This window comes from Lathyrus oleraceus, chromosome 5 (assembly GCF_024323335.1).
Source record: "Lathyrus oleraceus cultivar Zhongwan6 chromosome 5, CAAS_Psat_ZW6_1.0, whole genome shotgun sequence".
NCBI lineage: Eukaryota > Viridiplantae > Streptophyta > Magnoliopsida > Fabales > Fabaceae > Lathyrus > Lathyrus oleraceus.
In genome coordinates this window covers 426865103-426937191 of record NC_066583.1, presented here as the reverse complement: position 1 = coordinate 426937191, position 72089 = coordinate 426865103, and the positions used below count along the sequence as shown (strand labels likewise).

Genomic DNA, 72089 nt, shown 5'->3' with positions numbered 1-72089 from the left:
AGTGGGGTTTCGTGTGACAACGAAGAAGGTTTGGATGTTGACGGTGATGTGTGGTTAGGTGGTGGAGGGAGAAGATGGAGATCGGAATGGAGTGAGAGTGGTTGGTGAGTGGACTGGGTTTGTGGTCGTTGCCGGTAAAGCGAGTCGAAGAATGCTTCAACCAAAAGCGATTGGCATTTGGAGAAAAGTTGAAGGGTGACGGTTGTCGTATGTGTTTTGTGGTTGGTGGCATAGTAGTGTTTAATATAGAAGATGAAAAAAGTGAAGTATCACTGGTTTTTCTTTTGTGCCCTTGAATAGGGAGGATTCCTCTCTTTTTTCCGCAGAAGGGAAAGGGATCCTTTTTTATGTTGTCGTTTCCTCCCTCAAAAGACCTACCTCTCTGTCCTTTTCTAATGGCTAGCCAAAGGTTGAAAATGGATTGCAGTAAGGTCCAAAAAACTTTCTTGGTACTGAGCAAGTGTCTCCCTCTAAAGGTGACATTCTCTCTCTTACAATGAGTTGTCAAGGTACAATTATGAAGAGAATCCGATGCAAACATTTTTATTATTTTCTCTTTTTGAACTCACAAATTGATAAGTAATAAAAATTAAAATAGAACATATCATGAATTTCTAAAACTAAATTAATTTTAATTAAACCTTTATTATTATCTTGTGAGTTAGAAACAACTTTGATAATTAAAAAACAAAAAATTCAAAATAAACAAAATAAATTGTTCTAACAAAAATAATATTATTTACTTGAAGAGCGAATTAAAACTGAATAAATGTCGGGCAAAAAATTCGCTCGAAAAATTAAATTGAACACATTAAAATGATCAGTACGAAATATACTTATTGAAAAAATACAGCATTTTCTTTAATTTTGAAAAAAATTTTGATCGGTTAAACAGGCTTGAGCTGATCAAAAAGTGGCCAAAAAATTAGCTGAAAAATAAATCGAGCATACCAGATTAAACTACGCGAAACGTAGATTAATAAAATTGATGTCTAGAAGCTTGATTTTAAAAATTTTCGTTCACTGATTTAACGCACATCCGTTGACTAATTCAACCGGTTTGTCTGTAGATCCGAAAAAATTGTTTCGACTGATATTTTAGGCACTATGCGGTATGGAATGCATGGTATGCTATGTAGACATGCAATAGCTATGATGAATGTATTGAATCAGCGATTCAGGGTCAAAATTGGGGTATGACATTCATCATCATTTTCTTCCTCAGCTTCAAACACACGGAAATCAAAGTTTGGAGAGGGAGTATGATCATTACATTCAATGGGTTTGAGAACCAACTTGCATAATGATTTGGTATTTTGTGTTTAGAGAAATGGAGTGAAAACAAATATTATGCAGATGGAAAAATTATTATTTATTTATGTTTTTTGTGATTACCATTTTCAGGAAAAGTAAAAAGTAAAAACAACCATCATAGATGTGGATGAATAAAATTGTATTTTATTGATGATAATAAGGAAAGCGCCCAACAATGTTTCATTCTCCCTTAGGCATAAGAGAAGGATTTTTCTTAAAATAATAAAAACAAACTACTTTGAACGATGCATAACAACAACAACCCAATTGTTGCAAGTCTGGCCGTGTGTTACAAAGTTTGCACAAGCCTCGTATTTGTCATCATCTTCAATAATGGCAGTTGAGTGTTGATCATCCTTGTGAATGAACCCTCCACTACGGAGAACTTCTTGTATAGCCTTGACATTGGCACTGAATAGCCTTTGCTGAAATCCCAACCCTACCCTATTCGTGTTCTCAATGACTTCCACAACGTGACTCCATCTGTCGGTGCTACCAGCCTGAACAACCTCTTTGGCATCCTTCATAGAAGACATGGGTGCCCCCGTCTTCTTCAGTTCATCAACAATAGACAAAGCTTGGAACAACGTTCCAACTTCTTCTTCAGCATCTACATAAGTAAAGGATGACAAATGACTTACTAACGGCGCTTTCTCCCCACCAATAACGATAAGCTTGACGTTCTTAACAAACTTCAACTTCTGGTGTAAAGTAGACGTCACAACGCCAACTTCATGGATACAACAACGCCTTCCCAACAAACAGTTGTAAGCCGAGTGAATATCCATCACTTGAAAAGTAATTTGAAAATCACTCTGACCTATCTTAGCCGGAAGGACTACTTCTACAATGAAAGTTTTTCGAGAATCGACAAACGCTTTAACTACTACGCCATTGTACCTCATCATGGTGCCTTGATAAGAAAATCTTACTAGAGTTTACTTGGGCAACACATTCAATGTATCAACCAATACATTGGACAGAGCATCCTTCTTGTTGTTCATTGAAATGTGAAGTGCCAAGTTGTGATTTCTACCTTCCTCCGAAAGTTCTTCATCACAAAAGCTCAGGTTGTTACAAGAAGTAATGTTAGCAACAATATGGTCAAACTGATCCACAATAACATCGTGTTCCACGTAGGCTTTTTCCAATACTCTTCGCAAAGCCTCCCTATGTGCCTCAGAATTCATCAATAATGACAACACATAAATTTTTGAAGGTGTTTGAAGCAATTTCTCCACAATGTTGAATTCACTTCTTTTAATCAGGCGTAATACCTCATCATCATCATTAGCCTTCAACCCGCTGGATTCACCAGACTAACAAGTTAGAGCACTAACTGGATCTACTGCAGGAACTTCTACCTTCTTACCCACGTAAACATCTTCCACATCTTTAGGAAATACCGGGTTGAACACATGACCACTACGGGTCACCTTTACTACATCTGCGATACTCACCACTGAATTTGCAACTGGAAGAGGAACCTCTTGACCATTCGTAATCATGGTGGCATTATACTTATACGGCACAACTTTATCGGATGAATAGGGGACGAGGCCTGCTAATCGTATAACCAACGGAGATACCGATTCGTTTTCCTTCTTGTTGTTGCTATCAAATTGAATAACTACTCGCGCAGGGGTCTTGAACACTGGTATAATGACGTCCACATCATTTCCCATATACCTTGACTGCTGAACCTGAATAACATTCTCATCCATCAGCTTTTGAATATCCCTCTTAACATTTACACATCCTCGAGGGTTAATGTTGAAAATAACACAACCATCATGGTCATGGTCATAGTGGCTTACCAGGCACAAGTCTCTATGAATCTCCACCAAGGACCTACGGATAAGTCGGACATCAAAGACCCTGAAATTCCCAGGACAGCTATCTACCAAGGTGGGTGTGGCCTGACTCAAGGTGTGAATTATGAAGAAACCTATGGCATGAAGAGATATTGAATGGCTTGTAAATTAAGGAACAAGTAGGATATGGTTTAGGTTTGGGTAGTTGACTTCGATCAACTGGTTGACCAAAAAGTCAACAGTTGACCCAGGTCAACTATAGGTCAAAGTTTTTTTGTAGGTTTTGGGTTTTTGCAATGATTTATAATGTAATTGAATATTTGGAAATGCAAACCTTAAGGAATTTGTAATGGATTTGTAACTTGATCTTTGAATGAGTTTTCTCCAATTTTGTGACCTTGTATTGATCCCTTGTAAACAAGCTTAATCCAATGCCTGGAAACTAAACTTGCAATATCTTGAGTGGGCCTTGATGAACTGTCTTGAACAAACCTCAAACATCCATTACCTACCTCCATTAACAATCACAATGATCCTTGTAAGTCCTAATCAAATTCAAACCAACAATGAAGCACATATGGTCCATAGGTGCCCAAAACCAAGAATTAGGGTTTCATGATCAAATCAAATACCATGATGCAATCCACATAAACTAAGATCCCATGCATCAAGAATTAGGGTTTCATGATCGAGATCTCAATGAAAATCCTCCCTAGGCTTGATTCTTGGGAAAAACCACAGCTCACTGTCAGTCATAAGCAACAAAAACCTTTGAATCCAAGATGCTTAATTCAAATGGTAGAATGAATGTGTTATGATGCTAATGCATATGCAGATGAAATCACAAGCCAATATCAGATGAAAATGAAAGGGGATGGAAATTTTTGAGGTATGACAAATACTCTTTCAAACATTTCAATGCAAGTAAGTTTAGTGACATGTTCGATCAATAAAAATTTTGGGTCTCATTGTATTGAAGCAACACTTCTTGAATGTTGTTGTGCTTAATAGAGGTAAAAAAACCATGCATTATGAAATAGAATGTTTTCCAGTATCATTAATTTTCAGTCCAATTTTTATTATTTTAATCAAAATAAAGTTCATAATATGGATATAAAGTTGCAAGCTAGTTAAGTTTCAGAAAGAAGGTAATTACTAGTAATAGTTTAACAAGCAACTTAATATAATGCAATGCTTACTAAAGCTATCTATTAAGGTTAGGGAGCTTTTGGTTGCTTGGGTTTTTCTGGTGCATATATAATTGCAAGATTAAGATTTCATGTTTTATAATAGGAAAATAATCATGTTATAAATAAAGATAGGGTGATGGTGGGTTATATAGGTAGCTTGAAATATGGGTTTGTTACTGATCATGTTGAAAAAAGTATTGAAAAAAGGGATTGTGTAATTTAATTGAGCATGTGTTTTATTTAATCAGATTGCAAATTTTATTATCAAACCTCTTCCTAAGAAAAATTTCATTTTCATAAGAACTAGATTAGAAATATTAAATCAATCATGTATGGACCAATACATGCTAAATTCTTCTTCTTCTTATCATTCTCTATGTGGTATACATGATCTATATGCTTGGATGTTTTTCCATATATAAATTTTAGGGAACTACTCGTCTATTTGATTTTAAAATTTGGGATGATAGAATTTTTTCTCCTATTTAATTTTATGTAAAATAAGGGAGATGTTGGTTGATTCATTCTCATCAATCAAATATCTCTTAATCTTTCATCTTCTCGCTACACATATAGAAGACAAACACCGATGAGAAATAAAGTAAGATGACCAAATTGTAAGAAAAAAAAGATTGAGAAGAAAGAAGAAAAAAAATAAAAGAACGAAAAGAAATAAAAAAAGAGTAGGAAAACAAGTGGCTGCATTACTAGACGTGCTAGAAAAATCACAACACTTGGCTCTAATAGTCGTGAGTAGCGTCGTAATTAAGAATAAAGGGCAATTTTTTTAGAAAGGTCACAATCCATATGTCGTGAATCTCGTATTTTCTTGTAGTATCTGTTTATTTTTTTTCACACCTATTTAATAATTCTAAAGGGGGAAATATACTCTCAAGGGAAGTATAGTAAACTCTATATATTTGTTAGAGGGAGCTTAATCACTCCAACCCTTCACCTCGTTTTCTTGTTTTCCCACCTCCCTGAGAGATGTATTGTCATCCTTAAAAAGTGGGAGAATGTGGATTATAAATTGATATTTTGATCCATAAATTAAACATGGTGGTTTTGATGATGGCACTGATGTTAAGAAGAATCATGATGCTTGATCCTTGATCATAATGGTATTGGAAGTTTGATGAGGTCCTTGGTGTTGTCTTTCCAATTGTCTCTAGTGATGACGATCATCCTAAAGTTATCTCAAGTATAATTATGAGGAAGATTACAGGTTCCAGTGAAGTGCTAAAGTCAAAGATATGTATCAAGGACCTTGAAGCTTCAAAGTTGTGAAAGAGAAAAAGTTGGAAAGATCGCCTAATCAGTCGTGTAGGTGTAGTGTCTGAGTTATCAGAGTATTGTAAAAGTGTTATAGTAGCTCATAAGATATTTAGGCAACTCTCACACATGCAGTGAATGTTTTTAGGTGAGTATTTGGTTGGTTACTAGCTCAAATAATCCTTTACGAGTGTAGATTACAATAGATGATTGATTAACAAATTAGAGTTAATCAATTATCTCTTTTATAACACCTCATAATTGACTACTGGGGCATATAATCAATTAGTAGCGGTGTCATTTAAAAATCTTCCATATTTGAACTGCATAATCATTTATGTGATATGCATAATTGATTATGAGCATTAAAAACCTATGAATTATTTTCGTTTTGAACCACATTTTCTTCTATAAAGGAAGGGGGCTTCCTCGCTTTCAAACACAAAAGATTTCTGATTTCGATCATTCTTTTCTCATTCTCACCTCTCTCTCTCTCTTTTATTTTGATTCACCAAAAGTTGCCTTAGCATCTTTATGAGTGAACAACTCTTGTGAGATTTTATTGCACTGGTGTTCATCTATCTCTTTAAGTGTTTCTCTTATTCCTCTATAAAGGTTATCTTGGTAAAACCTTTGTTTGGTTTCCAAAATCAGTTGGTTAAAGTCTCGTTTTTAGTTTGTGAGCTTATCCTATTAAAACCTTCTTTTTTGATTTTAGAGATCAACATGTTAAAATCTCCCAGTCGCTTGTAAGAAGGTTCATGGGTATAACTTGGTAAAATCTCAAAGATATTATTTTAGTGAAACTCTAAAAAATAATTTCTTGAGGAGAGGAGTAGGCTAGAGATCATTTGAACTTCTTTAAATCCATGTGCTCTCTCTCTCTCTCTCTCTCTCTCACCCCTTATTATTTTTATTTTCTAATGATTATCTCTGACCTCTTACCATACTAACATAAATTACTATTTTAAGTTATTAACTTTTAAATTAATCATAATTTTTTAATACCACAACTCACATCTCTCTTGTGCTTGAAGTCACTTGTTCAACAATAATTATCCCGTATGGATGAAAAAGATCCTTTAGTGAAGGTTAAATATCAAGCAAGTGTATAATATTTGGTACCTGACTAACAAGGCACTTAGGGGGGGATAGAACTGAGATGCAACAACTCTTGAAACTGTTGGATGATAACAATTACGTGTCTAGGCACCGAACATGCGAGGATGGAGTTACTGTTAGATATATTTTGGATTCATCTTGATTCCATAAATTTGTTCAACACGTTTCCTACGGTGCTCATACTTGATTCAACCTATAAGACCAACAAATATAGACTTCCATTATTGGAGATGGTTGGTGTTAACTCAACTAAGAAGACATTATTAAAGACATACTCTATGAACCACATGATTCAAAATCAGCATAATGAGATACAAACATCATTTGGTCGGAGTCTCACAGTTTTAGAACACAAATTTAAAGACAACATTATATGTTCTTAGTTGGTCGGTAACATTTCTCGGGCGGGTCTGAACCATATTTTTTACGAGGTTAAACAAGATGATAATGTAGGCTCCGATAGCACAAAGTGTGGATGCACCATTGTGAAAACATATGGTCTCCCCATGTGCTTGTGTTATTCTTAAAAAAGTGAAACTTGATGACCCAATAAAAACGGACAAGGTTTACACTCATTGGAAGAGACTTAGGTTTGATGATGATGGTGTCATGAATAACGACAAATCAAACATCTCTATTTTGACCAAATGGGAAGTGATACAAGAGATATTTTTGAAAGTCGATGACAACATGAAACTTCACATCAAAGAAAAATTAAGAAAGATTGTATATAAGGAAACCACCGACATGAAACCACCCTCTCAACCCGTAAAAGCAAAAGGTGCTCCGAAGAAAATGAAGCTTACACCAAATGATAATTTGACTACACGGTCTCCTTCATATTTTGAACATGTTAATAAAGTTTTTCCCAACTCACCAACTCCAAAATGTCAAAAAAGTGTTGTCAGAGGAGCGTGCATTAGCAAATCACCTCCGACGCTGCCTTTACTAAAGATTCCATTCATCGATGAGATGATGGTTTTTATGCACAAATATATCAAGAAGATCGTCAATGTTGAATGGGGCGATAATTGCAGTTACCGAGTTATTTCAGACTTACTTGGTAAAGGAGAAAATAATCATACACTTATCCACCATTAACTTATCCAAGAGTTGAAGACGGATAAAGAATCATACACACGGTTGTACGAAAAGAAAGAATACTTCGACAATGTTTCTGAGTCTCTTGTTCCTTGCCTTAGCGGTCCGGCACCAGAGGCAAAATGGATATGCTTCTCTGACATGGGTCACTTAATAACATGTGTGTATGATAGAGTGTGTATTAATCTGACACGATGTGGTTTTTCATAAATCTTTTTTCCACTGCGCACTTCCCTACCTCAAAATACAAATGATCGTATTATGTGTATTGGGTGACTTTCAAAATCAAGTCATTTTGTTCAAGTTTACTTGAAATCGAGATGCATTATACCACTTACATCACCGAAGTGGATGACTCATTCAACAATAAAAAACCGAGACTAGGCCAGATCATTTTATAGAAAGGATGCAAGAGTTCGAGAAATTGAGCAACATTGAAAGAGAATCAAATGCACACAAGTCTAAGGGGGTACCACCAATAGATTTAGCCGACGACATATGTTTCGATTCATTTTAATTTCTTGTTTTACTAGACAAATAAGTGTATGTAATTGTGTCTCAATATAAATGAAGTGTTACATATTCATCCTTTAGTCATATTTTGTCTTAATGCATTGTTGATCTTCCTCCATAACATTTGTGTTTTTTGTATATGAAAAAACATGTTTGTTATAGGTTATGTCTTGGAATAGGTTCAGGAGAAGTTCTGGAGATGCATCTTCGGAACAAGATATTAGGGTGCGATTCCGGAGATATATCTCCGGAATCAATATGACAATCATTGAGTGGTCCATATTGATCTACGACTTTTATAAATTAAGGTGCTCTTATGTTATATTTTACACAAACTGAAAATGTCTCAAATGTCACCACTAAACATTGACTGGTATGTCACAAATGAGGTCCGAGACGCACGTTCAAGTTTAATGACTTCACCTTCCTCGATGATATAAAAGACGAAATTAATTATCTCCTACCTTACGAAGATAATCGAAAGATTAAAAAGCTTGAGTACCATTCACCGTTGATTGGCAACTGAGGGAAGATTGAGTTTAGCAAATTTGAGCTCAACACGCAAACGGAAGTAAGCGTTATGTAGAATACGTTTTTCCGTTTCGAAACAAAAGTTTTGCTCGAGTTGGAAGAGACGGTTTCAAGATCCGTTGAAGATATTACAAAGATGTTGAAGCGTCCACCTGGATATTGAAGTATAATATTGTATTTTATGTTGAACTCATATATGAAATCCTAATTTTATTTTATGAATCTTAATTTTAATTTGGAAAAATTCTTTGTTTTTATGTCTGGTACTGAAATGTCTGACTTACGGAAATGTAACTACGAGAAATTTTTGTAGGTGAATCTCCGAAATAAAATGTACAAAACAATAGAACATTCCTCTCAATAATCTTACTTGAGTGTATTTTGGGATACTTTTGAAAATACATCTCCAAAAACAAGAAGTATTTTTTAAAATTTGCATAGTGTAGTGAAAATTTATAAAATGCTTAAAGAAACTCTCTTTTGCTATTTATTATTGATCTACCTCGAACACCTACCTGTACTCTGTACTATAACCCGGGGATAATTCAACTCATAATTGCATTTCAGCTAACCTGGGGATAATTCAACTCATAATTGCATTTCAGCTAAACTTTAAATCAGTCCAAAATTAAAAGTAGACTACTGATTTTATTGAATTTTTGTCCTGTTTTTATCATCATTTTAAATCAGTCCAAAATTAAAAGTAGACTACTGATTTTATTGAATTTTTGTCCTGGCTTTATTATCATTTTTACATTGTTTACTTATTACTTTGAATATTAACTTCTGGTATGCTATACTTGTGCTCTTTAGCTTGTAGTATGTTTCTACGATACTAAAAATGTTAGTAAATTATAACCCTCTCTTTTTAAAAATGTTATTACATTTCTTTTCTTTCTTAAATAAAAGTATATATTTCTTTTTTTTAAAAGTAAAAGTATATCATTTTTATTCTTTATGATAATTAGAGTTAGTATATCATATATATTAATAATTTTATCATCAAAGCACTCTTATATGTACTTCTTTTTCAGTCATTCCATTCTGATCAATAAATAGTTTTGATTTCAAAGTACTCTTAACATAAGAGGGAAGAGAAGTGTAATATTAACATCTCAAGGAGGAGAATGAAAATTAATTTACTCTAAATGTTACTATGCATATAAAAACACAACCAACCAATTGAATATAAACCAAAATTAATAGAATCATATCACAAGACATATTTTACTAAAACAGTTCAAATCAAACCGAACTCTTCCTCAGTCAATTTGAGCATTTAGAAACAAAACGTAAAACACCCTAACCGACATGTTTGTCTGTAATGTTACTACTAGACAAGGAAAATTATACACTTACATTTGTTAAGGACAGTCATAGTCGCCCGCGACGAGATTTCGAAACTATTAAAATTTCAAATCCCTGCAGCAATAGTAAGATTTATTTCATATATAGCATAATATTAAAATATCCTTTGGCTTTTCATCTTCAAGCCAAGCCTGGGCACATATTTTTTATTTATTCTTTAGTAACCTGAAAAATCAAGAAAAAGATGTTTAAAGATGTTTAGTCCCATGTCAACTAAGGACAAATACAGCATATGTCAAGCTAGCAGAACAGGAAAAATGAGATCAGAAAATATTGATTGGTACCAAAAGCATTTTACACAAATATCTTTTGGACCAAAAAGTAATTATTCTCACTCTTTTTTCCTCTGCACCAAAATATTCTACCATTTCACTTTTTTCTCTTCATAATTGGATGAACTATCTTCGTTTGAAAAAGCTAAAAACAAAAAATTATTCTCCCTTTTTTCCTATCCACTAATACTAATATTCTAATATTCTCCCTTTTTCTTATGGAAGAATTGAACATTGTGGAACTTCTTTCTTTTTTGTGAGAGACACACAACATATTCACCTAAAATCTTAAGGTGATAGGTGAATGGATTCTCTCACTTATAAATGCTCAAGTCTCTAGATTTACAACCAATGTGAGACTATTTTCCATATTACTCACACTTGATATATTCTAAAAAATAATGACAGTCTACGATCCTTACAAAATAAAATGAGTATTGTTTTGGTGTTATGTTAATGGTGAAAAAACAAAGCAATTTCCTAAGTAATAACATACAAACTGTACTCCTTATTTGGTAGCAAAACCCAATTAATATTAGTGTGAATACAGGATACAGAGATCCTGATTCCTAATATTGGACCCGCAAAGAAACCAAGAACATCTGAGGAAAAAATTGCAAATGCCACACATTCTAACAACACTTTCATTTTTCATTTTTACTTTGGATGTGGGTAGCTGAAAATCTGAAATGGCGGTTGCTTACAAATTTTCATTTTAAAATTGCATTTTGAAAAATTCCTTAATGTCTTCTCAACTATTTGATTTATCAGTCAAAAAGGAAACAATGAACATTAGAAGCAAATGATAATCACTCTCGTCATAGACACCAAATAAGTTATAAGCCCAAGCAAGATTTTTTTACATCCTCGTCATAGACACCAAATAAGTTATAAGCCCAAGCAAGATTTTTTTACATCCATTACAACATGATTTGAAAATCTAACACGAGAACATTCATATCCCTTTACAGAATTTTTATTCTGCATAAGAAATGCAATAGATGAGTCCTAAATTGGTTATAGAATACCTTAGTCTAAGAATGTGACTTGGGTCTAAGTCAACTTTAAAAAACCGGTTTGTAAGATGAAGGTTGTCAAATCTTTATAAAAGACCCTATATTATCTGATGTGGGGTTCTTTAACACTTTCATGCTTGTGTTTACTTCATGTAACCTTGCTGAGCGAAACACAGGGTGGAGATTCGTCTACCGTAGTGAGAACAAGATGAAAGTGATTCAACCAATTTTGCAAACACAAGGTAGAGAAACATGAATCTTTCATGATGAGTGGAGGGAGGGTTTTGTCATGTGAGGAATTCTCATAATCCTAAAAAAGTTGTAAGTCTTACCCAATTTCTTCCCTATTCATTCTAAACTCATATTTTGATTCATATGTAGACAAAAAGTAGTAAGTAATATTGAAGATTTGCATTCATCATAGTTAAAAAATGAGACAGGAGGGAAGAAATACCTAGTTAAGTAGTTCACTGGGAAGAGGCATCTTGGAGAAGCTTGAAGTCCTGCACCTCCTTGAAGTTGAGCCAAGACTTTTCCCAAACCTTGGCTTCATAAACCTTTTTATTCCCCCCATCATTTGCCTCTAGAATGATGTGGTGCAAAGTACCAGAAACCACTTGATGTTTTGCACTTATCACCCTTGAAAATTCCAGAAGTGCATTCTACATAACCATCATCATCACCAACTAAATAAAAACTAAAGCAAATTGCCATTAAAATCCCCAATTAAATTAAATACACATTTCTGTAAGATACAATCCTATGTCCTACTAGAGGCACCACCACGGTAATAATTTAAATAAATTAATTAATTAAACAAGTAATCACATGTCCATTTTATAGGTGTCAGTACTACTTAGATACTACAGTTTTAAAAAATTAAAAATAACAAAAAAAAACTGCTAGATGGAGGATCTAATTCAACAACGTGCATATTAGGAACAAAAGCAATGATCATAAGAAATAATTGACATGAAAGAGAGTAATTGGTGAGAAAAGAAAGAAACATGTTTGGCGTTGTGTTGCTCAACAGCGTAGCGAGCGAGACTGTCGATCTCAAGGTTGTTGGGGGTTCCTGCCACTTCGCTAACTCCACCAAGTGTTGCCATTAATATTCTTTTTCTTTTTTCTTGGATAGGATTGTTATTGAGACTTGAGTGAGAGGGTGCTATGTGGCTTCTCCTTTTATGTACTCTTTTATATTAAATTTATTATTAATATTACGTCAGTAACGACAGAGAATCCTACGCGCAATTGTCCGCTTCAGATTTAACTAATTATTATAAGATTTTTTAACAATATTTTTCCTTAAACTCTTTATAAAAATTTTAAATATACATTTATTAATATTATCAATATTTTATTTTAATATAAAAAATCACCATTAAGAAGAAAAGTATGTGTTTTTGAAAAACACATATTTTACTATTTCTATTCTTCTATCACTCACAAAATTAGTATATTTGTGGTCTAAAATTTAGATTTTATTTCTAAAATAATAATTTTTTTTTAAAAATCGAAAATAATCAATAATTCAAAAAAAAAATCATGTTTTAAAGAGGATGCGTCAGACGAATTGTCGCAACCCCAAAGCATTAAGAGGAGACGCCAATAGCATTTGCGCATGCATTGGGCTCTTCATGAGGAAGCGCCCATGTTATTGGCGCATGCATCGGTCCTCATGAGGAGGCGCCAATGCTCCTGACGCCTAGGTGCAATGGATGGTGTATGCGCCAATTCATCTGGCACATACACCCCTTGTAATTTGTTTTTTGAATTTTTTTAATTTTTTTAATTTTTTTTAATTTTAATTTTATTTATTTAATAAATAAAAAATAGTAATGGAAAAAAATAAATTTATTGATAATGTAATAATTGGTTACATTGAACTGACAATAAACTAATGATCGGCCTGATTATAACGTCCCCCTGTTCCACATCCAGGTACGCTAGTTTGTCTCCGAGGTCTCCCACGATTTTTTTGAGGTGTTTGAGATCTTTGTGTGCTGACCTGATCGAGCGATGGTTGGTGGGAAGGTCTGGCGGAAGTTCCAGCGGTATTTGACAGATGTGTCATCATTTGTTCCCAATATCCGGAGGGGCTCTGGTCAACAGCGCTTCCGTAATGGAGTTCGGTGTCCATCTCATCGTAGTTAGGTCGTTGGGGTTGGGTGGATTGAGGACGGTATAGTTGCCCGAATTGGGTCATTGAGCCGTTTTGGAAACAAAGCAATGGTTCATGTGGCGTACTATAGTTAAACAATGGTGGGGTGTTATGTTGATGGGGTGTTTGGGTGGTCATTGGTGGGGCTATGATGAAGTGACCCATATGAATCATCTGGGCTATAGACGGTTGTGGTTGCGGGGTTTGATTCTTGGTATTGTGTTTGGGTGGGTGGTATGAATGGATTGCGACGTTGGATGGTTGGTTGTTGGGTGGATGGCATGAACGGGTTGCGAGGTTGGGTGTTTGGTTGTTGTGTGTATGTGGTAGGTTGATGTTGTGTGGTTGGTTGTTGGGTTTGGGTGGGTTCACATTGGTGTTGTGTGGGGAATTGTTGTGGGGCGTACGATGACGAAGCAAGTTGGCGTGAATCCCTTAAATACCGCGGCTCAGATACAAATTGTTGAGTTGTTATCGACCTAAACAATGCCATATATTGTTGAGTCGGCCTTGCACCATGGATGATCGATTCTTTTAAGATGTGTTATCGTCGATTCCTCCATTGACGACACATCTCTTTTGCAAAGTCTCTCCAGTCAGAATAATCTCATTGTGCACAACCATTTTTGATGTCAATTCCCCAAACACGTGGGAGATTCTGGAATTTATTGTAACATGCCGAACTGCAGTTTGACCCGGTCACTTTGGTGCATTTCCACCATAGTGAATCGGATAATCGGTGTCTTTGTTGTCCAAACTACAACATTATCATGGTTCACATCATGATCCAGACCCAGATATGGCCTCCAGATAAACTGTAAAACAATACGAAACGATTAGATGGAAAATAATTTGATAAGTATTTTTAAATTAAAATATAGTTATGTAGGAGTATTACATCGTCATGTCCAATATGGTCCAATAGATTGCGATAGACTACAATAGCGTGTTTCAGACAACTATTGTAGTTCATCCCCCTTACTGACCACCTTAGATAAAAAAAAGTGAAAAATATTATTTACTGTTAATTATAATATAAAATATAATTAATTAAATGGTAAAGTGTTAGACTTACTTGGTTGCAAACGGGAACACGAATGGGCGCTCGTTTATCGGGGCGAGCGACGACATTCTTGACCAACCCCAAGCTTGAAGCAAATACGCGCATGAAAAAAAAGTACAGGTATTCTTTTTTGCAGTTTTACACATTGCACTATATAGATGGGCCAACACAGCTGAACCCCAACTATATGTGTTTACCTTATTAGTGTTGCGTAATAAAGATAAATACATTATATTTATAGAATTACCTGTACTTTCTGGAAACAAAAAATTACCAAATAAAATCATAATATAACACTGAGCTTCTATTATTTTCTCGTACTCGGTTGAATCTTCGGACAATACTATACTGACATGATATTGTTTAAGGTATTTTAAATTTATACCTTGCCCCCTTGCTTGACCGGATGTCTCTCCCTTAGTTTCGTCGTCTAACAAAGGGGCGCCCAATAATTCATTGAAAATAGAGTTGTCTAGGTTAACTCTACCATTCACGGCCTTTCCATCTATACGGAGACCCAACAATATGTACATGTCCTCAAGTGTGACGGTACACTCACCAATCGGAAGGTGAAATATGTGGGTCGCGGGTCTCCACCTCTCCAACAAAGCAAGAATGAACTTGTAGTCCACCGAGTACGAAACAATGTTGATTAGATTTCCAAATCCACATCCTCTAATATATGGTTCTATTAAAGGATCGTGGGGTACATATTCATGTACACGGCATCTAAAATGCTTCGGATCCTAATAACAAAAAAGTAAGAAATGCAATAATAAGAAGAAATACATAATCAACAAAGACAACTCTATAAGAAGTAAGAAAAACATAGATAACAAAGTTATACGACTAAAAAACCGAATAAGTAAAAAGAGAGAGATAACATATAAATGTCGAGATATTCTCGAGTGTTCCTCTGTGTCCATCGCTCATAGTCAACAAAGACATGATTTGATGTTGTAGAGCTTGAGTGTGGTAGAGAAATAGTGTGACAAAGAAGAATATAGATGAGTATTGATGAAGATGATTTGATATTGTTGATATGAAAGGCTATTTATAGATGAATGAGTTAGTAGGTTTGCAACCTAAGAAGAATGAGATTGGCTGCATGCAATGGCAAAAGAAGACAATGGAATGACAAAATGCAGATTACCCTTAGCTTTGTCTTTGTCCTAGGCGCATGTGAAGAATCCACATGTAAAGGAAGAGGCGCCCTTCCTCTTGGCTCCTGCATGTGATTCTTCACATGCAAGGAAGAGGCGCCCTTCCTCTTGGCGCCTTAGTGTAGGGCATGAGAAAGGGCGTCATTCCTAGTGGCTCCTTAGTTCATTTGAAGTGAAGGGGTGCCCTTCCTCTTGGCGTCCAAGTTGCTTTATGGCGCCTAGGGAATGGGCGCCTGTTAGGAATATTAGGGCTTAGAGATTCCTTACTTCAGAGATTCCTGGATTCCTTGGGTGCATGTATGTTCTTGCCACTCTTGTCACTGCATGTGGATTCTTTTTACTGCATGCATTGGTCAAGTCTGTACAGACAAACCAAGTGGTCAATGCAACGCTATTTATGTTGTGCATATGAACAACTTAGCAATGCATTCAATTCCAGTAAAGAAACTTAGATTTTTAATATTTAAACAAAATGTCTTCCACACAACATTACATGATCAGTGCCCATGTCCAAGGTGAAATATTTGATCATCAATTGTTCGGTTTTTGTTTTCAAAACATAGAGGTAACTCGGTTTACAATAAATCGACGATTAAATTTTTCACATCTGAAACAAAGAATAGAAAAGAAATTGCAGTGCATTAACGTGGGCCAAATCATCTATAAAAATCCGGTTTGGTTTGCAGAAAACCAGGTAAAATTTTATCAGAAGAAGATTAGATATGATGACGATGTTCAACATATGTTTGTCTATCACGAACAATCCGGTTACAACGATATAAAGTTGTATATATTACCACATCAATAACAGGTGTCTCAGTTCATTGATCAGTCACAAGTGTTTTGTGAGACTGGTGACGAACAAGCCGAGGTGAATGTTCCAGATGACGAAGAAGAAGAAGTCGAGATCATGGTTGATTCAATGGTGAACGCTGATGAGGAAGATGAGCCAATACCAACAAGTCATGTATATTATCCACCCCAACACTTGACAAGGTTGAATTTGGGTTCAGATGAACCTTCATCAGATGTATGGTACAATCTTTACGTGCAAATGCAAGGATCTTTGAAACAAGGAGACACATTTCGCACAAAAGAGGAATGTGTAAAAGCCATTAAGAAATTCCACATGAAACTATCAGCTGATTTTAGAGTTGACAGAACTGACGCGTCGAGGTATAAAGTTTATTGTCCGAATGAGCACTTCCTTTTTAGGTTGTCAGCTTCGTACCGAAAGAGGAGCAAGTCTTGGAAGATTGGATCAATGGGTCCAGATCACACATGTGTGCTGACAAACCCAATGCATGATCATCATAAATTAAGCTCTCAGCTAATATGCGATGAAATATTGTCTGTCATTGGCGACAATCCGTCATTAAAGGTGAGTACAATAATCTCATATATTAGGGCAGAGTACGAGTACACTCCATCATATAGGAAGGCATGGATAGCTAGGACAAAGGCTGTTGAAAAAGTATTTTGCAATTGGGAGGAGTCTTACAAACAACATCCAAAATACCTGTTGGCTCTAAAACAATATGCTCCCGGGACTATTGTCAAGTTGGAAACATTGCCCGCGTATACACCAGATGGTACGTGTACTGTTGGAAATGGAATATTTCACCGTCTCTTCTGGGCGTATCAACCATGCATCATAGGTTTTTCTTTCTGCAAACCAATTATACAAATTGATGGTACATGGTTGTAAGGAAAATACAAAGGAACGTTACTGATGGCAGTGGCACAAGATGGGAACAACGACATTTTTCCAATCGCCTTTGCCCTAGTTGAAGGGGAGACTGCTGAGGGATGGAGTTTTTTCCTAAGAAATCTCCGATTGCACGTTGCACCTCAGCCTAACTTATGTTTGATCTCCGACAGACACCCTTCAATCATCAGTGCATATAATAACATTGATAACGGCTGGCAAAATCCTCCTTCGATGCATGTGTTCTGTATTATACATATTGCTCAGAATTTCATGCGGGAAATCAAAGATAAGACGTTGCGGAAGAAGGTTGCCAATGCAGGTTACACATTATCAGAACCTTATTTCAAACACTACCGTGAGGAAATAAGATTGTCAAACGAAGATGCAGTACAGTGGATCGATAGTATTCCATTGGAAAAGTGGACTAGGGCATACGACAACGGTCAGTGTTGGGGCCACATGACAACAAATCTTGTGGAATCTATGAACTCTGTCTTCAAAGGCATATGTAACCTACCTATAACTGCTTTGGTGCAGGCAATATATTTCAGGCTAGGGGCACTGTTTGAAACCAGACACTCAAAATGGAGTTCAGTGTTGCAATCTGGACAATTGTTCAGTGATGCTTCAATGAAATTCATCAGACATGAAGTTGCCAAAGCAAACACACACGTAGTTACGGTCTTTGACCGCACTAAAGGTTGATATAGTGTTGTCGAGTCCATGGATCACAATGAGGGCATGCCGATGGGACAGTACAGAGTCGAACTAGATAGAGGTTGGTGCGACTACGGAAAGTTCTAAGCCTTTCGTACCCCCTGCTCTCATGTAATTGCGACATGCTTAAAGGTTCGAAGAGATCCATTTTACTCGTTATCTGAAGTTTACAAAGTCGTCAGCCTTTCAAATATTTATAAAATTAGTTTTTTCGTAGTGGCAAAAGAGGATTATTGGCCAGAATATCAAGGGGACATCGTCTAGCACAAACAGCACCCGGATTCGAACCGAAATGGATACGGCGAACAAAATGGTTAGACTATGTAGTTCATGCCGTCAACCATGCCACAATCGTAATAACTGTCCTAGTGTTGGAACGAGCACAACCAGATAAATTCACATGTACCTCTATTGTAATATATGAAAAACTAAATTTATTTCATATTAGACGTCTGTGATGAAAGTACCATTACATAAACAGTAACACAAATAATTATAACAAATACAATACAAGAACTATGCGATTACAACCATCAAAACAATTTTGAACATGTAATGCATCATCCTACGAGCGTCTTGGTCGGTCTTAATATCCACTCATTTGCGCATTTCTCCGTTTTGGTTGAACGTGGACACAAACCATTGTATTCTTCTAATTTTTTCACCCTCTCCAATTTCTCCCTCTAACCAACTGTACAAAGTCCGATTAAGATGTTCAAACGTATATGTGTTCCAAAGTCAAATTTGTATCGGAGCCGCAACGACGGAAAATATTACATCAGCATTTCATTTCTGAATGTATGCAGACATTGTTAAAACAAAGAAACTTGAAGGTGATGGTGGTTGAACTAGAGAAATTATGGTATTAGGAGATGATTTTAAGTGAAAAATATTGCCTCCAAGGCGTGGTATTTATAAGGATTGAACATCAATTGTATATGACATGCAGGCGCCTGAGGGATTGACGCCCACATGAGAGAACATGCAGGCGCCGGATGAATTGGTGCCCACACTACAAGGCACACCTAGGCGCTAGGAGCATTGGCGCCTCCTCATGAGGGCTAATGCATGCGCCAATAGCATTAACGCCTCCTCATGAGGAGCCCAATGCATGCGCCAATGCTATTGGCGCCTCCTCCTAATGCTTTGAGGGTGCGCCAATTCATCTGTCACATCCTCTTCAAAACCTGGTTATTTTGGTTTTTTTTTGAATTACTGGTTATTTTTGAAAAAAGTTTTGAAAAAAATGGTTATTTTAAAAAAAAAATCTAAAATTTATGCAACCAACTATATTTTCAATGTAATTCCATTTTCATCTTCAATCCCATTCTATCCCATCCCTCTCATTGAACAATGGAGTCTCAATATCCTAAGGCTAATTGGTTCATCAATAACTTTGTGTTAGATGAACCAATACAAGTATGGATGAGATTAGGTCCACCCTTTCGTCATTTTATTTTTTGGGTGTGGTATGTTTTAGGAGTATGGTTCATTATACCATATCTCTAACATGCATTAACACCATAACTTTTATTGCCCAGCCTCAGATAGTTGTGACTTCTACATAAGTCCAATTACGATTGCTTAACATAGCGCTAAACTTGGCCTTTTTTCCTTCCCTTGGAAGATGTCTTGGTTCAAGGATCCATGCTTGTGAATAGAGGGTTTAGTGTTCTCCAAAGAATGACTTAAACAATTGAAAAGCATCCATGCTTGTGACTTCTAGTAAGTGAGATCGTAAGTCTCCCCCCTTTCATGGTATTGTGTAGAAACTTGGCCTTTTTTCCTTCCCTTGGAAGATGTCTTGGTTCAAGGATCCATGCTTGTGAATAGAGGGTTGAGTGTTCTCCAAAGAATGACTTAAACAATTGAAAAGCAAAACTCCACTAACTTCTAATCAACTAACTTTTACTTCAAAGTCATTTACTTTTATGCACTTTAAATTCAAGCCATTTATCATTTGTCATTATACATATCATTTAACTTGTTTATTTTAATGTCATTTTTTATTTTGCTCACTTGAGTCATATATTGTGATTGTATATATTTGTTTGTGTACCTTGTTTGTGTTTGTGGTCTTAAGACCCTAAAATACATAGTAAACAACAAAAACCCTAAAAAAATGTTTGTGTAGACTGTTGGATTTGATCTGAACTTTGGACTTAGAATTAAGAAACATTCCCTATGCAAAAGGACTTGTCCAATGCCAAAATTTCTGAAACCAAGTCATTGTGAATTGAACTTTCATCTGATGCAAGTATTGGGATCCACTTCAGTTCATCTGCTACATAGTCTTGATGCAAGTGTTACTTTGAACCTGTGTCTAATGCTTTATTCTGAACCATTCAAGGATTATGTCATTTGATACATGGAAGATGGAAGAAGATTATAAATTTGCTAGCTTGGATGTGTCTATCTTTATTCGATGCCTTGCTCTTCATCTTGCTATTTGTGTATTGATATTGGTTGATTTTAAAGTCCAAAGAAAAAATGGGTTTCTATATGACATTCTTGTGTATTGGATTGCATCCCATTAGTCAGATCTTTTCAACTCTTAACTTTTAATTTTATGCTTAGGATTAGTCTCTTCATCTCCTCCCATTTCTTAAATTTCAAAACTCTCCCCCCTTTCAAAATCTTCTTTACTTGTGATTTCTAAACTTAGACCTTATTGCAAATTAGAAACTTTGGCCTTATGCCATTGCATTTTTGAACTCTTTTCTTAAATCAAACTTGTAAATGAACTTAACCATATTGATTTAAAATTTCAAAAGGCAAAAAGAACTAACCCTCATTCAGACTCTTTTAGGCCCTTTGTGCCTCTTTTAAATTTAAATTTTTGTTAAAAGCAATTCACTCACTTTGAAATTGATACCACGAACTACGAGGTTTTGATCCCTTATTTTATGTTGGTACGTAGACACAAGTCCGAAGGTCTTGTCAAACATAAAAAATATAATTAATGATTTCTTTTCTCATCCCCTCACTCTATTTATTGCAATCATCTTTTATACCAACACACATACACACATAAAAAGGGCTCCCTAGGAGTACCTAGGACACTTTGGGTGCTAACACCTTCCCTTTGTGTAACCAACCCCCTTACCTGTTATCTCTGACATTTTATTAGTTTTGATTCGAAAACTTCTTATCTTTGGGTTTTGTTCGTACTTTTCCCTTTTCTTTTAGAAACAATAAAAGCATGGTGGCGACTCTGGTTTTATTAACGTTAAATTTATTCATAGCTTAATGGTCATGAATTTACCGCTACAAAAATTAAGTGGCGACTCTGCTAGGAAGGAGTCCTCAGTGGGTTTAGCCTACTTTTTATGTGTATATAATTGTGTATTTGATGTTTGTATATTTGTTTGTGTGATATAATTTGTTTTTTGTGCTTGGTGATCTCTGAGTGGTGAGATAAGTTCTAACCCGAACTTGAGTGCAATTAAGATAGGAGGATGGTACAGTCATGTTCGACTTGTGTGGAGTAGTCCTTAACAAGTTGGCTTGAGACCCATCTACTTAGTGGAGACCCTTCTTGAGTTATGAATGTCACACAACTTATTTGTAGTTAGGCATTACTTTCTATGATTTCGGGTCCGAGAAGCTGAGGACCGTAGAACATTTAACCCAACTTGGCCTATTTATGACGTAGTGCGGAGACTGTTCAGGTGTAGACTTGATAACAGTTGTTATGCGATTCTACACTCAGACGAGTTTCTCTTGAGTTGACTTTTGGTCAACTCTTGACTTTTTGGTCTACCAGTTGACCAAAGTCAACCTTCTAGCCAAAAACCATTTCCTAATCATTTTCATTTCCATATTTTAAATCATATTCTCAAAACCAATTCTTAAATCCATACCTAATTTAAATCCCATTTACCACTAACAAATATCCGTTATCCATTTTCCTAAATCCAATTTCATCAATTATCCAAAATCCAATCCATATTAAATCCAACCTGTTATCAAAATCCATTTCCTTAAAACCATTTTTCTTGTCCATGTTCTCAAACCAGATCGATCCATTTCACATATCCAAATTCTCTAACCCAGTTTTCATTACACCATTTCATACGTTCAACACCAAAAAACCGATATTGACTTGAATTTCGGATTACAAGTTAAGACGCAGCCTGAAAGATTTACCAATAAAATGCATCAAAACGAAATTGCTAAAGATACAAAAGCAAGCTCCTAACGGCAAGGCCGGCGGCGAGAAACGACAAAGCAAGAACTGTAGCTTCAGGCACCTGAAACGCACAAGCTAAATGCGTGAGCAAAATGCAATGGAAACAAAAACAGAAAGCAGCATAATAAGCATCATATTCCAAATAATCAACTCGAATTAATTTCACAACCAGTTCACCATAACCTGCCAATAACCAAAGTCAAAACAAGTTAACTATTTTTCGAATTCAGATTTCATTTAACGGACCAGCTAACGGAGGTGGAACCTCTAACCAACTTGAACCCTATGGATCTAACAGAGTTAAACTCTGTTAAGAGCTTCACGCCTATAAAAGCTCGTTCGTCGTTGCCGATTGATACGCTAGATTCTTCTCAGACTCAGACCAAAAATCACTCAACTTTTTTTTTTATTTTCACTCGTCGTCGATCCCGCACAACCACATAACAGAAACAGAAAACCAAGAAAGAAGAGAAGAAGAGAAAGAGAATGAAGTAGTGAAGAACATTCAAGAGCATACCTGAGAGTTGCGTTTATCGGCGCCACCGTTGCACCGGTCGTCTTCTCCGACGAGTCTGTTGGCTACTTTCATCCGAACTGGAATTCTTTACTCTGAAGTGTACGTTGCTTCAAAAATCTTTGCGATTCCATCGTTCCAACAACACCTTCGACAGTTACGATTCGGGACACAAGAGAGACGCAATTCAAATCGCACGATAGCGACGAAGAAGATCGAAGTAGGAAAGGAATAGGAGAGAAGAGCGGCGAGCATTTCATACCGGAACCTTATCCAAACGCCTTCCGCCGGGTGCTCCACCGCCGACGTTAAAAGGCACGTGAAAACTCCTTCTATTTGAATCACGTTAGCAACCTCTGTGTATATATGAATCTAATGAACAATTTTCCCAAGGTTGTGAACTCGATTGTCTCCGCATAGTAACGCAATTTCCAGATAGGTAACCTAGGGTTCATAGGTGTTTCGATTTGCTGAATAGGAATTAGAGCAAGGTTGTGGTTAATTTGGATGGAGGATGGCTCTCCAACGCCGCAAGGGATGAAGCACGACGCAGCGGGGGCAGAGTGCTCCGACGATGTATGTCCATCGCTGTAGATGGAACCGAGTATGTGAGAGGGCTTGTTAGCTTGATACGTTTGGTCTCTCATTTGTACTGAGGTATTGGGCTTCTAGGCCCACGTGATTCAGTTTCGTACCCCCCGTGCACTACGTTGCACCCCTGCGATTCCGGGCTTTACAATCTTCACCTCCAGGCCCATTCATATGTGCTGAGTCCATTCACCAATGTTATTAGGGCTTAGTTTAGTTTGATTAGTGAATTTTGGAGTTAATTAATGGTAATTAGGATTTTCATGTAATTTGGATTTGTTTAAAATTTTAATTGTTGATGATTGTGTTTAGGATTTAATAGTTGATTGTTAGAATTGATAATAAAATCCGTTTAATTGACCTTTTTTTATTAGGAATTTAAGTAGATTTAGACTTTAACATGATTAGGATTTGTTTGTTTGTTACTTCATTTGTTAACCATGAGAAAACTCCCTAAAAAATACTCGATTAGCCATATTAATTCTTGATTAGAGTTTCCCCATAATTCGTGACTTTTAATTCATGCTTAGGATCAATTAGGATTAAGTCATTTTAATTCCCTTTTAATTCCATATACCATGTTCATGTATTGTGTGACCTTTAGTTTCATTTTAATTGTTCAATTTCTTTGATTGTGGTTATTTGATCCAAATTGAAAATAATATTCCAATTGGATATGATGTGTTAGCATATCCGTTATGTCATTTCATCATACCATTTCTCTATTTCATTTGAATTAACGTTTTAATTCCATTTTGTTAATGCATACTAACCATTGTTGTTTTTGTGGTGACATGTGAATGAGAGATCCGAACACCATCCAAGTTATTCCTTTCATTTTTATTCATTAGCTTGTATTGTTTAGAGTGCCATGCCACTTGTATGGTTTAGGCATGGCACATGAGTTGTAAATTATGTTTTCTTTTCATGCCTTTGTGTTGTATTGTGTGGGTCCCCCCCCATTGTGGGTTAAATTTCCCCCCTCCTTTAGTCATGTAATAGCTTAGCTTTATTGCTTTCTAGTTAGCTCACTATGCATGTTAATAACCAAGATAAAATAAAAAATGATAAACAAAGCATTTCAAAAGAAACAAAAGGAACTTGATCCAACGTCAAGTTGTTTTTCCGAATAAAACTCACACCATTGCAACGTAAATGCTTGATCCAACGTCAAGCATTCTCCATTCACTCTAAGATCCATCATTTACATCTCTTCTCCATTCTCTTCTCAACTTCATTCCATCTCTCACCTCCATTCTTCACTCACTATTTTCATAATAAATTCAAACGCTTGATCCAACGTCAAGTTCCTTTTTCAAAAACATTTTCATAATAAATTGGAATGCAAATGGGGTGTACGTGTTTGTACACAATATTCAAGTAATTGGGTTGTCGGCCGTACCTAGCCTGATGACCCGACACTTGACTTTCCCCCTTAAAACATCTAACGATTCAAACAAGTTAAATCTAGGCGCTATGAGGAAGAAAAAGAATAGTTAGGACTCCATTGTCCTCTCGATTCCCAAGTACTTTGATTATTGACTGTACTTAGTCAAGGGTTAGAGACTTGTCTCCCTCTAAGTTCCAACGATTAAACTTGCCAAACTCCTTTCATAATCAAATATCTTCTTTGGACGAAAAAGAGTAGTTAGGATAGCTTGTCCTCTCAGCTCCCGAGTTATTGGACCGTTGACTGTATCTAGCCAAGGGTTTAATGCTTGTCTCCATCCATAAAATCAACCCTAACAAATCAAATCATCTTTTGCCTTAGCGCACACTTCAAAACCTTTCAATAAGGACGTGTTACATCCGTTCTACCGTGAATGAAGCTTAAGCCTCCATGTGTGAGCAAGTAATGTTTAACTGCTAGAGTGCGAACCAAGTGTATCCACTTTACCGCAAACAAGCAAATGCTTTCTGGTCCCATGACAGAGCATACAAGTAGGTGAATAGTAGCGTGCGAACGTCAATACTGTTCAGTAAAAACAACCAAACCAATACGCCATTTTTGAGCCGAAATACGAAGCTCTGATTTCCCTATTGCACGTATGGGGGTACGTAGGCACGAGGGCCCAAATCCTTGGCGAGCACACTAACTTAAAACTTATTTTCTCTCCCACATCATCTCTCATCTCATTCCCGATAGTAAGCAACATACAGATAAATAAACATCCATACGCAGTTGATACGAGCAAGTGGTTCCCATGGAGTACCATGGATGTGAGGGGTGCTAATACCTTCCCCTTGCATAACCGACTTCCGAATCCGCTCTTGGTTGCGAGACCGTTTCTCTCATTTGGGGTTTTATCGCTATTTTCCCTTTCCTTTGGAATAAATAAAATCCGGTGGCGACTCTGTATTTTTCGCGGCGCTTCAGCTGGCGACAATATGGAGTTCCCATAAGTGAGTCAAGCCTAACTTGCACGTATCCTTTTCTTGGATTGTTTACTTTTGTCATCGCTTGTTTTATTTATCCATTCCTATTATATATGTGTGTTATATATCATCTTGGTTTGATCTTGTGGGATAGGTAGTATAGAGCGAGAAGCCTAATACACAGGCTTAGAGAGTTCACCTAAGATAGGAGGGCTATTCGTATTGACCCGTTAGACGTAGTTGTCTTGAAGGGGAGGTACGAAGACCCCGCTTGGAGTAGATTCTTTTTGGAGTTTGGTTGGCACGTGAGTCACATTCGCGTTGGCGACCATTCTTCCGAAGAGGGTCCATGACTCCGAGGACCTTTAGACAATCCTTGGCTTTTGAAGTTGAAGGAAACTTCACTTAGAGGAGGTCATCCCAAAAGTGTTGTTGGCCCACAAGTATTTTATGTCGACGACGACACTTTCGCCTTATGACCCGTGAATCTAAGCATCTTCAGAAGTCTTAGTACTCACCTTGTGAGGGGGTATAGTGGTTTCTTGCAGGGAAATGAACCTTCAACCTACCTTGAGCTTCACAATCCGATCGTCCAAGATGTTGTGAACCCGTGGATCCATGATGTTGCATGTCATTTCATCATATCATTCAGCATATGCATTCCTTTGGGAACATAAAACATGTTGCACTCATGCATAATTGCATTTCATTAGACCTATTCGAGAAGACTCACTGTTATTTGGCCTTTGTCCAGAACCTGCTACAATCAAGCTAATTACCTGACATTTGTTCAAGCCAGAAGTATGTCTCGAGTTACCATGGACGAGTTGTTGGAAAGTCATGAAGCCTTATGCTTGGAACTCAGCGACCTGAAGACTTAGTCCACCCGTGCTTTAGATCTCATGAATGTACTGTTGAGCTATCATAGGCCAGTTGTTGTACCAGAGGTGATCCCTTATGTAAACACGCCTGATTCTAATCCACACCAAGAGTTACCTCATGGATTGTATCCACAGCCCGGATCTTCATAGGCTCCATGTTAGCAATCACTTCCTATTCCCCGATATAGGCAGAGCGACCCAGTGCAGAATCAATATCCCAATCAGCAGGGGAGTTATGATCATCAGGGTCAGAGAAATACAAAGAAGTCAGAGAGGCACATGGATCACGTTCCTATGTCATATAGTTGGCTTCTCCCTCTATTGCTTATGCACTTATTGGTACGACTGCGAGAACTAGGGCCTACTCCAACACCTCTTCCTCGTGGGTATGATGTAAATGCCAGGTGTATATTCCATTCTGGAGCACCCAGACACACGACCGAGGATTGCAGGGCTCTAAAGCACAAAGTACAAGATCTGATCGACTCAAAAGCTATATCATTCACGCCAACTGTGATAAACAACCCCGCGCATGCAAGCACATCTGCGACACCATAGTTAGAGCAATGGTGGTAGAAGAAGTTCCCTCTATATGACTACTTCGTCAGCTTCTGCAAGAACTGAGACCCCAAGTTGTGGGAAGAATAAGGTTGATCACTCCAGCAATCATTAGTTTGTTCAATCATTTTTCATGTGCAATTTTTCTTGTTTGTCATTTGTAGATATTCACTTGTAATAAACTCGTTTGCTTTTGAATAATAATGGCATTGAAATAAATATGCATTATTTTGAATAAATCCATTCGTGTCCACTCATATTTTTCATCGATATCAAACTTTTGTTAAGAAAAATCAAAGGGAGAATGATGAAATTGAAAGCACGATATCACTGCATGAACGCTTCGGGATAGAACCTGGCTGATGATGTAAGGCATTATTTCGAATCCCAAACACCAGAGTTATAAGGAAGTTAATCCCTAGTCAACCCATTCGAGCCAAGGAGTAGGAGTTTCTTTCTGAATATAAAACCCTCAATCTTGACCCGGGGCAGGGTAGGGGTCAGTTAGTTTGACCAGGTGTTCGAACTTCAAAAGAGAAGTGTCCTATCGGAGGATCAACCATATCTTATCCCTCAAAAGAGGTCAGAGACAATAAGTCCACATTGGTTGTCCCTCACCCATAGAGGCACGAGGCAGTCACAACCCTTCCAATCAATCGAGCAAATGTCACACGATTGGTTCCATCAAAAGGAACAAACCAAAATCAAAAGACGAAAAGCCCGCTAAGTCAAAACTTGAGAACAAGTTACTTAGGAAAAAATTAGGGCATCCATGTGGATCTCAAATCAGAGTTAATCCAACAAAAATAGGGAAAAGAAAGAACAAATCAAACGAAGAGGAAACATAAGAAAATCCTTAGCAAGAACAAAATCGTGTGCTAACAAACCAGACAGAAGGTGCATGACTACCACTCTGAAAACCTCATGGGTTCATTGTCACCCCCAAATCCCTTTTGAAGGATGAACTCTTGTATCGAACTAGCTGAACATAGGACTGAAGAACATCACGAAGAGTGGGTGGGTTAGAATAGGTTTCGAGCCATAAATCCTTTTTTCTGGAAACCGTGAACCAGGCCACGTTACAACCCTCAAAAGGCCTAATTGAAGTAGGGTTTAGTTCGAAAGTGTACTATAGTCAGTATAATCGTGTTAAAACTGACTCCTTAATGATTTGCTTATCATTTGTGTTGGTATCGATATGACATTCTCATTAGTGATTCATTCAATATATGTCATAATTCCACGTGGACGTAATGGGATTTCAAAACTAGCATAAACATGACATTTGCATTATCATTTCTAAAATGAACTTGTCTTACTCGTGGGTAAGTATCTGAAATCCAGAAATCTTCCATAATGAACATGAATTGAGGAACTTGATGATTCAAAAGTGAAGAACGCCTAAGACCTCCGTTGAGCAGGGGCAAGCCACTTCATTTGATGATTCAAAAGTGCAGAATGCCTGAGACCTCCATTGAGCAGAGGCGAATCATCTTGATTGATGATTCAAAAGTGTAGAGCGCCTGAGATCTCTGTTGAGTAGGGGCAAGCCACTTCATTTGATGATTCAAAAGTGCAGAATGCCTGATACCTCCATTGAGCAGGGGAAAGCCACTTATTTTGATCATACTAGAGAAGAATCTTTAAAGACTCTGTTGAGATAAAGACAAGACTACTACAATATCTAGTCGATTAGAGGAAATCACGTCGAGAAACCTCTACACGATCTAGTCGATCAGAGGCAATCACATAGAGAAATCTCTACCAGATCCAGTCGGTCAGAGGTAGTCACTGTAAGACCCTAATTTTGCCCCTAAGATCCCTCATGGCATCATAACATCGCATTTGCATAGCTTCAAGGATCTTTAAGCATCTTGGTTCCCTTTGCCTTTGGGTGGGACTCTTTGTGAGTGGTTTGAGATCACCAAGCATGCTTGAATTGTATATCATTGCTTTTCTCATTTTTGTTGGCTAACCAAAAGCCCAAAAATATGTCACTAACATCTTTTGGTTGTAGCTTGAGCAATCACCAGGCCAAAAGCTTCAAGGAGGTCATTGGTACAAAAACATGGCCAAGAAGAGGAGAAAGAAAGCATGGTAATGGTTCCCAAAGCTCTCATCCATCAAATATGCCTCCCTAGCATCTCAATTCATCATTTTGATCAAAGCAAGTCAAGGGGTTTGAGGTTTGTTCCCCAAGGAAACCCCAGTTCATCTGATCATCCACGAAGCCTTGCTCTTGAAGCCACATTAGCCCATGGTCAAATACAATCAGGGGAAGTTCTTTAACTCTTCATTTCATGCATATTTGAACTTATTTGAGTGTCCTCAATCATCAATTCATCAAAATATGAGTTGTGGACTTGAAAAGTTGATCAGTCAATTCATCTGACTATTTTGAAATGCACTGAGACCTAACTTTTTATATGTTGGTCAAATGAGATGGTTCCAAAAGAAAATATGTTCTTAAGGACAATAAGAATAACTTTCATGTTCATCAAAATTTTATTTGAAGATTGGAAAACCATCTGCCATTCCAATACATTATAGGTCATTTTGACTGAAACCCTAATTTTAGGTCAACTTCCCAAGGACATAACTCATTCATTTTTTATGATTTTGAGGTGGGATCTAATGAATTGGAAAGCTTAAGATGTCTACTTCAAATGTTATGTTGAACAAAATTTCAAAATCTCAAAGGAAATACATGTGATAATGCAAGATATTATAGGTCCTTTTTGGCCAAAGGCATTAAAAGTCAAAAAAGTCCAACTTCAAATTCCCATAACTTCTTTATCAAAAATCCAAATGATGCAAATTGTAAGTCCATTTTGATTGTCTTGAAAAGATATACAACTTTTATGTTGGAGGTTTTTTCATTTGAAGCTTGCATCATAAAAATAGAAGGGCTTGAAAGTTGGCCAATTTTAGAAACCTTGCCTTGACATGTTTTGCACATCACACTTTAAACTCAAATTTCATAATTTTCCACACTTCAAATGAGTTTTTGTCCAACATAACATTTGTTATTTATACAAATACCTTTCCAACCATTACTCATATGCTTATATTTGGATTTTTCATGAGTGACTTTCGAAGAGCTGAACATTTGTGACCAATTGTGAAATTCACATTGAATCTTGAAGTACAAGCTATTGCAAGGCAAATTACACGTCCAATTCCCTTTGGTCATTGCTCAGAGTTCATTTGGCATTGCTTTTGGGCCTTGGGCATGATCATGCAAGCCCATGCAAGTGATATCCAAATTCATGCACACGGATTGCTTCACACTTCCCTTGCCAAATCCTCTATAAATAGAAGCTTCATTCCCTCCATTTCACATCCAATTTTCGACCTGAAATGCTGCTGAAATCATTCCCCAACCATTACTAAAGAAGCAATTGCATTTTCTTCAATTTTTTTCAGATCTTGAATTCAACTACATCTGGTTGTATTCATAGATCTAATGCTTTTAGACCTTCACCATACACTCCATTGAATTTCTGTTTTGATAAAGCAAGCAAGGTTTCAAGCTCAAATCACCAGAACTCAAACTTGAACTCCAACTGGTATTTGCTTCGATTCTCTTAATTCATTGACCTATTGGCTGTGGTTTTGTGTTGGCTGAAGTCCTCTCAATGGAGGCATCATGTTTATGCTTTTAATTTTTGAAATTCATTGAGTTCATGATGAACACCAGAATTTTCAACTTCTGATTTCTCAAATCATAGAGATCTAGAATGAAAATGGATGGTATAGGGATGATCTACATCATCTTAGCTTTCTATTGATGTATAGATCGCTTGATTTGGTTAAGTTTTGAAGTTCTGCAACTTGGCCGGAATCTGGGAAGCTCACCGGAGAAGACGGTGGCTCCGGTGGCTTCATCAAGTCCAGTTCAAATCCTGGTCGTTGGATCCATTCTCCAGATTTGATCTTGTCCCTTCATTGTTATGACTTTTCATTTGGCACGGTGTGATGCGTTTGACCCGCGTGTATGGTGAACACGCGTTTCCTGGCCGTGTGATGATCCACGTCAATTAATGAATCATCATCAGACGGCTCACATTTTTTCTATTTTCTTAATTTCTGATTTTATTTCTTTTATTTCCATTATTTTTAAAAATCAATATCTTCTTCATTTTTAATCCAAAAATTATGGGACCAATTGCATTATTTCCCAAATAAATTCTAGTTTCTATTTATGATTTTTAATATTTTTTATTTCATCATTTGGTATTTTTTGTGAATTTTCTCTTTTCTGGTTATTTGAAATTCATTTTAAATAGTTTTTGATATTCAAAAAATGCAAAAATATTTTCCTAACCTCTTTGAATGATGATGGATCTATGAAAAATATTCTCATCAATTTTTGAATTGATTTGAGATTTATTTGAGATTTTAGTTCAATTAGGTTATTTTTATTCATTTTTAATTGATTAAAAATAGTTTCTGACTTTTAAAAATGCTGAAATTTTTTGTCAAACTTTGTTTGACCTTGTTGAACTTAGGATAAATCACTTGGACCTTTCAAGGTTGATTTGAAGTGATTTTGAAGTTTGACCTTTCCATTTATTTTAATTCAAGTTTATTTTTAATATTAAAAAAATGCCAAAAATAGTTTATTCATTTCTTGTCATCCAATCTTCATCTCACTTCTGTTTTTTGATTGTTTGACCTTGACTTTTAATGTTATTGGTCAACATATGAGGATTGGTAAAATTGTATTTCATTTAATGCACTTTTACTTTGCCATTTCCATTCTCCATCATTCATCTCCTTCTTCTTCTTCTTCTTCTTCTTTTCTTTTTGATCAATGAGTTGAAGGTTGATAAGTTAGCATTGATTAGAGGGATTTAACCTTCCTTGATTCAAATCTAATTCATCTTGATCAAGTGAATGACTTTGCATTAAGGATAGGTTGTCTTTTAAATCATGCAAAAGGCTTAAACCAATACAAGATCATTTCTCTTCTTCTTTTTGGCATGGCAAGTTTTTGGGACTTGGTTCACTAATTAAGACTCCTAACTTGTGTTTGTTGCCTACATTATTATTGACCAGCCTCAGATAGTTGTGACTTCTACATAAGTCCAATTACGATTGCTTAACATAGCGCTAAATTTGCCTTATGGCACACTAACTACTAACACTAACCATTAACTCCTAACTTTTACTTTATGCAATTTACTTTTCTTGCACATTTTATTCATTTGCTTTTCTCTTTGCTCATTTGAGCACATGTTTATGTTAATGCCATTTGCCTTTTGCTCACTTGAGCACATAATTGTGTATATATTATTGTGCTTGTGTTTTTGTTTTGATTGTTGTGGACCAAATGCAAAGAAATGGACTTAGTTTCTAGGACTTCCCATATGCAAAGAAATGGAGAATTGAACTTAGATTCTAGGACCTTTCCTTATGCAAAAATGGGAGTAAAAGGATCTAAATGTTGAAGATGGATTAGAAAGGACCAAATCTCTAAACTCACTTTTGTCCATTCCTGTTTTACCCCATGGAACTTTTGATGTGTGTGCTTTTGTGCTAGGATTTCCCATTTGAGCTTAATTGGAGGATCATTACCATGTTCATCCAAGTGGAAAATACAAGATACATTGAGGATCTCTTATGAGACTTGTTTGATTGCTTATACTTTGTGTTTGCTTATACTTTGTGTTTGCTTATTCCAAAGGATGGGAGCTACTTGGATCATCAATATGATCTCAAGAGAGGAACTCCTAGTGTGGTTTTATTTCTTATCCCTCATCTTTTTGTTTTCCTTAGGATTTAGCCCTTCTTCTTTATCTCTCCACTCTAACCCAAGCCAAAACCCTTTTTGTGCAAACATTTAACTATTGTTTCAAACATTAGAAACCTAAGCCTTATGCTTTTGATTTTCAAACTTTCTTTTCATAATACTTATTTTAAATTGAATCTTTAAGTCAACTTTGACCACTTTTGTATATACTTCCAATTGGTAAAATATAACCCATTCAAATTTCTTTTTGTGGTTCCAAAGACCACTTCTTAATCAAAATCTTTCATAACCTTTAGCTATTAGGTTTGAGTTATCTTTGTGGTAGATGTAATACTCACCTATATCCTTAGTGATGGACAATGAGTCTTCCATGCTTATTATAGGGTTAACCCCTCACTAGCATGTTGAAGCTATCCTCACATGGTGGATTTGTGGTTTGGTTGAGTTTTCTCCCTTTGATAACAAAAGACCTTAACACTTTTGGACCAATCAATTCACCAACTCATTTTGAAATTTTTACCCCGAACTACGAGGTTTTGATCCTAATCTTTTTTATAAGATGGTATGTAGGCAATGGGTTTATCCATCCAAACACCAAAATGTAAATAAACTTGTATATTCTTTTCTCATCTCTTCAATCATGTTTGCACAAACAAAATTTTCACAAGACAATAACCTTCACAAGTGTGAAAAGGGCTCCCTAGGAGTACCTAGGATGTTTTGGGTGCCTAACACCTTCCCATTGCATAACCAACCCCCTTACCCAGATCTCTAATTCTTTTATTAGTTTTTGTTAAAACTATTAGGTTTTTGTTCGCTTTCTAACCATTCCTTTGGATAAATAGAAGTGCGGTGGCGACTCGACTTGTATGATTTACCTTGGATTTAGTCAATATCTCTAATGGTAACGAATACCCCGCTACAGAAAAGTGGCGACTCTGCTGGGGAAGTATATTTTGCCTAGTGGGTTTTGCCAACTTTTCATGCTTGTTGTATTTGTATTGTTTTGTGACATATTTTTATGCAATTTGGGATTACTGTATTGTATGTAATGATTGATTTGCTTGATATTAATTCCTTGTATGCTTAGTGATCTTTGTGAGATGAGTTCTATACCCGAACTCGAGTGCACTTAGGATAGGAGAATGGCATAGTCTTGTTGACTTGTGTGGAGTTATTCCTTAGCTAGTTGACTTGCAAGTCCATTCACTTGGTGGAGGTCATGTTGGGATCAATAATGTCACACAAGTAAGTTGTGGTTAGATATTACTCTCTCCAATATAGACCTTAGAAGCCAAGGACCTTAGTTTACCAAGCCCATCTTGGCCTATTTTTTTAGGATGTAGTGCGAAAGTCGTTCAAGTGTAAGATTTGATACGATTGTTACACGATACTACACTCATTAGAGTCTCTCTTGAGAATATTTTTGGAATACGAGTAGTCGTTTCTCCGATAATATCCGAAAGATGGGATGATGACTATGGGAACCTCTTGTAGAACATGTTTGGCAGGTTAAAACCCTAGTACACTCCCTTTGGGTGGTTCTTAACCAAGACTCCATGCTCGTGACTTACAACAAACCCTTGATTCATGGTTGATCCGTTCATATATCCTTAATATCAATGGAACTTGGGTGTTGATAAGGTGTAAACCATAATCCACCAAAATGGATGATTGATATTAAGGATAACATGATCTATCCCATGACCTTTGTTTGGTGTGCTTTGCTTGATCCTTGAGTGTGATTGTTGCATCCATGCATTCATGCACCCATTTGCATCCATATCATCAATAATAAAGAAAAATTTCAAGGAACTTAAGGGGTTTATTTGCAAAATTTTCAGACATGGAAAGACAAAGAAGGAATACAAAGAAGTACAGCTTCAGACAACCAGATCTGAAAGAGTTAAGGAATCTGACATCCTATGTACTAGATCCCTTGGGTTTCAAAGCTCGCTTTGGGAAGTTTCTTTCTCTTCTGACTACTCAGGTGGATGAAGGGTTGATGAGTGTATTGGTGCAGTTTTATGACCCTCTGTACCGTTGTTTCACGTTTCCGGATTTTCAGCTTTTGCCTACCCTTGAGGAGTATGCTTATCTTGTGGGTATACCTATTCTAGACCAAGTGTCGTTCAATGGCTTGGAGAATATTCCTACTTCTCAAGAGATAGCTGACATGTTGCACATAGATGAATCTCTGGTTAGTGCTCATATGACTACCAAAGGTGGAATTCAAGGTCTCCCTTCTGAGTTCCTCATCGCTCAAGCTACTATCTATGGGAAGGCCATGAGTGAGGACGCCTTTGAAGCCATATTTGTACTTCTCATCTATGGATTGGTATTGTTTCCCAACATCGACAAGTTTGTGGATGTGAACGCTATTAGGATCTTTTCTACTCTTAATCCCGTTCCTACTCTGTTGGGTGATGCCTATTTCTCTTTGCATATGAGGAATGCAAAGGGTGGTGGTGCCATTGTGTGCTGTTTGCCTCTGTTGTATAAGTGGTTTATTTCTCACTTACCTCAGACGGTCGCTTTCAAGGAGAACAAGGGATGTCTACGGTGGTCCACGAGACTCATGTCTCTCACTAATGATGATATCTCTTAGTACAACCGTGTGTATGATGGTGTGCAAATTATCGACTCTTGTGGTGAATTCTCCAATGTGCCTCTTCTTGGTACATGTGGTGGGATTAACTACAACCCTGTTTTGGCACGTCGTCAGCTTGGGTTCCCCCTAAAGGATAAACCTGATAACATTTTGTTAGAGGGTGTCTTCTTTCAGGAGGGTAAAGATCCCCAAGGCTTGAAAGCTAGGATGGTCCGCGCTTGGAGCAAGATTCATAAAAAAAGGAAGGAAGGAGTTGGGTCCTAAGAATTGCATCGCTTTGGAGCCTTATACTGCTTGGGTAAGGAGGAGAGCTTCTGAGTATCTCATGCCTTACGAGTATCCGAGACCTACACCTATGATTGTGGCTGGGCCTTCAACCCTCCCTAATCAAGGAGTAGAGGAGTTGAGAGACGAAGACCTATCACGTGCTTGGATCCGTGAAAGGGAAGAGTTGCTTCAACAGATTAAGGAGAAGGACGCCTTGATTGAATTCCTTGAGCATCAGGTTATTGATGATCCTAATGATGCATGGACTTCTCTACTTCCTCAGTCTTCCCGGTTTTGGAAGAGGAAGTACGATCGACTTGCCAAAGAGAAGGCGGATATGGAGGAAGCCTACGAGAAGGAGTGAAAAGGCTTCGTGCAACTTATCTTCCCGTGTCCCGAGCATTAGATGATTGTTTCTAGGGATCCATAGGATGATTACTTTCCTTCTCTCTTGTATATGATTGACAAAGTTGTACTTTTTTTTCCCTGATATCATTTGATGAGACATTTCTATATGCGATAAATGTTAAATGATTCCAAAATTTGCAAGTAAAACCCTAAAGTTCCTTTGAAATGTAAAAACAAATCACGTGCACAAGCATTTCATGCATCATGTGCATAAGCAGGTTTTGGTTCCCGGTTTCTTGTCCTATGGTCTAACTTTGTGCTCTTCATTTATTTTGAAGACAAGCTGACTCACCGATACTACACTAGAGCCAACACTTCAAGACTGATGGATCAATTAGAGCAAGAGAACCGTGAACTCAAGGAGGAAGTGGCCAAACTGAGTGCTTTGATGGAATCATTCTTGGCTGCCCAGAGCCAGTCTTCTCCAACGCCTTCAACTCCTCCCCAGAGGACAGTTATCTCCGAGGTTGTTTCCTCAACTGTGCCTGCAGCCAGTGCACACTTTGCTCCTACAACCATGCCAACCGGGTTTCCGTGGGGGATGCCTCCTAATTTCATGCCTGAGGGTCGTGCTCCAACTTTTGCTTCTATGCCGGCATCTAGCCCGGTCCTTGTTGTTCCTCCTCCTGTCGTGCATACCATGCCTAGGGCAGACGACACCATCTATCATTCTGAGCCGTCTGAGGGCCCAGATGTCTATGAGAAGATGGCCGCTATGAACGATCAATTTCTTGAACTTTGCAAGGAATTGAAGACTCTTAGAGGAAAGGATCTCGTCAGCAAGTCTGCTGTCGAACTGTGTTTGGTTCCCAACATGAAGATTCCAGTGAAATTCAAGGTCCCTGACTTTGAAAAATACAAGGGAAACACTTGTCCTCTCAGCCACCTGGTCATGTATGCCAGGAAGATGTCCACTCAGACTGATAACGACCAGTTGCTCATCCACTACTTTCAGGACAGTCTGCCCGGTGCTGCCCTGAGATGGTATATGGGTTTAGACAGTATGAACATCTGATCTTTCAATGATCTTGGCGAGGCCTTCGTCAAGCAATACAAGTATAACGTGGATATGGCTCCCGATAGGGATCAATTGAGGGCCATGTCCCAGAAGGACAAAGAAACGTTTAAAGAGTACGCCCAGAGGTGGCGAGAGTTGGCAGCGCAGATCGTGTAACACCCCGATAATAATATAATAATTATTTAAATTAAGTTAATAATATGTTTATTAATTTAATTAGATAATTGAATTATTATTATTATTATTTTGGAATAATAATTATGGGGATAATTATTTATTGGAATAAAATAAGTTGGAATAATAAAAAGTCCCATTTTTGGTAAAAAGGGTTTGCACGTGAAAAGGAAAACACAGAGAAGCGGTTGAAAGTGGAAAAAGGGCAAAAAGGCAGAGCAAGAGAAGAGGAAAAGCTTGGAGCTCAGAGATTGCTGGATTAACTCAGGTAAGGGGGGTTTATCATCGATTAACGGGTATTATGGGATGATATGTACTGGGTAGTAATAAACTATTGTTTTACCTCTGATTAGATTGATGTATGCTGAAAATGGTGAAATATTGGATGAACGAAATTGGGGTATAATTGAGAAAGAATTCGTAGGAATTAGATGTAAAAGTGTCAGATTTTGTGTAATCGAATAAGATATGAATTGTGTTGAAAATATGAACGATTTCTGTGTAGAAATTGGACTGTGGAAGGGTGAATTGGGTAGATCTCGTAGCAGAGAAAGCCATTGCAGATCTGAGAGTTCTGGTTTCTGGTCATACGCGTATGGCACTAGGCAATACGCGTATGAGATGGCCGGTACGCGTATGGCACTAGGCAATACGCGTATGGATGAGGAAGATGATGTTTTGAACGTGTTTTGGTCTCTGTTGGTACGCGTATGGGAATGTGATACGCGTAGCATACGCGTATGGGCGTGGGCATTACGCGTATGGATTTGGTCAGGCGTGGGCAATACGCGTATGGGCATAGGCAATACGCGTATGGGCAGAATTGTGATTTTTCTGTGCTGTTGTTGTGCAGTTTTTGGTTGGTTAGGCTGAGTGATGTACTTAGCTGATGTATGATGTAGCAGGGATCATTTCCCGTTGTTTTGAGTAGTATAGGTATTAGTAGAATGTGCTAATACTGTATTTGATTATGTGGCATGATGTGATATGCTTTTGTGATAAAATGTATTAATGATGTGTGATGATAAGCATGATGCTGTGAATGTATCAGTTATGTATGCATTTGTGAACAGACTGTTTTATGGCTCAGAGTGTGAGCTTATGTCTATTCTTGAATTGTTGTTGCTGTTGTTGCATTGCTAGGTGATTAGCATGCTTATTCTAGCCTTTGGGGCTGTAGCTAATTCCCATGGTGAGGAATTAGTGAGTGAACCATGGTGGGTTTGTTGTTGATGTTTGCATGCTAGATGATTAGTGTGCATAGTCTAGCCTTCGGGGCTGTAGCTAATTCCCATGGTGAGGAATTAGTGAGTGAGTCACTAGGTCTCAAATGAGTGGGACTAGTGAGCTTAGTAGCCGTATCTGGAGGGATCGGTGAGCTTGAACTGTATGTTCAAGAATAGTCGGTACCGCATATGTTGAGTCTCATTGCATAATGAATGTATGGCATATAATATGAATGGATGTATTCCAGTATTATATGGTTATTATGTGTTGTGTTGTTGATGATTGAGTATGGTTTGAGATTATACATATGCTATATGTTATTGTTGGGTATGATGTTTGAGTTGGTATTGCCGTTGCTGAGTGCGTAGTCTGATTAGGGTGAATTGATGTGTTAATTACTTAGCATTACATGTTGTTCTATAATGCTTATTATATTGATTGAGGAACTCACCCTTACATCTATTTTTCAGGTAACGAGCAGTGAGTTGAGTAGAAGCTAGTGCTATGGAGTCTAGTGTCGTCCTTAGTGGGTCATGCTCTGGTAGATGTAACATCGGGAGGGAATGTTTGACTATGTTTTAATTTAGTTGCTGATTCAACTTTACATGTAATGTAGTACATGATTTGAATGTCGATGTTTTGTACCCGCTGCGAATTATGCAAAAGAGTCTTATTTTGATTTAATAAATGAGCATGACAGGATATTTTGATAATTTGTTGTGAAATGATTGTGTGACACCCTTCGGGGCATAATTACTCTGATCGATATGTTATTATTTTAATTAAATATTTTGGGGTATTTAGAAGGGTGTTACATTAGTGGTATCAGAGCATAGTCGGTCGAGTCGAGTCGTAATTATTCTGTTTCCCCTGTACGGTATAGGTGTTGTGTAACCTATCAGTACTCATTGTTTTAGTTTGTTTGGGTTTTCAGAATAGAGATGGCTGGAAGAGGTAGAGATGATGCTGCAATTGCTGAGGCTCTGGGTATGCTAGCTGGAGTACTTGGAGGAAATCCGAATGTTGTAGGAATGGGAGCTGCTCGTCAACTGAGTGAGTTCCAGAAGAACAATCCTCCAATGTTCAAGGGAGCATACGATCCAGATGGTGCTCAGAAGTGGTTGAAGGAGATCGAGAGAATCTTCCGAGTGACTGAGTGTGCCGATAACCAGAAGGTCAGGTTCGGTACGCATATGCTGTCAGAGGAAGCGGATGATTGGTGGGTTGCTACCCGCACTGAGTTGGAATCTGCTGGGAATGCTGAGATCTCTTGGGCTGTGTTCAGAGAGAGATTCCTGAGGAAGTATTTTCCAGAGGATGTTAGAGGGAAGAAAGAGATAGAGTTCTTGGAATTGAAGCAGGGTAACCGGTCTGTTACTGAGTATGCCGCTAAGTTCACAGAGCTGTCAAAGTATTATACTCCCTATAATGAGGCTGCTGGAGAATTTTCGAAATGTGTGAAGTTTGAGAACGGGTTGCGTCCCGAGATCAAACAGGCTATTGGGTATCAGCGGATCAGAGTGTTTTCTGATTTGGTTGACTGTTGCAGGATTTTTGAACAGGATTCCAAAGCCAGAGCAGAGAGCTATCAACAGAGGGTTGATAGGAAAGGTAAGAGTCAGAATGATCGTGGAAAACCGTATGCAGCTGGCAAAGGTTTTCAGAGTCAGAGTGGGATGAAGAGGCCTAGTGGGGGAGACTCTAGTGCTCCTGTTAAGTGTTACAGATGTGGTCGGGCTGGACATCGTGTTCATGAGTGTACCAGTGCTGCTATGAAGTGTTTCAAGTGTGGAAAAGGTGGTCATTTGGCTGCAGAGTGTCGGTTGAAGACTGTGACTTGTTTCAACTGTGGAGAAGTGGGTCATATCAGTCCACAGTGTCCTAAGCCGAAGAAAGAGAATCAGTCAGGAGGCAAGGTCTTTGCTTTATCGGGTTCTGAGACTTCTGCAGATGATCGTTTGATCCGAGGTACGTGTTATATTAATGGCTTTCCTCTTGTAGCTATTATTGACACAGGTGCTACTTATTCCTTTATATCTTTGGATTGTGCTGTGAAACTTAAGTTAGAGATATCTAAGATGCTTGGAAGTATGGTGATTGATACTCCTGCGAAGGGTTCAGTGACTACTACTTCAGTTTGTTTGAGTTGTCCTTTGAGTATTTTTGGTAGAGACTTTGGGATAGACCTTGTGTGTCTTCCACTAGTGCAGATTGATGTTATCCTGGGTATGAACTGGTTGGTGTTTAACCGAGTTTCTATTAACTGCTTTGATAAGACTGTGATCTTTCCTGAGATTGAAGAAGGAAAGGATTTGTTTCTATCTGCAAGGCAGGTGAATGAGGCAGTAGTAGATGGGGCAGAGTTGTTTATGCTGTTAGCGACTTTGGAAGCTAAAGATAAACTGGTGATTTGTGACCTGGCTGTGGTGTGTGATTTTCCTGATGTGTTTCCTGAAGAAGTGAATGAATTGCCGCCAGAGCGTGAAGTTGAGTTCTCGATTGATTTGGTACCTGGTACTAGACCGATATCGATGGCTCCGTATCGTATGTCTGCTGTTGAGTTAGCTGAATTGAAGAGTCAGCTGGAAGATCTGTTGGATAAGAAATTTATTCGTCCGAGTGTGTCACCGTGGGGTGCACCAGTGTTGTTGGTTAAGAAGAAAGAAGGTACTATGAGGTTGTGTGTGGACTATAGGCAACTGAATAAAGTGACGATCAAGAATCGGTATCCTTTGCCGAGGATTGATGATTTGATGGATCAATTGGTTGGTGCGAGTGTGTTCAGCAAAATAGATTTGAGATCTGGGTATCATCAGATACGTGTGAAAACTGAAGATATTCAGAAGACTGCTTTCAGAACAAGGTATGGACATTATGAGTATTCTGTAATGCCTTTTGGTGTGACTAATGCGCCTGGAGTATTTATGGAGTATATGAATAGGATTTTCCATCCGTACCTAGACAAGTTTGTGGTAGTGTTTATTGATGACATTTTAGTGTATTCGAAATCTAAAGAAGAGCATGCTGAGCATTTGAGAGTGGTTTTGGGAATTCTACGAGAAAAGAAGTTATTTGCTAAACTGTCTAAATGTGAATTTTGGTTAGAAGAGGTTAGTTTTATTGGTCATGTGATTTCAAGAGGTGGTGTTGCTGTTGATCCTTCTAAGATAGAAGCGGTATCTAAGTGGGAAGCTCCGAAGTCTGTTGCTGAGATTCGAAGTTTTCTTGGTTTGGCTGGTTATTATAGGAAATTCATTGAGGGATTTTCTAAGTTGGCGTTACCGTTGACGATGTTGACTAGAAAGGGGCAAGCGTTTGTTTGGGATTCGAAATGTGAAGAAGGTTTCCAAGAGTTAAAGAGAAGGTTGACTACTGCTCCTATCCTGATATTACCGAGTTCGTCGGAACTATTCGAGGTTTATTGTGATGCTTCATTGTTGGGTTTAGGTGGTGTGTTGATGCAGAATAAGCAGGTTATAGCTTATGCTTCGAGGCAACTGAGAGTTCATGAAAGGAACTATCCGACACATGATTTAGAGTTGGCAGCTGTGGTTTTTGTTCTGAAGTTGTGGAGGCATTATTTGTACGGATCAAGATTTGAGGTTTTCAGTGATCATAAAAGTTTGAAGTATTTGTTTGACCAGAAAGAGCTAAATATGAGACAGAGGAGATGGTTAGAATTTCTGAAGGATTATGATTTTGGTTTGAATTACCATCCGGGTAAAGCAAATGTAGTGGCTGATGCATTGAGTCGGAAATCATTGCATATGTCTATGTTAATGGTTAAAGAGTTGGATTTAATTGAACAGTTTAGAGATTTGAGTTTGGTGTGTGAGAGTACTCACAATAGTGTTAAATTGGGAATATTGAAGTTAACGAGTAATATTTTGGATGAGATCAGAGAGGGTCAGAAATCCGATATGCTTTTGGTTGATAAGTTGACTTTAGTGAATCAAGGTCAAGGTGATGAATTCAGAGTTGATGAGAATGGTGTTTTGAGATTTGGTAGTCGGGTGTGTATTCCGGATGTCACTGAGCTTAAGAAGAGCATTCTTGAAGAAGGACATCGTAGTGGTTTGAGTATTCATCCTGGAGCTACGAAGATGTATCATGATTTGAAAAAGTTATTTTGGTGGCCGGGAATGAAGAAAGAAATTGCGAGTTTTGTTTATTCCTGTTTGACTTGTCAGAAGTCAAAGATTGAGCATCAGAAGCCGTCTGGGCTAATGCAACCGTTGGCTATTCCAGAGTGGAAGTGGGATAGTATCAGTATGGATTTTGTTTCTGGTTTGCCGAGGACAAGTAAGAATTTTGAGGCTATATGGGTAATTGTTGATAGATTGACGAAGTCGGCTCATTTCATTCCGATCAGAATGGATTATCCGTTAGAAAGATTAGCCGAGTTGTATATTGAGAAGATCGTGAGTTTGCATGGTATTCCATCGAGTATTGTTTCGGACAGAGATCCTAGATTTACATCGAAGTTCTGGGAAGGTTTGTAGAAGGCTTTGGGAACTAAGCTGAGATTGAGTTCTGCATATCATCCGCAGACTGATGGTCAGACTGAGAGGACGATTCAGTCACTAGAGGATCTTTTGAGAGCTTGTGTTTTGGAAAAGGGAGGTGCTTGGGATTGTTATTTACCTTTGATTGAGTTTACCTACAACAATAGTTTTCATTCGAGCATTGGTATGGCACCGTTTGAAGCTTTGTATGGTAGGAGATGTCGGACACCTTTATGTTGGTATGAGTCCGGTGAGAGTGCTGTGGTTGGACCGGAGATTGTTCAACAAACTACGGAAAGGATTAAGATGATTCAGGAGAAGATGAGAATTGCTCAGAGTCGTCAGAAGAGTTATCATGATAAGAGGAGGAAGTCACTTGAGTTCCAAGAGGGAGATCATGTGTTTCTTCGCGTTACTCCGATAACTGGTGTTGGTCGAGCTTTGAAGTCGAAGAAGTTGACACCTCGATTTATTGGTCCTTATCAGATTTCGGAGAGGATAGGAGAGGTAGCCTATCGTATCGCTTTACCGCCATCGCTTGCGAATTTGCATGAGGTTTTTCATGTGTCTCAGTTGAGGAGGTACATTCATGATCCGTCGCATGTAGTCCAAATAGATGATGTACAGGTGAGAGATAACCTGACTGTGGAAACGTCACCTATGAGGATCGAGGATCGAGAATTGAAGCAGTTGCGGGGTAAAGAGATTGCCTTGGTGAAGGTAGCTTGGGGAGGACCAGCAGGTGGCAATGTGACTTGGGAACTTGAGAGCCAGATGAAGGAGTCTTATCCTGAGTTGTTCGCTTAAGGTATGTTTTCGAGGACGAAAACTCTTTTAGTGGGGGAGAGTTGTAACACCCCGATAATAATATAATAATTATTTAAATTAAGTTAATAATATGTTTATTAATTTAATTAGATAATTGAATTATTATTATTATTATTTTGGAATAATAATTATGGGGATAATTATTTATTGGAATAAAATAAGTTGGAATAATAAAAAGTCCCATTTTTGGTAAAAAGGGTTTGCACGTGAAAAGGAAAACACAGAGAAGCGGTTGAAAGTGGAAAAAGGGCAAAAAGGCAGAGCAAGAGAAGAGGAAAAGCTTGGAGCTCAGAGATTGCTGGATTAACTCAGGTAAGGGGGGTTTATCATCGATTAACGGGTATTATGGGATGATATGTACTGGGTAGTAATAAACTATTGTTTTACCTCTGATTAGATTGATGTATGCTGAAAATGGTGAAATATTGGATGAACGAAATTGGGGTATAATTGAGAAAGAATTCGTAGGAATTAGATGTAAAAGTGTCAGATTTTGTGTAATCGAATAAGATATGAATTGTGTTGAAAATATGAACGATTTCTGTGTAGAAATTGGACTGTGGAAGGGTGAATTGGGTAGATCTCGTAGCAGAGAAAGCCATTGCAGATCTGAGAGTTCTGGTTTCTGGTCATACGCGTATGGCACTAGGCAATACGCGTATGAGATGGCCGGTACGCGTATGGCACTAGGCAATACGCGTATGGATGAGGAAGATGATGTTTTGAACGTGTTTTGGTCTCTGTTGGTACGCGTATGGGAATGTGATACGCGTAGCATACGCGTATGGGCGTGGGCATTACGCGTATGGATTTGGTCAGGCGTGGGCAATACGCGTATGGGCATAGGCAATACGCGTATGGGCAGAATTGTGATTTTTCTGTGCTGTTGTTGTGCAGTTTTTGGTTGGTTAGGCTGAGTGATGTACTTAGCTGATGTATGATGTAGCAGGGATCATTTCCCGTTGTTTTGAGTAGTATAGGTATTAGTAGAATGTGCTAATACTGTATTTGATTATGTGGCATGATGTGATATGCTTTTGTGATAAAATGTATTAATGATGTGTGATGATAAGCATGATGCTGTGAATGTATCAGTTATGTATGCATTTGTGAACAGACTGTTTTATGGCTCAGAGTGTGAGCTTATGTCTATTCTTGAATTGTTGTTGCTGTTGTTGCATTGCTAGGTGATTAGCATGCTTATTCTAGCCTTTGGGGCTGTAGCTAATTCCCATGGTGAGGAATTAGTGAGTGAACCATGGTGGGTTTGTTGTTGATGTTTGCATGCTAGATGATTAGTGTGCATAGTCTAGCCTTCGGGGCTGTAGCTAATTCCCATGGTGAGGAATTAGTGAGTGAGTCACTAGGTCTCAAATGAGTGGGACTAGTGAGCTTAGTAGCCGTATCTGGAGGGATCGGTGAGCTTGAACTGTATGTTCAAGAATAGTCGGTACCGCATATGTTGAGTCTCATTGCATAATGAATGTATGGCATATAATATGAATGGATGTATTCCAGTATTATATGGTTATTATGTGTTGTGTTGTTGATGATTGAGTATGGTTTGAGATTATACATATGCTATATGTTATTGTTGGGTATGATGTTTGAGTTGGTATTGCCGTTGCTGAGTGCGTAGTCTGATTAGGGTGAATTGATGTGTTAATTACTTAGCATTACATGTTGTTCTATAATGCTTATTATATTGATTGAGGAACTCACCCTTACATCTATTTTTCAGGTAACGAGCAGTGAGTTGAGTAGAAGCTAGTGCTATGGAGTCTAGTGTCGTCCTTAGTGGGTCATGCTCTGGTAGATGTAACATCGGGAGGGAATGTTTGACTATGTTTTAATTTAGTTGCTGATTCAACTTTACATGTAATGTAGTACATGATTTGAATGTCGATGTTTTGTACCCGCTGCGAATTATGCAAAAGAGTCTTATTTTGATTTAATAAATGAGCATGACAGGATATTTTGATAATTTGTTGTGAAATGATTGTGTGACACCCTTCGGGGCATAATTACTCTGATCGATATGTTATTATTTTAATTAAATATTTTGGGGTATTTAGAAGGGTGTTACAGATCGTGCCTCCGCTAGAAGAGAAGGAAATGACCAAGATCTTTTCTGAAGACCTTGAGTTCATTCTATTATGAGCGGATGATTGCTAGCGCTCCTTCTGACTTCACCGAGATGGTGAATATGGGGATGCGTTTAGAAGAGGGGGTTAGAGAAGGACGTCTAACCAGAGAAGAAGGCTCTTCTGCCAAACGTTATGGGGCGTTTGCAAAGAAGAAAGATGGAGAGGCACATGCCGTGACCTCCCATGTGAAATCAAGAAGACCCTCGGTAGGGAGGAAGACTGTGCGTCCCGCCAGTAACCAGCACCAGGTGGCTCATATAGCACCTGTTTTCAGAGACAACCAACAGTACCAACAACATAGCAATAATCAGCAACCACCTTAGCAATATCAGCAACAGCACCGTCCGCAACAACAGGCCTACCAGCCCCGAAACAGTAATCCAACTAGAACGAGTTACGAGAGGAAAAATGTCACTTTTGATCCTATTTTGATGACGTATGCAGAGTTATATCCCTCCTTGATAGAGAGGAAGCTGATTACTCCGAGAGACCCACCAGCTATACCTGCTAACCCTCAGTGGTGGTATAAGCCTGAATTACTTTGTGTGTATCACTCTGGTGCTCCCGACCATGACGTGGAGAATTTCTATCCTTTGAAGACTAAGGTTCAAGACCTTGTGAGGTGTGGCATTCTGTGTTTTGAGGACGTAGGTCCTAATGTGAAGAAGAACCCATTGCCCGAATATGGGAAATCTGTTAACAAGGTCCAGGGCTGCCCTGGCAAGTACAAGGTCAAATATGTTAGTCATATCCGACCGTCTCTGGTCGAGTTGCACCGTTTGCTATGCGAGTACAGTCATTATGAGCACGACCATGATAGATGCCGAATCTGCCCTGTTAACCGATTGGGTTGTCGCCAGGTGCGCAAAGATCTTCAGGAAATGCTGGATGAAGGAGTCATTGAGATCCTTCAGAATAGGAATGTTGACGAAGATGAGCCAGAGGTCAACGTAATTTCCCCGGTGTTCCGGATGCCTGAACCTGTTATCATTAAATACGATGGTAGCAAGCAAAAGGTTTCTCCTTCCTTGATCATTAAGCCTGCCGGACCTGTGCCATATTCTTCCGAAAAGGCAATTCCCTTTCGTTACAACGCTGTTGCTGTAGAAGATGGGAAAGAGGTGCCTTTGCCTTCTTCATTTGTGGTGAATATCGCTGATGTAAGTGGTTTGACCCGTAGCGGTCGTGTGTTTTCAGCACCAGAGCCTCAAGCTAGTACTAATTTTGTTGAACGCCCGGTTGGGAATGCGGTAAATTCTCCGAATCCGGCACTTGTTGTTAATCCCTCCTCTGTACTAAAAGCTCCTACCTCTGTTGGCCCTAGTGGCAATGTGAAAGAAGACTGTGATGAGATGCTAAGGCTCATCAAGAAGAGTGAGTACAATGTTGTAGACCAGCTTCTACAAACGCCATCCAAGATATCCGTGTTATCGTTGCTTCTGAATTCAGAACCACATAGAGAGGCGCTGCAGAAGGTTTTGGATGTGGCATATGTAGATCATGATGTCACAATAGAACAGTTCGATAGCATTGTTGCAAACATTACCGCTTGTAACAATTTGAGTTTCTGTGACTCTGATCTTCCTGAGGAGGGAAGAAACCACAACTTGGCCTTATACATCTCCATGAACTGCAAAGACGACGCCATGTCCAATGTGCTGGTGGACACTGGGTCATCCCTGAACGTATTGCCAAAATCCACTCTCTCAAGATTGTCATATCAAGGGCCTCCCATGAGGCAAAGTGGAGTTGTTGTGAAAGCTTTCGATGGGTCTCGAAATACTGTGATTGGGGAAGTTGATCTCCCAATCAAGATTGGACCCAGTGATTTCCAAATTACCTTCCAGGTTATGGATATTCACCCATCGTACAGATGTCTCTTAGGCAGACCATGGATTCACGAGGCGGGCGCCGTGACATCCACCATACACCAGAAGCTGAAATTTGTGAAGAACAAGAAACTGATAGTGGTAGGGGGAGAAAAGGCTCTCCTGGTTAGCCACTTGTCTTCCTTCTCGTATATAGATGATGAGGATGAAGTTGGAACTCCTTTCCAAGCTTTATCTATAGCTGAGCCTGTTGAGAAGAGAACTCCTTCATTTACTTCCTATAGAGATGCGAAGTTGGCCATTGAGTGTGGTGTAATTGCTGGTTTGGGAAAAATGATTGAGCTAGAAGACAATAAGTCCCGGGCTGGCATTGGCTTTTCTTCTGGGGTCTTCAACAAAAAAGAACTATTCAAGAGTGGAGGTTTTATCCACACCAGTCAGGATGAGGAGGCTGCTGCTGTCTTGGAAGAGGACGTAGAGGACTCTGGCAATTTCATTATCTCTGGTGGGATCTTCAACAATTGGATCGCTGTGGATATTTCTACAGTTGTCCACAAGTCAATGTAATGATCACTTTGTTAAAAAACCCTTCTCCCATGCCAAAAGGAGGAGTGATAACATTGTTGGCAACATAAATACGATGATATTTTCATTCAATAAATTCATGTTAAATGTTTGTTTTTCCAAATTATTTTCCCTTTTTGCTTTTTGCATGAAATCGGTGATCACATAAAACCCTAAAAAAGAATAAAATCAACCTTTTCATATGCATGATGATGTGCCTTGTTTGAATTCTAAAGCTTTTCATATCCAAAATCATTATGCAGGTTGATTTCTAGACCCATTGAACATAACGATCCAACACCATCTCCCAATTTTGAGTTCCCTGTATTTGAGGCGGAAGAAGATGATGTTGAAGAGATTCCTGACGAAATTACCCGTTTACTTGAGCATGAAGAGAATATCATTCAGCCGCATCTCGAGAATCTGGAGACAGTCAACTTGGGGTCTGAGGATTGTGTTCGTGAAGTAAAGATTGGTGCACTCCTTGAAGAATCTGTTAAGAAGGGGTTGATTGAATTGCTACGAGAATATGTTGACGTCTTTGCATGGTCATATGAAGACATGCCCTGTCTAGACACTGATATCGTGCAACATTTCTTACCCTTGAAGCCTGAGTGCGTGCCTGTAAAGCAAAAGCTCAGAAGAACGCATCCTGATATGGCAGTGAAGATCAAGGAAGAAGTTCAGAAGCAAATTGATGCGGGGTTTCTGGTGACTTCTACATATCCTCAATGGGTGGCCAATATTGTTCCCGTGCCTAAGAAAGATGGAAAAGTCCGGATGTGTGTGGACTATAGAGATTTGAATAAAGCTAGTCCGAAAGATGATTTCCCTCTACCACATATTGATATGTTGGTAGACAATACAACTAAATTCAATGTCTTCTCATTTATGGATGGATTTTCCGGATATAATCAAATTAAGATGGCACCCGAGGATATGGAGAAGACAACATTCATCACACCTTGGGGAACATTCTGTTATCGAGTGATGCCCTTCGGTTTGAAGAACGCCGGAGCCACATATCAACGAGCCATGACTACCTTGTTTCATGATATGATGCACAAGGAGATTGAGGTATATGTTGATGATATGATTGCTAAGTCAAGAACGGAAGTTGAACATGTAGAACACTTGTTGAAGCTTTTTCAGCGTTTGAGAAAATACAAGCTTCGTCTGAATCCCAACAAGTGTACATTTGGAGTCCGTTCTGGCAAGTTATTGGGCTTCATTGTCAGTGAAAGAGGTATTGAGGTTGATCCTGCAAAGGTCAATGCAATACAAGGGATGCCTGCGCCCAAAACTGAGAAGCAAGTCCGAGGTTTTCTTGGTCGCTTGAATTACATTTCCAGATTCATATCCCACATGACTGCCACATGTGCACCAATATTCAAGCTCCTCCGGAAAGATCAGTCTCATGATTGGACCGAAGATTGCCAGAAAGTTTTCGACCGTATTAAAGAATATCTGCCCGAACCTCCGATTCTGTCTCCGCCTGTGGAGGGAAGACCATTGATCATGTATCTGACTGTTCTTGAAGATTCGATGGGTTGTGTCCATGGTCAGCAAGATGAATTAGGGAAGAAAGAGTATGCTATCTACTACTTGAGTAAGAAGTTCACTGATTGTGAGTCTCGATACTCAATGCTTGAGAAGACATGTTGTGCTTTGGCCTGGGTTGTTAAGCGCTTACGCCAGTATATGATAAATCATACGACTTGGTTGATATCCAGAATGGATCCAATCAAGTACATATTTGAGAAGCCTGCTTTAACTGGGAGGATTGCCCGTTCGCAAATGTTGTTGTCTGAGTATGATATTGAGTATCGAGCTCAGAAGGCTATTAAAGGTAGTATCTTGGCTGACCATTTGGCACATCAGCCTATCGAGGATTATCAGTCAGTTCAGTATGACTTCCCAAACGAGGAGATTCTGTATTTGAAAATGAAAGATTGCGATGAGCCTACACTCGATGAAGGGCCAGAGCCTGGTTCCAGATGGAGTATGGTGTTTGATGGCGCTGTAAATCAGTATGGAAATGGTAATGGGGCAGTGATTATTACTCCTCAGGGCACACATATTCCTTTTACAGCAAGGCTAACTTTCAAATGCACAAATAATATGGCAGAGTATGAGGCCTGTATTATGGGATTGGAGGAATGCATTGATCTTAGGTTCAAGCATCTTGATGTTTATGGTGATTTAGCCCTTGTTGTTAATCAGATTAAGGGTGAATGGGAAACGAATCAGCCTGGTCTCATTCCATATAGGGATTATGCGAGGAGGATTTCAATGTTCTTTACTAAGGTTGACTTCCATCATATTCCTCGAGATGAGAATCGGATGGCAGATGCTCTTGCTACGCTAGCCTCGATGATTGTGGTTAAATATTGGAATGAAGTCCCCAATATCGCTGTGATGCGCTTGGATAGACCAGCTCATGTATTTGCGGTTGAAGAAGTAAAAGATGAAAAGCCTTGGTATTATGATATCAAGTGTTTCCTGCATAGCCAGATTTACCCACCTGGGGCATCTGTGAAAGATAGGAAAACTTTGAGGAGATTGTCAGACAGTTTCTACCTCAATGGAGATGTGCTATACAAAAGAAATTTTGACATGGTTCTGCTCAGATGCGTGGATAGACACGAAGCAGACCTGTTAATGACTGAAGTTCATGAAGGTTCATTTGGTACTCATTCCAATGGACATGCCATGGCTAGAAAGATGTTGAGAGCAGGCTACTATTGGCTGACAATGGAGTCTGATTGCTACAAGTACGTGAAGAAATGCCATAAGTGTCAGATTTATGCGGATAAGATTCATATTCCTCCGACACTTCTGAATGTAATTTCATCACCATGGTCTTTCTCCATGTGGGGAATTGACATGATTGGCATGATAGAGCCGAAAGCGTCTAATGGACACAGATTTATTCTCGTAGCAATCGATTACTTCACCAAGTGGGTTGAAGCGGCATCATATGAAAATGTGACCAGGCAGGTGGTCGTAAAGTTTATCAAAAATCAACTCATATGCCGATATGGTGTGCCAGATAAGATCATTACTGATAATGGATCTAACTTGAACAACAAGATGATGAAAGAGCTGTGTAGCGAGTTCAAGATTGCACATCATAATTCTTCTCCTTATAGACCCAAGATGAATGGGGCTGTTGAAGCTGCTAATAAGAACATCAAGAAGATTATCCAGAAGATGGTTGTTACGTATAAAGATTGGCATGAGATGCTGCCATTTGCTTTACATGGATATCGTACGTCTGTCCGCACTTCAACAGGGGCAACCCCTTTTTCTCTAGTTTATGGCATGGAGGCCGTACTCCCAGTAGAGGTGGAGATCCCATTAATGAGAGTCTTGATGGAGGCCAAGTTGACTGATGCTGAATGGGTTTAGAGTCGTTATGACCAGCTGAATTTGATAGAAGAAAAGAGATTGACTGCCATGTGCCATGGTCAGTTATATCAGCAGAGGATGAAGAAAGCTTTTGATAAGAAGGCCAAGCCTCGTGTGTTCCGAGAAGGTGACCTTGTGCTCAATAAAGTCTTGTCTTTCGCGCCCGATTCCAGGGGCAAGTGGACTCCGAACTATGAAGGTCCATATGTTGTTAAGAGAGCCTTTTCAGGCGGTGCCTTGATGCTTACAACTATGGATGGGGAGGATTTCACTCGTCCTGTGAATTCAGATGCAATCAAGAAATACTTTGCCTAGAAATAAAAATAGAATAGCTCGCTAAGTTGAAAACCCGAAAGGGCAGCTTAGGCAAAAATGAGCGTCTCGGTGGATTGAAAACCCGAAAGGGTGGTCCAAGCAAAAGTTAGAGACATGAAAAATGATGAATATTTATATCCCGCTAGGTTGAGTACCTCATCCTGGGGAAATCTAGGCAAAAATTAGGGATTTGGCAAGTAACTGCATCCTGACAAGACTTTGTTCTACATCTGTCATCCGTCAGAGATTCTTGTTCATTCGTCATCAACCGAAGCTTCAAATACATCGAATTCAGAATTGGTGGAGAAATGGTCATTATGTTCAATGTAGCCATTTTCCAATATATATCACCAATTTCAAATTTGTAAAGATCTATGGAGTCTTGCCATTTGCAGACTACGATTCCATCAAATAAATTTGAGCCTTTTATCCAGTTATTTGCACTCTTATTTGTTTCTATTTCAACAAATGTTTTGCATGCTTTTAATTGAGAAAATATCATTGTTTTGAAAAATGAATTTTTATAACTTGTTTTTAAACAAAGTGAACAGTCACAAAGACGAAAGGATACTTAAGAGATTCCCAGTGCTCTTCCAAGAGTGGTGTGATCTCCAACAGGGTAAGACATTTGTTCATATTCCTGGCATGACTGTATCCTCTTCCTCCCAGATATTGTTGTGGTTTATCCCACCAAGTGGAGTTCTTGTTGAGGTTAGTTACCTCTATTCCCTTCAGCAGAGCAGTGATCTTTCCTCCTCAGCAGATGTGCTCTCTCCAGAAGATTCGATTCTTGGTGGTTAGTCCCCAGAATCACTTTATCCCTCAGATAGATTCCCCGATAGAGTTGCTTATGTGGCAGATTCTACCTGTTCCCTAAGCTCTTTTCCCCAGCTGAGACTGATGATTCATCCCCTGCAAAGATATTATTGTCTCCGATCCCCGGCAGATTGGTCCCTCTCTAGTGATTTTGGCTCTGTCTCTTGAGATGTAGTACCGGGTGGTTGATTCCTGGACCTGTTTATGTTAAGATATGTCTGTTTGTCAGCATTCATCAAACGTAAATTACGCATATACATGCATAATTATAACATTCAGATATTCATGCAGATGTGTGTGTCTGATCTCTCCATATAGAGTCAGCCCCATAGGCAGAAAGCGTCTATCCCTTTCATCCATATTCCCCACTGAGATACATCCTCGTGGATGACGATTGTTTCCGTTTCCTCCCATCACACATATTGGGATAGGTTCCCCAATTGAGTTATATCCTCATTAGGGCGAGTCTTGATTCAGTTTGCCTCTTTGGTTTGATCCTAAATTGGCATCTTACGACTGTTTCCTTTTGCTTCCCTGTGGTATAAATGAATAATTACTCATGATTAGTGATCATTCATATTACCCCGGCGGAACCTGTGGTCTTCTACCCTGATACCGGTGGTTGTAAACCCTATTCTCTTTCCCTTGCAGAGTTAACCTTTGATTCATCATAATTGATGACAGTTACTTTTCCGTGGTTTCCTATCCAGTATCCGGTAGGTGTAATCTCCTCCTTGGTGATTATCTTCATTCAATATTCGGTGTTGATATCCCCTTATTTGCCTGGATAATTGCTCTGATTTGGCAATTTATCCCCAGCGAGTTATCTCTCGTCTACCCTGTTGTTGGTAACGATTGTTTCTCTCCTGAATTGGTCATCATTATATACCTAGTCTCGGTATCCCGATGCCTTTTCTTTTCGGTCGATTTATCCTTTATTAACCCAGTAACCGGTTGTGGATAACCTTCCATGTGAGTATATTATCTACGTTCTAACGGTAATAGATAATATATCTCATGCGCTCTTCGGTCGAAGCCTTTTGTTCTTCCCCAATCGAGTAAGATTCGTATCCCCTTTGCGGAATCGAATATCCATCCTGTAATCGAGTTTTCTTTTAGCCCTCTGTTGGATGATGAGTGTCTTGGGAATATTCCCCAATTCACGCCTTGGTGGGTCACCTATTATATGCCCAGTAATCGGTATCCCTGGTGTTCCTTCCTTTCTGCTCCCTATTATGACTTTTTTGTCCCCTGCGGAGTCAGAGTCCCTGAGTTGAAATATACCTTTTTTAGGTCTTCCTCAGATGTTTTGAAGTTTTGATATCTCTCACCCTTATACCGGTCTTAGATATTCATTTCTTCCTGAGCATGTTGTATCTCTCGCCCTTATACCGGTGTTCGGAGCTCATGTCTCTTTGAGCTTATTACCTAGTAACCGGTAATACCTCATCCCCCTGCTTCCCTAGAAGATTCTATTGGGTACCCCCAGCGAGTCCTTAGTGGATTGTCTTCGTCCGGATTTTTATCCGAAGTATCCATTGCGGATAGTTTCGCTGTATTGGCATATTCCCCAATACATGCATCTTTGAGTCAGCTCGAGTCTTTCCAATGGATTTATTCCCTTTGGAGATTCTTTTCCCCGGTTTTGAGTCGTGACCTGCTCATGCATTTTTAGTCCTTTACTCCCTAGTAGAGTCTCTGCCCCATAGAATGAATTATTCATGGGAGTCGTCAATTTCTTCTTAATCTTTACCGTTGTGGACACATATCCCCACAAGGTGTTACCTTTTGTTTGCATACATACATTTGCATCATGAGGTCTCTTAGGGACCAAAATTCGTCTCTTTGTTATTATTTAAGCCCATTCTACCTCGTCGAGACGAAGATTTTAACCTTCCCTTCTCCGGCTAGAATGACCTTAAATAGGGGCATCTGTAAGACCCTAATTTTTCTCCTAAGATCCCTCATGGCATCATAACATTGCATTTGCATAGCTTCAAGGATCTTTAAGCATCTTGGTTCCCTTTGCCTTTGGGTGGGACTCTTTGTAAGTGGTTTGAGATCACCAAGCATGCTTGAATTGTATATCATTGCTTTTCTCATTTTTGTTGGCTAACCAAAAGCCCAAAAATATGTCACTAACATCTTTTGGTTGTAGCTTGAGCAATCACAAGGCCAAAAGCTTCAAGGAGGTCATTGGTACAAAGACATGGCCAAGAAGAGGAGAAAGCAAGCATGGTAATGGTTCCCAAAGCTCTCATCCATCAAATATGCCTCCCTAGCATCTCAATTCATCATTTTGATCAAAGCAAGTCAAGGGGTTTGAGGTTTGTTCCCCAAGGAAACCCCAGTTCATCTGATCATCCACAAAGCCTTGCTCTTGAAGCCACCTTAGCCCATGGTCAAATACAATCAAGGGAAGTTCTTTAACTCTTCATTTCATGCATGTTTGAACTTATTTGATTGTCCTCAATCATCAATTCATCAAAATATGAGTTGTGGACTTGAAAAGTTGATCAGTCAATTCATCTAACTATTTTGAAATGCACTGAGACCTAACTTTTTATATGTTGGTCAAATGGAGATGGTTCCAAAAGAAAATATGTTCTTAAGGACAATAAGAACAACTTTAATGTTCATCAAAATTTGATTTGAAGATTGGAAAACCATCTGCCATTCCAATACATTATAGGTCATTTTGACTGAAACCCTAATTTTGGGTCAACTTCCCAAGGACATAACTCATTCATTTTTTATGATTTTGAGGTGGGATCTAATGAATTGGAAAGCTTAAGGTGTCTACTTTAAATGTTATGTTGAACAAAATTTCAAAATCTCAAAGGAAATACATGTGATAATGCAAGATATTATAGGTCCTTTTTGGCCAAAGGCATTAAAAGTCAAAAAAGTCCAACTTCAAATTCCCATAACTTCTTTATCAAAAATCCAAATGATGCAAATTATAAGTCCATTTTGATTGTCTTGAAAAGATATACAACTTTTATGTTGGAGGTTTTTTCATTTGAAGCTTTCATCATAAAAATAGAAGGGCTTGAAAGTTGGCCAATTTTAGAAACCTTGCCTTGACATGTTTTGCACATCACACTTTAAACTCAAATTTCATAATTTTCCACACTTCAAATGAGTTTTTGTCCAACATAACATTTGTTATTTATACAAATACCTTTCCAACCATTACTCATATGCTTATATTTGGATTTTTCATGAGTGACTTTCGAAGAGCTGAACATTTGTGACCAATTGTGAAATTCACATTGAATCTTGAAGTACAAGCTATTGCAAGGCAAATTACACGTCCAATTCCCTTTGGTCATTGCATTGCTTTTGGGCCTTGGGCATGATCATGCAAGCCCATGCGAGTGATATCCAAATTCATGCACACGGATTGCTTCACACTTCCCTTGCCAAATCCTCTATAAATAGAAGCTTCATTCCCTCCATTTCACATCCAATTTTCGACCTGAAATGCTGCTGAAATCATTCCCCAACCATTACTAAAGAAGCAATTGCATTTTCTTCAATTTTTTTCAGATCTTGAATTCAACTACATCTGGTTGTCTTCATAGATCTAATGCTTCTAGACCTTCACCATACACTCCATTGAATTTCTGTTTTGATAAAGCAAGCAAGGTTTCAAGCTCAAATCACCAGAACTCAAACTTGAACTCCAACTGGTATTTGCTTCGATTCTCTTAATTCATTGACCTATTGGCTGTGGTTTTGTGTTGGCTGAAGTCCTCTCAATGGAGGCATCATGTTTATGCTTTTAATTTTTGAAATTCATTGAGTTCATGATGAACACCAGAATTTTCAACTTCTGATTTCTCAAATCATAGAGATATAGAATGAAAATGGATGGTATAGGGATGATCTACATCATCTTAGCTTTCTATTGATGTATACATCGCTTGATTTGGTTAAGTTTTGAAGTTCTGCAACTTGGGCGGAATCTGGGAAGCTCACCGGAGAAGACGGTGGCTCCGGTGGCTTCATCAAGTCCAGTTCAAATCCTGGCCGTTGGATCCATTCTCCAGATTTGATCTTGTCCCTTCATTGTTATGACTTTTCATTTGGCACGGTGTGATGCGTTTGACCCGCGTGTATGGTGAACACGCGCTTCCTGGCCGTGTGATGATCCACGTCAAATAATGAATCATCATCAGACGGCTCACGTTTTTTCTATTTTCTTAATTTCTGATTTTATTTCTTTTATTTCCATTATTTTTAAAAATCAATATCTTCTTCATTTTTAATCCAAAAATTATGGGACCAATTGCATTATTTCCCAAATAAATTCTAGTTTCTATTTATGATTTTTAATATTTTTTATTTCATCATTTGGTATTTTTTGTGAATTTTCTCTTTTCTGGTTATTTTAAATTCATTTTAAATAGTTTTGATATTCAAAAAATGCAAAAATATTTTCCTAACCTCTTTGAATGATGATGGGTCTATGAAAAATATTCTCATCAATTTTTGAATTGATTTGAGATTTATTTGAGATTTTAGTTCAATTAGGTTATTTTTATTCATTTTTAATTGATTAAAAATAGTTTCTGACTTTTAAAAATGCTGAAATTTTTTGTCAAACTTTGTTTGACCTTGTTGAACTTAGGATAAATCACTTGGACCTTTCAAGGTTGATTTGAAGTGATTTTGAAGTTTGACCTTTCCATTTATTTTAATTCAAGTTTATTTTTAATATTAAAAAAATGCCAAAAATAGTTTATTCATTTCTTGTCATCCAATCTTCATCTCACTTCTATTTTTGGATTGTTTGACCTTGACTTCCAATGTTATTGGTCAACATATGAGGATTGGTAAAATTGTATTTCATTTAATGCACTTTTACTTTGCCATTTCCATTCTCCATCATTCATCTCCTTCTTCTTCTTCTTCTTCTTTTTTTCTTTTTGATCAATGAGTTGAAGGTTGATAAGTTAGCATTGATTAGAGGGATTTAACCTTCCTTGATCCAAATCTAATTCATCTTGATCAATTGATCAAGTGAATGGCTTTGCATTAAGGATAGGTTGTCTTTTAAATCATGCAAAAGGCTTAAACCAATACAAGATCATTTCTCTTCTTCTTTTTGGCATGGCAAGTTTTTGGGACTTGGTTCACTAATCAAGACTCCTAACTTGTGTTTGTTGCCTACATTATTATTGACCGTCCTCAGATAGTTGTGACTTCTACATAAGTCCAATTACGATTGCTTAACATAACGCTAAATTTGCCTTATGGCACACTAACTACTAACACTAACCATTAACTCCTAACTTTTACTTTATGCAGTTTACTTTTATGTAATTTACTTTTCTTGCACATTTTATTCCTTTTCTTTTCTCTTTGCTCATTTGAGCACATGTTTATGTTAATGCCATTTGCCTTTTGCTCACTTGAGCACATAATTGTGTATATATATTATTGTGCTTGTGTTTTTGTTTTGATTGTTATGGACCAAATGCAAAGAAATCGACTTAGTTTCTAGGACTTCCCATATGCAAAGAAATGGAGAATTGGACTTAGATTCTAGGACCTTTCCTTATGCAAAAATGGGAGTAAAAGGATCTAAATGTTGAAGATGGATTAGAAAGGACCAAATCTCTAAACTCACTTTTGTCCATTCCTGTTTTACCCCATGGAACTTTTGATGTGTGTGCTTTTGAGCTAGGATTTCCCATTTGAGCTTAATTGGAGGATCATTACCATGTTCATCCAAGTGGAAGATACAAGATACATTGAGGATCTCTTATGAGACTTGTTTAATTGCTTATACTTTGTGTTTGCTTATTCCAAAGGATGGGAGCTACTTGGATCATCAATATGATCTCAAGAGAGGAACTCCTGGTGTGGTTTTATTTCTTATCCCTCATCTTTTTGTTTTCCTTAGGATTTAGCCCTTCTTCTTCATCTCTCCACTCTAACCCAAGCCAAAACCCTTTTTGTGCAAACATTTAACTATTGTTTCAAACATTAGAAACCTAAGCCTTATGCTTTTGATTTTCAAACTTTCTTTTCATAATACTTATTTTGAATTGAATCTTTAAGTCAACTTTGACCACTTTTGTATATACTTCCAATTGGTAAAATATAACCCATTCAAATTTCTTTTTGTGGTTCCAAAGGCCACTTCTTAATCAAAATCTTTCATAACCTTTAGTTATTAGGTTTGCGTTATCTTTGTGGTAGATGTAATACTCACCTATATCCTCAGTGATGGAAAATGAGTCTTCCATGCTTATTATAGGGTTAACCCCTCACTAGCATGTTGAAGCTATCCTCACATGGTGGATTTGTGGTTTGGTTGAGTTTTCTCCCTTTGATAACAAAAGACCTTAAGGCTTTTGGACCAATCAATTCACCAACTCATTTTGAAATTTTTACCCCGAACTACGAGGTTTTGATCCTAATCTTTTTTATAAGATGGTACGTAGGCAATTGGTTTATCCATCCAAACACCAAAATGTAAATAAACTTGTATATTCTTTTCTCATCTCTTCAATCATGTTTGCACAAACAAAATTTTCACAAGACAACAACCTTCACAAGTGTGAAAAGGGCTCCCTAGGAGTACCTAGGATGTTTTGGGTGCCTAACACCTTCCCATTTCATAACCAACCCCCTTACCCAGATCTTTGTTTCTTTTATTAGTTTTTGTTAAAACTATTAGGTTTTTGTTCGCTTTCTAACTATTCCTTTGGATAAGTAGAAGTGCGGTGGCGACTCGACTTGTATGATTTACCTTGGATTTAGTCAATATCTCTAATGGTAACGAATACCCTGCTACAGTCACGTCGAGATTCGATAAATCTCTTAGAAGACCAATTAATCGAGGGCACTCCCTCAAAGGTCAGGCAGCCAGAGGCAAAGTTTCTTCAAGGCTCGTATTGGGGCAGGCCACCCCAAGAGCATAAGAAGTCAATCTCTCCGAGATGGTTAATCAGAGGAGTGCAGTTCCAAGACACTAGGGCACGTCAGATCGAGATGATCTATGACAAAGATTCTTCATAGCTTGAGACTGAGGCAATCGTGCAGATACCCAATAGACTGGGGCAATCCAGGCAGATACCCAACAGACTGAGGCAATCCATGAAGATACCCAATAGACTGGGGCAATCCGTGCATGTGCCCAACAGACTAGGGCAAGACTGTCCGAAGAGGCGAATGTTCTCTTCCCGCTCTTGAGAGCTTTTCAGATCCAGCCCGGGGCATCAGAAGATCTTGCTCAAATTTCATTCTCCAACAATATCAAGAAGTCAGATGTCGAGGAGTCATGCGAGATACAGCTCACACCCCATAAATCAGAAGACTGGTAACCCAAGCGAATGTACCTCTATTCAGGGCACACCACGCCCAAACTTGGGGCATCCGTAAACCATCATTGCATAAACCCGTCATGCATAATTCCTATCATTTCGTGCATATCATCTGATATAACCATGAAGCTCTCTAAACGAGAAAGAAGCAAGTCCAAAACTCTCTTGGCACTACTTAATAGCCCATTGCCGTCGGCACTTTCCTAGAATCCAACCTGGTGGATAAACCCTCTTTTAATACCCCCAACAGTGTTCGATCCCAGTCGGGAGAACCGTTTGTAAGTCCAGTCCCGTTGGCCAAACCATACCCCATCCGTGTCAAATATACATAATATCAGACCTTCTTGTGTGTCTTTGCTAGTTGAATGTGTTTGACCAAGTCTTCCATTCACTTTAGAGTGAGTCATATGGCTATAACCATTTTCTTCCCTTTCTGATAAGGTTAACTTTGGAAACTTTCTTCTCTTCCTAATAAGGTTAACTTCAGGACCTTTTTTCTTCCCTTTTCGATAAGGTTAACTTCGGAAAACCATTCTACACTTCTTCTCTTCCTGATAAGGTTAACTTCAGGGCCTATTCCTTCTCTTCCTGATAAGGTTAACTTCAGGATATTACCTGATAAGGTTAACTTCAGGGCTCGTTCCTCTTCTCTTCCGGATAAGGTTAACTTCAGGATACCTATCTTCTCTTTTTGATAAGGTTAAATTCGAAATCCCGTATTTGTTTCTTCCCTCCCTGATAAGGTTAACTTCGGAAATCTGTATCCTCCTTTCTTCACTCCTGATAAGGTCAACTTCAGGATACCTTTCATCTCTTTCCGATAAGGTTAACTTCGGAAATTCGTATCCTCCTTTCTTCACTCTTGATAAAGTGAACTCCATGTTACCTTTCTTCTCTTTTCGATAAGGTTAAATTCAGAAACCCCTTTCCATATCTTCTCTTCCTGATAAGGTTAACTTCAGGACCCTTTTCTTCTCCTTCCGATAAGGTTAATTTCGGAAACTCGTATTCATTTCTTCTCTTCTTGATAAGGTCAACTCCAGGGTTCACTTTTAGCCTCCCTGATAAGGTTAACTTCAAGATTCATTTCTTCCCTTCCGATAAGGTTAACTTCGGAACCCCCCTTTTTCGTGTCTTCTCTTCCCGATAAGGTTAACTTCAGAACCCCCCTTATTTTCCTTCTCTAGTTCCAATAAGGTCAACTTTGGAATGTTTCCCCAACGATGTCGTCATTTCTTCTCTTCCTGATAAGGTTAACTTCAGGACCATTTTCTTCCCGTTCCGATAAGGTTAACTTCGGAAACTCGTTTTCATCCCTTCGCTTCCTAATAAGGTTAACTTCAGGACCATTTTCTTCCCGTTCCGATAAGGTTAACTTCAGAAACTCGTTTTCATCCCTTCGCTTCCTGATCAGATTAACTTCAGGATACTTCCCTTCTCTTTCCGATAAGGTTAACTTCGGAAGCCCGTTTTCGTCTCTTCTCCCCCGATAAGGTTAACTTCGGGATCCATTTCTTCTCTTTCCTATAAGGTTAACTTCGGAGCCCCTCCCTTTACCCTTTTCTCCTCTCTCCGATAAGGTCAACTTCGGAACGCATCCTTCAGTAAAGACGGATTGTGTTTGGTCTCCTTCCCTCTCTTTCTTCCTAGTCATAAACAAAAAATAAAGTCCAGGTTCCACTTGGTAAACCATGTTTCAAAAATCTTTCACCCATTTCTTCCCGACGGAAAAATGGTCTCAGTGCTTGCCTAAGAGTTTTGAAAAAAAAGGGTAAAAAGAAAAATGAAAAGCTTTCTCATAAAAAAAACAGAGAGCCTGTTGAAAAAGAAGAATAAATCACATTGCATCAGCATCATGCATATGTCATGCATCTCTAACCTTCCGTAAATATCCTTCGATCAGATAACATTTCAATCCCCAGCAGCTGCCTGCATAAAAGCTAGTTTGTTCATCCTACATCTTAGTGAAGAATTTCTTTGTGACCTATCTTCACATTTCATTTGTTCTTGGTAGGCAAATTTTCCGATATTTTAGTATTTAATCCTCTCATACCTTGAATGTCCAGAAGTTGTTACTCTCCGTACATTCAGGTTTGGGAAGATTAAATAGGGGCAGCTGTCACACCCCAAAATTCACCCTACCCTTCACAAGTTCATCTAGGTCACTAACCCAAAGCATTTGCATCTCCTGATAATCATTCATCTCATCTCCATATTCATTGTATCATGACGCATGCCACTTGCATTCGAAAAGCATAAAATCGTGGGTTCAAGGGTGTTCGCCAGGGAGCATAGTGGAAACCCTAATTCAAGGAGGTAGTATCTGATTCAATTGGTTCATTATAAAGGTTTCAGTTGTGTGCTTAAAAGTCAGGATTCTGGTTGATTGGTTAAGACTCATTCAAGATGCTATAATCGGTTGCTTGATTGAATATCATTTGGTTGGCTTTGATTGATTAGATTTTTGAGTCTTGGATTGACATGTTTTGTTGGGTTGAGAACATTGGGCTCTTCGGTTATATCCATATTCATTCCACAAGAAAATACACATTTTTTACTTAAGTTGACTTTTGGTCAACTCTTGACTTTTTGGTCTACCAGTTGACCAAAGTCAACCTTCTAGCCAAAAACCATTTCCTAATCATTTTCATTTCCATATTTTAAATCATATTCTCAAAACCAATTCTTAAATCCATACCTAATTTAAATCCTATTTACCACTAACAAATATCCGTTATCCATTTTCTTAAATCCAATTTCATCAATTATCCAAAATCCGATCCATATTAAATCCAACCCGTTATCAAAATCCATTTCCTTAAATCCATTTTTCTTATCCATTTTCTCAAACCAGATCGATCTATTTCACATATCCAAATTCTCTAACCCAGTTTTCATTACACCATTTCATACGTTCAACACTGTAATACCCCAAAATTTACCCTTCATTTTTCCTGGAAGCATACGCTTTACACCTCATGCATGCATTCATTTTTAGGTCATTTAGCATTTGCATTTCATCATGGCAATCGGAATCGGATCCAAGAAGCTTGAACATCATCCAAGACACTTTGTGGGCTCTATTTAGATGATCAGTCAACACAAGGGAAAGACTTGAGTTACTTCCAACAGGGGTCTATTCGTCAGTCAAAACGTTAATCTTGAAGGAGCAAAGGTTTGTTCATGAGCTGTCATGCTCGCTAGGCGAAGCCCACGTGTTTTGAAAAAAAAAACGAAAAAAAAAACAAAAAAAAAACGGAAAACGAAAAATAAAAATAAAAATAAATAAATAAAAGAAAAAATCTTGGACTTGGACCTCTCTCATTTGAGCCCACGGGTCCACAAAAATCAGGTTATAAATTCAGAGTTTCAGTGAAACAAAAGGCAATGCTATTCCTATTACCCTAGCTGGAAAAAGATAGTGAGAGAAGAGCTAACAGAGTTCAGAGCAGCCTCAAAACCCTGAAGGGAACTCAACTGCACAGAATCACCTCTGCCTCACATAAACCCTAAAGATTGTTTTGTAAACCTCACGGGTGCAACTCAAGTTCAATCAAGCTCTCCAATCAGGTTTGCCCTATTCCCATTATTTTACGCCTTCAATTTGAATGTTCTAAATGTGTGATGTATTATGTTTGAATTTGGAAGTGTGGATATCGTTAGGTTTCGCACATGCATGAATGGGTGAAACCTATGCCTTGAATGCTTAATCGTTTAATTTCTGAAGTGTATGCCACAGGGTTTGAGGTTTCTGAAACCATATTGTTTTGCTCTAACTGACTTACGTTTGTCATAGCATGTTTTCTCTTAATCCTTATCTTGTTTCACTAACCCTTTTGTTGAGTTTTTGTGAACGCTCACATGACTTTTGCAGGGATAGCTCGCTGGATATTCCACTTTGCTTGTGGGATACCATTTGGGAGATTTATTCTGATTGCCTTGTTGGCACATTTACTTTATACATGTTTGTTTTGTATGTGTTCGTATCCCCGCAGGTAGCGCGGTTCCTTCGTCAAGGACTGCCTTTTTGCATGAGCATCCCAAACCCTAACCCTTCATTGATTTTTCTTCTCCTAAACACACGTTAACTCCTTCTACTACAGGCGAGTAAGTCTCCAAAGGTTGAGCATCCGGTAGATTGCGTAGTGACGTCGTTCATCCAAAACCCAATCCATAACCCCGTAGTTAGCCGAACTACGTTTTGCTCTGATTCTCAGGCCAGATGAGATACGTAGGCATAAGACGCGATGTCTTAGCGAGCACAATTACCCAACCCATAGGTCAGCCGAGATACGAAGACTCTGATTCTCATATTCAAATGAGATACGTATGCAGTGGATGCGACATCCGCGCAAGTCATTTTCATTTAACCTTTTTTTTTTGGTAAACAGCACAAGATAAACTCACACCCTTTAAACAAGAACTACAAAAGTGGATCCCGTAGAGTACTACGGATGCGTAGGGGTGCTAATACCTTCCCTTCGCATAACCGACTCCCGAACCCAAGATTTGGTTGCGAGACCCCGTCTTGTCCTTTCCTTTTTCAGGTTTACTTCGAGCGTTTCCTTTCCCTCCTTTGGGATGAATAACGCACGGTGGCGACTCTTCTGTCATTTTCTTTCGCCGGTTGTTTTTTTGCGCACTGTATTTTTCAGGTTGCTACAACAGGTAGCGCGGTTCCTTCGTCAAGGACTGCCTTTTTGCATGAGCATCCCAAACCCTAACCCTTCATTGATTTTTCTTCTCCTAAACACACGTTTACTCCTTCTACTACAGGCGAGTAAGTCTCCAAAGGTCGAGCATCTGGTAGATTGCGTAGTAACGTCGTTCGTCCAAAACCCAATCCATAACCCCGTAGTTAGCCAAACTACGGCTTGCTCTGATTCTCATTCCAGATGAGATACGTAGGCATAAGACGCGATGTGTTAGCGAGCACACATCCCCCCAACCCATAGGTCAGCCGAGCTACGAAGACTCTGATTCTCATATTCAGATGAGATACGTATGCAGTTGATGCGACATCCGCGTGAGTCATTTTCATTTAACCCCCTTTTTTAGTAAACAACACAAGATAAACTCACACTCTTTAGACAAGAACTACAAAAGTGGATCCCGTAGAGTACTACTGATGCATATGGGTGCTAATACCTTCCCTTCGCATAACCGACTCCCGAACCCAAGATTTGGTTGCGAGACCTTGTCTTTTCCTTTCCTCTTTTCAGGTTTACTTCGAGCGTTTCCTTTCCCTCCTTTGGGATAAATAATGCACGGTGGCGACTCTTCTGTCATTTTCTTTCGCCGGTTGTTTTTTCGCACATTGTATTTTTCAGGTTGCGACAAACACCAAGAAGCCGATATTGACTTGAATTTGGATTACAAGTTAAGACGCAGCCTAAAAGATTTACCAAATAAAACACATCAAAACGGAATTGCTAAAGATACAAAAGCAAGCTCCTAACGGCAAGGCCGGCGGCGAGATACGGCAAAGCAAGAACCGTAGCTTCAGGCACCTGAAACGCACAAGCTAAACGCGTGAGCAAAATGCAATGGAATCGAAAACAGAAAGCATCATAATAAGCATCATATTCCAAATAATCAACTCGAATTAATTTCACAACCAGTTCACCATAACCTGCCAATAACCAAAGTCAAAATAAGTTAACTATTTTTCGAATTCATATTTCATTTAACGGACCAGCTAACGGAGGTGGAACCTCTAACCAACTTGAACCCTATGGATCTAACAGAGTTAAACTCTGTTAAGAGCTTTACGCATATAAAAGCTCGTTCTTCGTCGCCGATTGATACGCTAGATTCTTCTTAGACTCAGACCAAAAATCACTCAGCTTTTTTATTTTATTTTCACTCGCCGTCGATCCCGCACAACCACATAACAGAAACAGAAAACCAAGAAAGAAGAGCAGAAGAGAAAGAGAATGAAGTAGAAAAGAACATTCGAGAGCATACCTGAGAGTTGCGTTTATCGGCGCCACCGTTGCACCGGTCGTCTTCTCCGACGAGTCTGTTGGCTACTTTCATCCGAACCGGAATTCTTTACTCTGAAGTGTATGTTGCTTCAAAAATCTTCGCGAATCCATCGTTCCAACAACACCTTTGACAGTTACAATCCGGGACACAAGAGAGAAGCAATTCAAATTGCACGATAGCGACGAAGAAGATCGAAGTAAGAAAGGAATAAGAGAGAATAGCGGCGAGCATTTCATACTGGAACCTTTCCAAACGCCTTCTGCCGGGTGCTCCGTCGCCGACGTCAAAATGTACGTGAAAACTCCTTCTATTTGAATCACGTTAGCAACCTCTGTGTAGATATGAATCTAATGAACAATTTTCCCAAGCTTGTGAACTCGATTGTCTCCGTATAGTAACGCAATTTCCAGATAGGTAACCTAGGGTTCATAGGTGTTTCGATTTGCTGAATAGGATTTAGAGCAAGGTTATGGTTAATTTGGATGGAGGATGGCTCTCCACCGCCGCAAGGGATGAAGCACGGTGCAGCGGGGGAAGAATGCTCCAGCGATGTGTGTCCGTCGCTGTAGAGGGAACCGAGTACGTGAGAGGGCTTGTTAGCTTGAGACGTTTGGTCTCTCATTTGTACTGAGGTATTGGGCTTCTAGGCCCACGTGATTTAGTTTCGTACCCCCCGTGCACTATGTTGCACCCCTGCGATTTCGGGCTTTACAATCTTCACCTCTAGGCCCATTCATATGTGCTGAGTCCATTCACCTATGTTATTAGAGCTTAGTTCAATTTGATTAGTGAATTTTGGAGTTAATTAATGGTAATTAGGATTTTCATGTAATTTGGATTTGTTTAGAATTTTAATTGTTGATGATTATGTTTAGGATTTAATAGTTGATTGTTAGAATTGATAATAAAATCCGTTTAATTGACCTTTTTTATTAGGAATTTAAGTAGATTTAGACTTTAACATGATTAGGATTTGTTTGTTTGTTACTCCATTTGTTAACCATGAGAAAACTCCCTAAAAATACTCGATTAGCCATATTAATTCTTGATTAGAGTTACCCCATAATTCGTGACTTTTAATTCATGCTTAGGATCAATTAGGATTAAATCATTTTAATTCCCTTTTAATCCCATATGCCATGTTCATGTATTGTGTGACCTTTAGTTTCATTTTAATTGTTCAATTTCTTTGATTGTGGTTATTTGATCCAAATTGAAAATGATATTCCAATTGGATATGATGTGTTAGCATATCCGTTATGTCATTTCATCATACCATTTCTCTATTTCATTTGATTTAACGTTTTAATTCCATTTTGTTAATGCATACTAACCATTTTTGTTTTTGTGGTGACATGTGAATGAGAGATCCGAACACCATCCAAGTTATTCCTTTCATTTTTATTCATTAGCTTGTATTGTTTGGAGTGTCATGCCACTTGTATGGTTTAGGCATGGCACATGAGTTGTAAATTATGTTTTCTTTTCATGCCTTTGTGTTGTATTGTGTGCCCCCCCCATTGTGGGTTAAATGTCCCCCCTCCCTTAGTCATGTAATAGCTTAACTTTATTGCTTTCTAGTTAGCTCACTATGCATGTTAATAACCAAGATGAAATACAAAACGATAAACAAAGCATTTCAAAAGAAACAAAAGGAACTTGATCCAACGTCAAGTTGTTTTTCCGAATAAAACTCACACCATTGCTACGTAAATGCTTGATCCAACGTCAAGCATTCCCCATTCACTCCAAGATCCATCATTTACATCTCTTCTCCATTCTCTTCTCAACTTCATCCCATCTCTCACCTCCATTCTTCACTCACTATTTTCATAATAAATTCAAACGCTTGATCCAACGTCAAGTTCCTTTTTCGAAAACATTTTCATAACAAATTGGAATGCAAATGGGGTGTACGTGTTTGTACATAACATTCAAGTAATTGGGTTGTCGGCCGTACCTAGCCTGAGGACCCGACACTTGACTTTCCCCCTTAAAACATCTAACGATTCAAACAAGTTAAATCTAGGCGCTATGAGGAAGAAAAAGAATAGTTAGGACTCCATTGTCCTTTCGATTCCCAAGTACTTTGATTGTTGATTGTACTTAGTCAAGGGTTAGAGACTTGTCTCCCTCTAAGTTCCAACGATTAAACTTGCCAAACTCCTTTCATAATCAAATATATTTTTTGGACAAAAAAGAGTAGTTAGGATAGCTTGTCCTCTCAACTCCCGAGTTATTGGACCATTGACTGTATCTAGCCAAGGGTTTAATGCTTGTCTCCATGCATAAAATCAACCCTAACAAATGAAATCATCTTTTGCCTTAGTGGACACTTCAAAACCTTTCAATAAGGACGTGTTACTTCCGTTCTACCGTGAACAAAGCTTAAGCCTCCATGTGTGAGCAAGTAATGTTTAACTGCTAGAGTGCGAACTAAGTGTATCCACTTTACCGCAAACAAGCAAATGCTTTCTGCTCCCATGATAGAGCATACAAGCAGGTGAACAGTAGCGTGCGAACGTCAATACTGTTCAGTAAAAACAACCAAACCAATACGCCATTTTTGAGCCGAACTACGAAGCTCTGGTTTCCCTATTGCACATATGGGTGTACATAGGCACGAGGGCCCAAATCCTTGGAGAGCACACTAACTTAAAACTTATTTTCTCTCCCACATCATCTCTCATCTCATTCCCGATAGCAAGTAATATACAGATAAATAAACATCCATACACAGTTGATACGAGTAAGTGGTTCCCATGGAGTACCATGGATGTGAGGGGTGCTAATACCTTCCCCTTGCATAACCGATTTTCGAATCCTCTCTTGGTTGCGAGACCGTTTCTCTCATTTGAGGTTTTATCGTTATTTTCCCTTTCCTTTAGAATAAATAAAATCAGGTGGCGACTCTGTAGTTTTCGCAGCGCTTCACACTTGGCCTTGCTCTAGACACTTGATGGAATGGAAATGAATCAAAAAGGAAGCAGGACTCTTGGAGATTTGAATCTCAAAACTGTGGAGATTCAAACTCGATTTGTAATGCAAATCCTCAAGGTTATCCTTTGAATGAGAGGGTTTGGAGTTGGGGATTCAAAGCTGGCGCGCAGGGGTCCTTCATTCTGAATGCAAGGGTCTCTATTTATATCGAAGGCATTGTTATTTGCACACTTGATTCAAATTTTCAAAAATAGCAATTTTACTTGCATGGATGCATGGGCATGTGATAGGCCCACGTAAGCATTCCTTCAGGTACAAAATTGAGTACAAACATTGTTGAAGTCACTTTAACAAGCCATGCAATTGTGTATGAGGAATGTAAGTTCAATTATTCCAAATGGTCATCCAATTTCAATCCATGCGCAAGTCACTCATACTTTATGCAAATAGGATGAATTTGAACTTTTGGAAAAGGTTAGACCAATAGGAACAACTTTCATGTTTAACACTTTTTCATTTGAATCTTGGATCATGATGAATTTTGAGGTGGAAGTTTGGGAAATCAAACATATCAAAAAAAATTCTAAGTGTCAAGCCATATGTTCACTTCTTCCACCTTGGCTAACTTTTCTTATGTGCTTCAAATGAGAAATTTTCCTTCATCAAAATTGTAGATCTCTCAAATACCTTAAAAATGGTCACAAATTTGACCTTATTTGGATTTAGCATGAAGGAGGTATGCATTTTTTAAGTTGAGGAAAATCACTTGTTCAATGGCATTGGTCCAAAATGACCTATAATGTCTCCTCATATCACATGCATTTAAAAGTTGAACTTTCTCTTCCTAAAAACATGAAAGTTTAAGTAGATATCTTGAATTTTATCATGCAACTTTAATGGCTTTCATCTCATAAATATTGATCAAGGTATGTCCTTGGGAAGTTGATCTCCAAATTAGGGTTTAGACAAAATGGCCTATAATCTTTCACCATAAAAAATGATTTTCCAAGACAAATTAGCTCTAGACATCAACATGAAAGTTGTTTGGAATGTCATTTAGAGTAACTTTTATATTGGAATAATTTTCATATGACAAAAAGTGTAGGAGATAGGGTTTAGGGAACCCCAATTTTGATCAGATGAATTCCTCTTTTAAACCATCATGAACCAACTTGCTAGCTTGACATTCTCTTGACTTTTGGGGCTCATTGAGGATCATATATTCATAAGATGATGAAATGTGAAGTACCCCTTGAAATATTTGATCAATTGTTGAAGAAGCTTGTTGAAGAAGTCACATAAGATACCTAGATGAATTAGGGTTTCCAAGGCAAACCAACTCCAAACTCTTGATGATTTCTTGATCAAAAAAACATGTGAAGATAATGGGAATTCATATATGATGCGTAGAGCCATAGTAAACCAATTCTTGATTTAACTCCTTGCACTAAGAGTCTTAAACCCTAGATGTGGGCTTGATAGATCAAGGGTGAGCATGTGCCCTACCTACAAAAGAGTTAAACTATACTGTAGCGGGGTATTCGTTACCATTAGAGATATTGACTAAATCCAAGGTAAATCATACAAGTCGAGTCGCCACCGTACTTCTATTTATCCAAAGGAATGGTTAGAAAGCAAACAAAAACCTAAAAGCTTTATCGAATCAAAAACTAGTAAAAATGTCAGAGATCTGGGTAAGGGGGTTGGTTATGCAATGGGAAGATGTTAGGCACCCAAAGCATCCTAGGTACTCCTAGGGAGCCCTTTTCACATTTGTTGCAAAGGTTGTTATTTTTTGTGAAAATTTATTTATGCAAACATGATTGAAGGGATGCGAAAAGCGTGTATGTTTATCTAATGTACTACTTAATAAAAGAAGGGTCAAAAGAAAATGACTCGCACGGACGTCGCATCCACTGCATACGTATCTCATCTGAATCTGAGAATCAGAGTCTTCGTAGCTCGGCTACCTATGGGTTAAAGAGGAGTGTGCTCGCTAAGACATCGCGTCTTATGCCTACGTATCTCATCTGGGATGAAAATCAGAGCAAAACGTAGTTCGACCACCTATGGGGTAAGGGTTGTGTTTTGGGGTGAACGACGTTACTACGCAATCTACCGGATGCTCGACCTTTGGAGACTTACTTGCCTGTAGTAGAAGGAGATAACGTGTCCTTAGGAGAAGAAAAATCAATGAGTTTGGGGTGTTTAGGGATGCTCATGCAAAAAGGCAGTCCTAGATGAAGGAACCGCGCTACCTTAATTGACATGCCACGAGAGGCTATACGAAACCTAAGAAATCGGTAACATGCGGGAAAAGTAAAGGGATCGAGAGATCTACCGTACAGATAAAGATCCGAAGTAACAACAATTAGATAAATAAGAAACCCAAAGACTCTTCCAAGCTAAACACCATCAAAGAAAGCGAGTCAGTACAGGTAATCGGAATAGACCTCCAGGTGGTACCCCACAAATAAAGTGGAACACCAGGCAAGCCATCTCTGCA

General features: G+C 38.4%; 1 protein-coding gene and 1 long non-coding RNA gene across 2 annotated transcripts; both read right to left on the bottom strand.

The window, feature by feature from the left end:
* Window positions 1-11965: 11965 nt before the first annotated feature.
* Window positions 11966-12697, bottom strand: LOC127085210 (cysteine proteinase inhibitor). The gene is made up of 2 exons (XM_051025756.1): window positions 12521-12697; window positions 11966-12175 (listed from the first exon to the last, which is right to left on the bottom strand). The coding sequence occupies exons 1-2, from the start codon at window positions 12620-12622 to the stop codon at window positions 11981-11983; spliced, it is 297 nt and encodes a 98-aa protein (XP_050881713.1). The 5' UTR covers window positions 12623-12697; the 3' UTR covers window positions 11966-11980.
* A 9641-nt stretch (window positions 12698-22338) lies between these two features.
* Window positions 22339-24322, bottom strand: LOC127085209 (uncharacterized). Its single transcript, XR_007789022.1, has 2 exons — window positions 23041-24322; window positions 22339-22584 (listed from the first exon to the last, which is right to left on the bottom strand). It is a non-coding gene; the product is annotated as an uncharacterized LOC127085209 (long non-coding RNA).
* Window positions 24323-72089: the final 47767 nt, after the last annotated feature.

What these genes read in the sequence shown, in the direction of transcription:
- LOC127085210 (XM_051025756.1), bottom strand. Translation starts at nt 12,622, where the DNA reads ATGGCAACACTTGGTGGAGTTAGCGAAGTGGCAGGAACCCCCAACAAC. An exon ending in AGCAACACAACGCCAAACAT is followed by an intron (nt 12,176 to 12,520) that starts GTTTCTTTCTTT and finishes ATGGTTATGTAG; the next exon opens with AATGCACTTCTGGAATTTTC.